This window comes from Tasmannia lanceolata, unplaced genomic scaffold, assembly GCF_043159265.1.
Source record: "Tasmannia lanceolata isolate RefF3 unplaced genomic scaffold, GAP_Taslan_0.1 ptg000003l, whole genome shotgun sequence".
Classification (NCBI taxonomy): domain Eukaryota; kingdom Viridiplantae; phylum Streptophyta; class Magnoliopsida; order Canellales; family Winteraceae; genus Tasmannia; species Tasmannia lanceolata.
Window position 1 is genome coordinate 50,869,971 of NW_027518680.1, and position 72,089 is coordinate 50,942,059.

The 72,089-nt window shown below is 40.6% G+C and overlaps 1 protein-coding gene and 1 non-coding gene across 2 annotated transcripts; one reads left to right on the forward strand and one right to left on the reverse strand.

Moving 5' to 3' along the window:
• Window positions 1-23,819: 23,819 nt before the first annotated feature.
• On the forward strand, window positions 23,820-31,319 carry LOC143869871 (putative MO25-like protein At5g47540). Its single transcript, XM_077376430.1, has 6 exons — window positions 23,820-24,029; window positions 24,594-24,788; window positions 26,605-26,766; window positions 27,040-27,158; window positions 30,313-30,387; window positions 31,310-31,319. The coding sequence occupies exons 2-6, from the start codon at window positions 24,669-24,671 to the stop codon at window positions 31,317-31,319; spliced, it is 486 nt and encodes a 161-aa protein (XP_077232545.1). The 5' UTR covers window positions 23,820-24,029; window positions 24,594-24,668.
• A 28,271-nt stretch (window positions 31,320-59,590) lies between these two features.
• On the reverse strand, window positions 59,591-59,697 carry LOC143870166 (small nucleolar RNA R71). Its single transcript, XR_013244958.1, has one exon. It is a non-coding gene; the product is annotated as a small nucleolar RNA R71 (small nucleolar RNA).
• Between the last annotated feature and the right edge of the window lie 12,392 nt (window positions 59,698-72,089).

Genomic DNA, 72,089 nt, shown 5'->3' on the forward strand with positions numbered 1-72,089 from the left:
TTTTATAATGTCCTAAAAAAATATTCTTCTAATTTTGAGAAAAACACACTAATTTTCAAACGAGAGATCATATCCCTAAGAATTGCAAACTCAAAGAACAAGACTTATTAAAATTGTAACTTATTATAAACCAGGACATCAATAAATTTATCAAGACAACATAAACATGATCTTCATCTTATCCTTATTTTCAAGACAATGATATTCTAAATTTCACAAAACATAATTCACACACAAATTAAACCAGATTAGAGCATCAATTCACATCATCATCAAGCCATATTTAAATTACATCCTACAGGAGAAAGACAGAAAAAAGAAGAGATAGACCTTACCAGAAAAGTGATTGATGAACAAGATTGATCTCCACAAAGCTTCTTTAGAGTAAAGGTAAATGAGATGAATTTGAATACTTCACTTCGAGTTCTTTTTTTTCTTTTCTTTTTTACAAACTTCAGATCCATAACCTTATTTCGCTTCTCAAACAGATATCATACCTTGAATTAGGTGAAAGGATTCAAGAGATCTTGAAAAATTACTAAGAAGCACGAAGTCAAATCAAGATTATAATGAAAATAAACAAATCTACTTAAGGTCGGCCAACTCTGAGTACAGTGTTCTCCGATCTAGGGTTTGAGAAATCAGAAAATGTCTTCAAGATGAAGGATCTAAGGTTGCAAACACAAAGGACAAGAAAACTAGGGTTTAGAGCTTAGAAAATGGAAGAAAGGTAGGTTCAGATGATGAGGTTTACACACAGCAATCAAAATTGGCCAAAATCCGGCTAAAATTTGATCGGAGAAGACAAATATTTCGCCGGAAAATTAGGGTTTAAGCACAAACCCCTTTCTCTCTCTCTCTCTCTCTCTTGATTAGATTAGGAAAACCTAAATTAAATGAAAAAATGAGGCTTGAGTTGGTATTTATAGGGAAAGATGGATGTTGATAACATCCGTTGCAAGCAGAGCATTTGTTTTGGTTCCATGGCGTATCCATGGATGGTGACTCTGAGTTATTTCAGGTACGTCTTGGTTTCGAGCCCGGGCTCCAGATCGAGACGTATCTCTTTCATTCATTTTTGTATCGTCACTCATGCTATGCTGTGAGGGTGGCATCATTTCGAGAGTTCCTTGGTAGAGCTCTCCTTCACGTTGTGGAAATCTCAGAGGATTGCAGGGGGATCTCACATCCCTCGGCACCGATCCTCTCAGATCGGGGTCCACAACGTTACAGATGCGAAGAGTCGCATCCTCAATGGTCACAACGCTTAGGAACGGCGCAGTTATTTGTAAAATAATAGCGGCATTTTGCTTTGTGAATGAGAAAAGAAGAAAGGGGGGCCTCACGCATGAGCCACCAAGTGGACTCAGTGGGCTTTTGACTATACCGCCCTGCTCGGCTCGGTTCGGCTCGGCCAGCCTTCCCTTCCCTTAAATTTTATTTTGTCTTTTGATACTGTCCATCAAACTTTACCCTTACCTTTTCCGTTCTTATAGAATAACACCGACGTTATTAGGTAAGCTGCCTTACTGTGTAAGCCGGCTTACTGGTATGCCAGCATTATTAGGTAAGCCGCCTTACCAGAACACTGTTAGGTAAGCCCGCCGTTATTGGGTAAATAATGCCGATGTTACTAAGATATAAGCCCTTCAACCTTTCCTCCACTTTCCAATACAAGACTATTTGCTTTTGTGAAAGAAGTTGGTAAACTCATTTTCTAAACCAAAGTGGCTGCTTTTTGTAAACAAAACAAACTTTGTAAACTACCAACAAAAACCACTTTTGTATTAAAGTAGCAACATGTTTTAGGGTTAACTGTGACCAATACAAGAATTAGTGAAAATCCTAAATTTATCATGGTATCAGAGCAGGACAATCTGACTTATCCCTGACCACAACTATCACATTTTCATTTTCCGATGGATGGCCGATCTAGCTATTTGTCGGGCCAGCAACAATCCCACTGCTTCAGATCCAAAGCTGTCATCTTACATTTTCTCTGCCACACTAGTTAGATATAGTAACCCATCTTCTTTCTCCAGTACACCCGGACACAAACATTTTGTGGGCTTCTTACACCCATCCTTCTCTATTCTAACAAATTACCCCCCTAGCTTTGCGAATGATAGAAGGAAGCTCTCCACCTGACCTGACCTTGTTTCCGTAGCCATCGTCGCACCTTCGTTCAAACCAGCAGCTCAATGGCAACCACTACATCATCACTCATTTGAATCTCTGTCTTGATCTCTTCAAGCTATCGCCACTATCACACCAGTTATTTTCGCATGGCCACAATTACTGCTCTCGCCTCTGACGCTTTGAGCACCATCCACGGCCTTGGCCTTGGCCGACGGCATCAACTCATTTTCATTAGACGACAAACCAGACGATGAAGATATTCGGAAACATTAGGAAGCATTTGCATTGGCCTCCTTTGCACGGGTGCTCAAAACCCAAAAGCTTGATGTGATGTCAGAGAAAGATCTAGTAAAACAATGAAGAGTAGAGTTGGCAGGGCATGATGTGCTGATAGACATGCTTGGTATTAAAGCAAGAAAAAAAGAGGGAAAAATACACTTAGACCCCGTGGTTTCAAACACATTCAACTTAACCCCTAATGTTTAAAAGGTTACAAGCAGACCCCATGTGGTTTCAATTTGTGTAAGGTAGACCCCCTCAGTTGACGGTTCGTCAATGATCCAATGGAGCTGATTTTATAGGCACACCCTATCTATGTCAGGGCCCATCAAATGAACGATTTGGATCATCCAAACAATGTGGGCCCACTGCGTTTTTGGTAGTGTTTGGATTCGGGTATGGGCCCACATTGTTTGGATGATCCAAAGTGTTCATTTGATGGGCCCTGACATAGATAGGGTGTGCCCAAAAAATAAGCTCCATCGGATCATCCTAACCCTTCAATCCTTGGACGAACCGTCAACTGAGGGGGCCTACCTTATACAAATTGAAACCACGTGGGTTCTACTTGTAACTTTTTAAACATTAGGGGTTAAGTTGAATGTGTCAGAAACCACAGGGGGTCTAAGTGTATTTTTCCCAAAAAAAAAATAAGAAGGTATAATTTTTTTCTTTTGAGAGAAGATAAGAAGGAATGGTAACAACACGCCTTATTTTCATTGCCGCTGCAGATACAACCGGTTGGCCAAGCTTTTTGACCTGTAAAGCTTTTCCAACTTCTCCCATAATTTGGCGCATCTTCTTCTTCCATAACATTAAGCATAACGCTATCTGCCAGACATAGTCGAATCGTGCTGACCGCCTTCGACTCTATGTCTTCCCACTCGGTATCCGTCATCTTCTCCGGCTTTCCATCATTTCCCTTCAACGCCTTAGCCAAGCCCTGTTGAACTAGGATGTCCTTCACCCTCATTTACCATAGGGTGAAACTACCATTTCTGTCAAATCTGTCAATGTTGAACTGAGTAGAACTTGATTTTACCGCCATCTCAGATTACTTCGCACTTCTCGGTGTAGCGCTCCACCTCGAACAAGAATCTTCTTTGACAATCTTTCTACCCCAAAAAATCGCTCTAACCACGATCCAACCACAACACCCACGATCACTCCACCCAGCCTCAACGATCGCTCCACCTGAGCTCTGATACCACTTGTTGAGAAAATCCACCGGGCAAATCCGATCGGATCGCTCATTGTGGACCCCGATCCGAGAGAGGCAGGGGGACGAGCCCCGCCAGGAAATCTCTAGATCATCCACGTGAAGGAGAGCCCCACCAAGGAACTCTCGAAAGAGTGCCCCTCATAGCATGAGTGGCGATGTAAAGTGAGATACCTCTCGATTCGAGGACTAGCCCGGATTCGAGTCGTACCTTAAATAAAGAAATAGTCGCCATCCAAGGAAGTGGGCCCTGGATCCCATGCTGTGCTCTGTCGCAACAGATAACCAGAGATACAAAAGGTCCGTGCCTGATGACGAATGGGGAAGGGGTTAGGCGCCCCCAATTCGCCCAAGTACAAGCACCTGGTCTCTTATGCCATTTATTATTAACTTTGAAGAGTTTTGGGCGAAAATCATGCGAAATGAGAACGGTTATCCCCGAGATAACGTCTAGCTAATCATGCATGTCTCGGAGATGAATAAGAAGCACACACAAAAGAAAATGAAAGACATGACACCTAAGAATAACTAGGTTACGAGTGTCATGCCTAATTGGTGTCTAAGTTTTGATGGGCAAACACATGCATGCTAAAGCTAAAGGTATAAGGTCTGTACAGGAAAGTAAGAAAACACAGCAAAACATACAATATGACAAACCCTAGACTCTAATGCAATACTTGACTCGGACCAGGATGGCCATCCATCCTGGCTGCACTATGTATCCCGGCCTTGGGAAGAATCAAAGTCAACCTAGTTCGGCGACCTATGCTAAACTACAATGCCTAACCCTCTATGACCGCTATCCTAGACTCGATCAACTAGACCTAACTAGTTTTTAAAGCTTCTTGCGTCATTACTTAAGTTCAAGTGAATGGTAATTTTTAGGACTCCCTATATGCCATAACTAATGTAAGTGGATCCTACACCCTATGTGTGACTAGGCTGTACGTCCTAAGAAAAATCATGGGCTATCTAAGCGCGTTCTAGTCTAGCCATCGGCTCGACTAAGTGTCTAACCGACCACGACTCGAGGCCTCCTAACTCTGAGGACACTCACACGACAAGACTCAGCATATCAACACAAACATGACAGACTCCTAACTCTAAGACACCCCCACGTCTAGGACAAGCTCCTAACTCTATGGGAAGATCTTTTGAAAATGATTTGCCAGGTTATTTTGAAGAATTTTTGTAGTTTTGGAAGGTTTGAAAGGTTTTGACGCTTATAGAAGTTTTTGAAGTTGTGAAAGTTGTGACTGAACTCAGGATGCCAGCTACACTCCCGAGCTGCCTAAGTACCCCTCAGCTAAGGATCAAGCCATCCGTAGTTCGGACGAAATTCCTAACTACTCTTCTAATTACTCAAGATTTTTGAGATTTTTGGTTTTTAGATGTTTTTGAATTTTCAAGTGTTTTTGACACAAGAGGACAGAATCCTATCATCATAAGAGTATGACAAACTCCTGATATCCCGCAAAGGTTGGACAGCATCCTATGCTTTTGCGGGGGGAAATGACAGAATCACGACTCTGCAAGGGTTGGACAACATCCTATACCTTGCAAGAGTGGATAAAAATCACATGATTTGATGAGAGGTTGGACAGAATCCTAACCCCTATGATGATAGGACAGACTCCTGAAAGATTGACTCTCTAAGTAAGGACAAACTCCTATGCTAAAGGACTGACTCTGAAAGATGGAAGGACAGAATCCTAAACTTTATGAAGGGATAGTACAGAATCCTAAACTCTACATGGGTAGGACATACTCCTAAATCCTAGGATGGTAGGACAGACTCCTAAACTCTCTATGACCGACTCTAAAGAGGAAGAAATCACTTAACCTGCGAAGACTCTAATGCAGGAAGGGAGGGGGTTGGCTCAAGATACATTCCGTCATAGCCCTGACCCGAAGGGAAAATACTAAAGAAAACAATGGAATGATCAAATGCCGATAAAAACCCTGAACTCTAATGAAAATCACGATGACAAGAGGAAGCTCAAAGAATCCCAAATGAAACCCGAATATCGATACAAAGCCCGGATGGGAGTAAGAGAAAAGGAAAAAGGTGGGGCTCCGAGTAGCCTCATCATAGCCCCTTCCTCCTCTTAGGTGCTAGACAAAACCTAAATTTCAATAAAATGGATTTGAAAACCTAAGGTCCACCTCTTTGCTGCTTGGGCATACACACCTAGAACTCCAAAAATAAATCATGGAGAGAAGGAGACTGAGCACTAGACTTTTTGACTAGGTTGTCTGGATACACACGAGAGGGGCTGTGAGAATAAACTAAAGCTAAGGATTGAATCTGCCACTTTACCATGCATGAGACTAAATCAAAGCGAAAACAGAGGTGAGCGGCCAAACACATATGTTGATGCTTATCAATCACAATTGAAACAGGCCCTAGAATAAAACCTGACTTAGAGCTAATATGACCCCAAACACCCGCATTAAAGTTTTTCAAGGCCAATCACTTGAGCAGGGGTCAAATTGTATCTATGACTCCTCAGCGAAGCAATTGATGAGAGTTATTACGTCCTTAGGAAAAGTAGAACCTGAGGGGCCAATTAAATGGCGAGGATACGCTAATTTAGTACCATTATGATGACCTATCATTATTGATGATATCAAGGGCCTAATAATAGACGTCGGCATAAACACCACCTGGTTATGATAGTCGCATGTGATCCCTTTGAGTATTTGCAATAAAACATCAAACAAGACATCAAAACTGAAGCAAGTGACCGAATCTTATCATCATAAGCTCAGAGCAATCATCAAAGAACACCCCAAATGCTAATAGGACTCTGTGAGTTCTTTAGTGAAGATATGGGTTCAAGATACAAGACACTTGCTCGAGAGGACCATCAGCCGAGCAGAGGAAAGTGGCTTCTGATGCAACACTCTGTGCCCTCATGTAACCAGGCTTGCACATGCAAAGCCACAATATCAACACAAAATTGACATTAAAGAATAAATCTCATGCTTTCAACCATGCATTAAAAGGCAAAAGGATATTAACTTGAAATCATACTGAGGAATTAACCTCCCTGTTTGACTCCTCCTAGCATATGCAACAGGGGCTGGGAATTTGAAGGACAGTAAAGATGTAAAACAAACTGCGGCTGCCCCTGTAGGATCAATAAATATGACACATGGCAATTGACATTTTAATTTTAGAACTGAGCTTCAGCATCGCTTTGATATTAAGGGTATTGAGCCCAATACAATTTAGACCCAGAGAGGCTTTGTATCTTCAATTATCATGAAAGTCAAGCTATTAAAGAGCCAAAACCGTTTGAAATCAGCTAGAATTACCCTGTAACAAAATTATGAATAGCTTTGAAATTCGATGAAGTAATTCCATTTTGCAGACAATAAAAATGTCGAAAGCCTCAAATCGAAATGAACATGATATGCATCAATTACTTCACATGCTCATAATCACCACTTCGAGCAAGAAAAAGCCCATGCAAAACCATTGTGGACACTTGTATGAAGTGCACTTGAGTGACCATAAGAGAAATTCAACAAAGCATGAAAAATACTGAGGCAAAAACCACAGTACCATCAGGCATTATATATGAAAAACAATCCAAGGAAAGAGAAGAACAATAGGAGACCTAAACCCTTATGGTACAAAATACCCAACACAAGGAAAACAATCAAGCGCTAAAAGGGAATGAATAGAGATGGATTGAGTTACCTAACTGAAGAACTGCGGATTGCAACAAGCGCGGGGTCACCGAAATGGATAGTCGCTGGCCAATGACGATAAAATCTCTCGGAGATGGGGTTCGCAATGACCGGAGAAGGATTGCGATCAGATCCTGCGCTTTTTGACCGCACGGATGAATGGTTGAGGATTGAACCAGATGGAGGTCAGATGAGGTAAAAGTGGTGGAGAAAAGGTGGCAATGGGTTTGATGGTGGTTTATTTGAAGGAGGTCGACGGGGGTTTTTAATGTGGGTTTTGCAGAAAATAAGGGATAGGTTTGGATTCCGGTGGGGTTTGCCGGAGGATGAAGTAGGGCTGGAAATGGAATCGAGGAATGGCCGGAGATGGTGGTGTGGGTGATGGCCGAATCTTGCGGTGGGTGGCTGGACGGAAATGGGGTGGAAGTGGTGGTTAAAATGGGTTACGATGGAAGGAAATGAGAAGAAGGTGGAGATGGGGGTTTCAAATTTGCAGATGATGGGAATCAAGGGTGGAAATGAAGAAATGGTGGAGATGATAACTTGGAAGGTTGGAAATGGTGGTATGGGCGGCAGCTTGGGAGGCCGGAGCTCCGGCGAGACACCGGAGAAGACAAGGTCGGGCCGAACTCTCCTCTCTCTCTCTCTCTCTCTCTCTCTCTCTCTCTCATAAATGAAGAAATGAAAATGGGTTTAGTGGGAGTGATGAAGGGTTAGAAAATGGGGTTCGGATGAGGAGATGAAACCGAAATGGGTTTGGTAAAAATAGCAGAAGTAGTGGATGGGGGTTAGAGATGGTGGTTTGGCCGGAGCTCCGGCTGAGTGGGATCGGAGAAGTCAAAATGGGTTTAGTGGATGTGGGTTTTGAGGGCTGCTGTGATAGAGGCAACAGATTTTCTCTGGATTTCTATGTGGGTTTAAGTGGTTGGAGATGGTGGTGTGGGTGATGGCCGAATGGTGGCTAGGTGGAGAAGAAGAGGGTTGCTGGGAGTGGGTGGAGCTTGTGCTGGCCGGAAATGGGGTTGAGATAATGGGTTTTGGGGGAAAATGGCCGAGATGGTGGTGGTGGTGGTTGTCGGGTTCCGGAGGCTTGCCGGAGAAGAAGGTGGGTTGGGGATGTGGAGGCGATGCTCTCTCTTTCTCTCCCTCTCTGTTTTCCCAAACGACAATGAGGCATCTCTCTCCTTTGCTTCTTCAAATTATTTTTTTCGTTGCCCTAACCCGATGGCTTACTTAAAGGGAAATTATGAATTTTTTCTCCCCCCATCCTCCATGGACAGCCACCACCTAGTGCATTTTGTGACAATTTTAACCAAAAAAGGGGGGTGGTCCGGGTAGAAAATAGGGTAACAAATTCTTTTCTCCTCAAATGATCCTAACCCTCTGATTCGATTCAATGGCTGCCAAGGGATGCTTACGCCTTAAGTAATATCAGAATTCCAAAATCACCCCTCTAAAGATGGCAAATCACCATTTTACCCAACAAAAATATCTTGCCTTTTATGAAAAAAGGAGGGTGATATCTGCACAACCAAGCTTTGATAATTCATACCATATCACAACCCAGTTTTGATTATTGCACAAACTTCGCCTGTCTTTCTTTACATTTTTCGCCCGATTAACATGAAATTTTGCAGGGGTATCCTTGAGAACACTAACAATCTCTTGGGGGATTTGTACCCACAAATGTGCACAACAAGATGCCCAGAACCCGAGCCTTCTTCTCATTTTGGGCCCTGTCCCTCAGGAATTTTTAAGATTAATTTCGGAATATTTTGGGACTCGGAATTTGGGAATTTTATTGTATTTTTGAAGTTCTTATTCAATTTTGGGGACTTTAGGGTCCGGTCAAAATGGGGTGTCTACACGCATAAATTAAACAGAAAGAAAAATAAACCAAGCCACAAGATGAACACCAAGATTTTATGTGGTTCGGCCAAGCCTACTCCACAGGCGAGAAACACAATCTTCCACTATGAGAAAACAATATACAAGAATTACAATAGATTTAACCCAAAACCCGTAAACCTTTCCTCGCTTCTCAAACCTAAGATGGTACCCAAGAGATAACCGGAGAGAAAATCCCAAGAGAATACCCCAAGAAAAAAACCCAAATAGAAAACCCTCTATTCTTCATCTTCTCCCTCTCTCTCTCTCTCTCTCTCTCTCTCTCTCTCTCTCTCTCTCTCTCTTCACTTCTCTTTTTCTTTTTCTCTCTTTCCCTCTCTTGATTTTTCCACACTCCAAAGAAGAAAGCCACTTCCTCTTTTTAGTTATTTCCAAGAAACCCAAATAAGAGGGTTTCTATCTTTGCCTCTTGCCTTCCCACCCAAGCCACCTACGGTGGGTGGGAAATAAGGCAACTTTCTAACACAGTCAATGACAACTGCTCCATCGAGGCTTGAGTATCATCTAGCCCCGTTGATGGCATGATCTAGTATGATTCATTGGCCTTTAAAAGCCCTCTTCATGGAACATCAACATGTGGCTTCTTCTTCCACAGTCGGTATCAACCACATCAAACATTCAACAAAAACATCAAGGGATACTCATCATCAAACTTGGCAGTGTGCTTAAAACCAAAGGAATCTATTTTATTATGGGGAATTGTATGGTGTAAAATTCTATTTTCATATTGGGGAAATTTATTGTAATCAAACGTATGTCGATTTTTCAACACATATACGTTTGACATTGCATTTTAGAGAGTGAGAGATCTCACCATGGGATTGTTGGTATGTCTAAGTATTAAAATCAAGTCATGACATAAATTTTTTTTTTTTAGCCTAGGTTAGATACCAATTATTTTAATGTAAGGGAGGAATTAAATGATTAATAGATACTACAAAGTTCTTTCATATTTAAGATAGATTCAAAGCTGTCTTACCATCTTATTTTAATCTAAGGGAGGAATTAAATGATTAATAGATACTACAAAGTTCTTTCATATTTAAGATAGATTCAAAGCTGTCTTACCATCTTGTTGATTAATATTTTCTTACAAAGTTCTTTCATATGTAAGATAGATTCAAAGCTATCTTTCTGTTATGTTGATTAATATTTTTCTTACTTTTTATATTTTGGGTTAAGTATTTGGTAGGGAGCATCCTAGAAGGCAGTTCGTGGGTGGGTTGGCAGTTCGTGGACGGGCTGTTGCATGAGAGAGCCACTACCTCAGGTGAATTAAATAAATACGATAAAATCTGAGCTTGTGTGGCTGCTCTCTCATGCAACAGCCCGTTTGCAAATGCCTTCTGCAATGGTCCCTACCAAATCCCGTAGGGTTATTAGTGACATGAGAAAATAGATAGGTTATACTTTAAGTCTATTTTAGGGAAATGATAGGTTATTTTGGATAACTGCTCCTCATGTTCTTCTCACATGAAAAAGAATGATATGATGTCTTTCTTAATCATTGATCTCATTTACAACATGAAATAAAGATCTTAGGATCTAACATTTGAAAAACATACAATCTTAATCTTTGCGTCAACATTTCCTTGCCAATCTCCATGGCTTGAAAGTGTGAAACAATCAGTTACTCCAAAAGCTTAAGCCGTTGGAGAAGGTGTTAATAAATCTTTTATACTTTAATGCTCCCCCTCATGTGTGGCCCTCCTTTTTAGGGTTGGCCTACACGTGCATGGCACATGTGGCCCCTCTTTTGGGCTTGGCTATGATACCATGTGAAACAACCAGTTACTCCAAAAGCTTGGAGAAGGTGTTATTAAATCTTTTATACTTTAACAAAAAGCCATACTGGCCAATCTCCATTGTCTGAAAACCTGCAATCTTATTTGCAAAGTGGACTCCCATAGGGTCGATTTTAAGAAAAGGATGGGTCCTATTGTTTTTATTATAAAGTAGTCTTCTTGGAGGTTAATGCTTGCATGTGAAAGCTTTTGGTGTCTATACACACCATATATTATATGTGAAAGCTATTGGTAACGACACCTCACCTGCAAGAATCCCAAATTGGACCTTCAAAACTACATATCTGTGCAATCAATGGGCTCTACATGTGAAGACTATGAAATGCTTTGATAGACTATTTGAACGAATGGATCAGTTGAATACAATTTAAATTTTCGATTCAAAAGTGACTATCATCGAATCAGACCCCATGGGATCCACCACTTGTTGTTGAGGAATGGGGCCCGGTAAGAATGGGTGAAATCTATAAGGGAAATAATATATTCGCTCCTTTTTCTTCCCTGGGCCACCCCTTCCAATGTGAATAGTGCACTCATAAAGGAGGGTGGCCCTGAGGAGAAAAGGGGGCGACTATATAACTTCAGATCTATTATTTTCTAGTCAAGGCAAGTTTGTGACCTTGTATTATTTTTTGGGAGATGATTTTTTCACCCCCTGTTGGATAATGCGGCCCCCTTTTAACGTGAATTGTGGGCAGACTTTAACTCTTTTTTTATGTCAAATCACGTTAAAAGGGGACGCATTATCCAACAGTGGGGGCGAAAAAATCATTGCCCTATTTTATTTTATTTTTTAAACTTTCAAATAGGGACTAATATTCACACTACCCCATTTTGATAATTGTACAAGTAACTTCTCTGCATGTTTATGATTGGATGTTGATAGCATCTTAATTATTGCATCCGCCCTGAGAAGATAATTAAAAAGGAGGGGAGGACTGTAGACACCCCATTTTGATCGTGCCCTAAATCTCTTTTGTTTGAGCAAAACCCAACCAAATCAATCCATTAGGGTCCCAAACTTCCCCCTAAGATAGGTTAGGATCCCACCGGGGTCCCCGTAAAGTTTCGTCGAGATCCGAGCGCGTTTGCTCAGTGAGCGAGCCGAGAGAAGGTGCGCAATGTAGATCAAAAGGAGGGTGAATTATCTGCTGAAGGGGATGTCCAAGTGAGAAGAGGGGTGAGTTATCCTGTGATGGGCGCGCCCAAGCCTAATAGGACAAAATTGGCGGGCGCGCCTCATCAGTAATTGTGCGCCCATCAAGTGGGAGTGCGTTTATCAACGCATTTGTTTTATATATATAAAAAATCAAAAACGAAAATATGGGCACTGTTCATTTATTTTTTTCGTAGAAATCCAGAGAGAGAGTTAGATCCCTAAAACCTAAAACCCCTTTTCCGATCATCTTCTCCGTTGGATCTTGCCGGATCCCGATTATCCTTCGGTCATTTACTTGTGTTCTTCATCTCTCTCAGCTTAGAAACTCCAGATCTTTGCTATTCTCTTCATATCTCAGTTGAAATCTTTCTTCTTAAGTTTGAAACCCTAACTCAAGCTTTTTCTCCGATCGGAAATCTTGTATTCGGCTAGGCTCCGGCCATTTTTCCCAGTTAATCTTCCTTTCATCTCCGGTCATTCTCTGTTCCTCTTCATCTCATTATCTTCTCCAGCAGAGTTTGCCAAACTTCGGCTAAATCTCCGATCCGGCCGAGATCTGGTTATTTTTCAGCCAAATTTTTCACCTATTGATATCAATACTTTCACCTCATCATTTTTCTCTCATTTCCTTGTTGATTTTCGAAATTTCGAAACCTAAACCCATTTTTTTTCAATCTAAGCCCTAATTCTCAACTCTCCGATCAGGTTCTCCAGCTTAGCTCTGGCCAGGTTTTGATCAAAAGATTTCTTCTTATTTTATTTTTCTTTCTTCGAATTTGCTGATTCTACTGTACTCTTACTCTAGAAATTCTAGTCTAACTCTTCAATCGCAAATCTGAACCAGAAACTTTGGATCCAAGCTATAAAAGCTTAGATCTGCTTATTTCAAGCTTGGATTTATATAATTAGCCTTGAATTTGAGCATTCCGGTTTGAGGTCATCATTAGTGAAGGTTTTGTCCGAGGAAAGAAGGAAAAAGCTTGAAGATTTTTAGGAAAATCCAGCGGAAATTGGTATTTTACTTTTTCGATTCTATTATTTTGTCTTGGTAACTTATTTAAAAAAAAAAAAAATCTCTAGCCTGATGATCATTTGTGAAAGATTTTTTATGCTCATTTTGCCTCTTTCCATTGTTTGACTTTGTTATTTAGGTGCTCGAAATTGATGCTTGTTCTTCAGTAGTGCTAGATTAATAGTGTATGCTCGTATGTTTTAATTTGGAAAGAAAATGTATCTATTTTTATTTTTATTTATTTTTGTTTCTTTTCCCTGTCGTTTGTTAAATATTTTCAAAAGAAGAATTCATAAGATTTCATCTCTATTAATGATTAAAGGTATATTTTGTGGATGTACATCATATGATCTCAAGAATTTTTGTGTTTTCTTTAGAAAATTGTAAAAATCTGCTTGTTCCAGGTTCATTATGTGTTTCCGTGGATATATACCATATGTTCTTTGAACTTTTGTATTTCTTCATCATTTATATATATATATATATATATATATATATATATATAATACAAAATCTGATTATTTATAGCTTAGTTGTTTAATAGTTTCTACTGATGCATATGTTTGACTTCGTTGATCAAAGGTAAGATTTTAGGTCAAAGTTTTATCGCCCTCATAATTTTTTATGTTATGAGTATCCTCGTATACAATTATAATATTTGATAGGCGCATGACTTATAACACATATTAATGGTTACATGATTCTGGTCTGTTTCCTTTCTTCAATTGTTTCTTTTTAAGAAGTCTTCATACAATATTTTGTTTGGTCTTTTAAACTTTTTCTCAGAATAAACTGATTTTTCTGTCTTAGTTGTCAAAGGCTATTATGTTTTCAAACAGGTTTTCTTGGGAAAGAAAATAGGTTGAGATTATTCTGTTATAGTAACATGGCCATGTAAAATTTTTTTTTTTTAGGGAGGAGATGTTTAAAGAACAACTTGTTCAGTTTGTGTGTTGGGTGAGAAAGGATACCCACTCAATTTTATTTTGATAGTTGCATGTTAATGGTTCGCCATCGGTTTGTGGGATTTCTTTTTGTGGCTGAAATTATATCAATATGACCATAGGTTAGGTAATCAAGTTTGTCTTATAGAGAAGATTTTCCAGGTTTGTGTTAGAGCACAACAAATAAATAAATGGTCTGGATTACTAAATAATATGATTGTGTTTTGTTCAGATTATCAAATAATGTAAATTGGAAGAGTTTTGGTCCTCAAATAATGTGAAGGACTGAAATCCTTATGAATCCAAGACTTAAGTTATATTAATTGAAATATACGTGTGTTTGTATATTTAGCTCGAATAGATTTTAGAATTTTTTAGTAGGAATTTCTGCAGAAATGTCTGTAAAACATGACAAATTTCATGAATTCACAAATGTCACATGAGAATCTAAAAAAAAAAAGTGTAGATTTGTAGATGTTTAGATAGATGTCAGGTAAGTTTGGGCTATCTTTGTTAACTGTTAATTGTGTGAAGGTCTGAGCATGCATGCCTTGAAACTATTTGGATAGATTTTACATTAAGAGATTCAGGTCACAAACCTAGAGGAGTGAACAGCCACCATCGCCATCTTCATCCTTAGCTTTTAACCTCTTCACTGCAACTCCACTCCTTAAGATATCACCACCTCTAATCCTCTTCATTTATCACCATTTCCTCAACCATAATAACCTTTATCAACCTTCCTTTTACCATCAGACTCCTGTTCCAGCCTCATGTTTTTTTTGAATAGCAGTCCTCATCTTATCATTAGAACATGGAAATACTCATGGCAACCCTCACACCTTTGATTGTAGCAACTCCTTTAATATTCGATAGGTGCAGCCTTTCAACCTTTCTCACACCCATGATTTTGTAGCCTTCATTTTGCTTTGTAAAGCATGACTTTTATGTCACTTTATCATGTGTAGTTCTCATTTCAATTTTAATACTTGTAGTTACTTTGTAACTTTATTATGTATAGCCCACTTGTTCCTTTAGAGTTCATAATTTTTAGTCCACTCATTGTATAGTTCATTTAATATTTTAGTGTTCACATTATCTTATAGCATTTATTTTTTAATATCTCACTTGTCTTAACCCCCACATGAAATAAACTATTTCCAGCAGTAACTTCAATGATAATAAAAAAAATTCTACCTAAAGCTTCATGTTTACCCTTGGGTTACATTTGTTTAGATAAATTGCTCTTCATGGTAATATAACAGTGCGAACTTCATTATAATCATTTTTTTTTAACAAAGTAGTTGATGAATTCTATTTATATCTAATTTTTAGTTTTGAGAAAGAACTGTTATTTTTTTATGAGAGCACTTTGATCTGCATGTTTAATTTCTTAAGGAATAGAAGAAACTGATGATCGCATTGATGTTTTTAAGTATCATCTATTTTTATATTGCTCATATAAGTTTTGAGTAATAGATGTAAGAGCTTGCTTTATCTTGGATATACTTACTGTTTCAATACAGTTTCTGTACATATTCAGTTTAAAATATGTTCAGATAAATTCAAATGTCACGTTGTGCCATGTATACCTGTTTTTAGGAAAGAAGGAGATCAGATGACTACTCTATTCGATATTATCGACATGAGTACTGTCTGATTTCAAGGCGGGATTAGAAATATTATCATGTGTATATGATATCAGATGATTACTTTGGCATCATCTGATTTCATTGGAGTCCCCTTTATTGGGGTTTGTGGTTGGCATTGAAGTGTTTGATATTGTTTTTACTTTATTAGGCTATCCAGCGGCTGGTCTGGACTAATTAATGTTGTTTATCATTTTATGATTGCTATTCTTACAGATTGTGCACTCCTTAGTTGTAAATCATACTTTGCTAATACTTGATTTGTTTTTATAATAATTCCCCTAGGAGGCATGCCTTGCCTCTTTTGTGGAGCCTTTGAATCATTCGTTTGTGTGATGATGTTATCAGGGGAATCTTTGACTCATTTGATCTTTATTGATGTTATTAGGGAGTCATCTTTCTTGGCATTTTAAGTAATTAGCCTTTAGAAGGCCTGCTTGGTCTTATTTGTAGAATCCTCTCAATTAGTTGTCTTAGCCTTGCTTCCCCCTTTGCAGGGGCAATGATAAGATTACTTGGAGCCCATCTTTGTGTGTGTTTGGGAGACCCGCCCGGTCTCATTCTCTCGTTAGTCCTCCTCTCTGTGCATCGTCTGGTTTTGGGAGAACACCTTACTCGGCTTGGCAACATACCCCTATCCTTATGGGTATTGGGTTGCACATTTGTTGCAACCTATGGCTAGGTAGCTGTCCGGTCCGGCTGGGTGTTTTACCTTTGCCAAATATGCACAGGGTCTCTTTTTCCTTTTTACGTCATTTGTGTCTCGGAGACAAGCCTTGTCTCATGTAGAGAGTTTCCCCTTTAGGAGGCTTACCTAGCCTCATGATAGAGTGGCCTCTTCTTTTAGAGTGAGTCTTTGACTCGGTAGTGTTATTAGAGAGTCTCTGACTCATTTGTTCTCCCATCTTTAGTGTTTTTAGTTCGGAGTTTCTCCTTTAGAGTTGTCGTTATTTCATTTTGATTAGAGACTAACTCAGTCTTATTAGAGCTTTGCTTGCTTGGGATCCTGGATCGTTTTCTCTCTTCTTGGAGCGCTATCTTTCTTGTTGTGGTTCGTCTCTTTGAGGCGTTAGTTGCTTGTTCGGGGTTTCCCCTTTTGGATTTAGGGCTTTGCCCTAGTTTGTGGTTGTTCTTGCGTGTCCCCTTTAAGATTGAAAACATTTAAAGGTTTAGAGCATTGGAAAAGCTTTAAAATCCAAAAAACATTAGAAATTTAAAACTAAAAAACATTTGAAAACTTTAAAAATATCAAAAACATTTGAAAATATAAGAAAACCTTAAAAAATCTGAAGTGTTGAGTGTTTCTTTTAGAAGCGTAGTTTGAGAGTTCGCCATTCGAACTACGTTGGCTTGATCCTCTTCCACGAGGTACGTAGTGCAGCTTGGGATTTACATCCCAAGTCCAGCCAAACTTTTGTAAATAATATTTTAAACCTTCTTCAAAAACCTTTAAAACCTTGTTTTCAATAAGATCTTCCTCTAGAGTTAGGAGTTTGTCCTAGATAGAGAGTTTTAGAGTTAGGAGTTTGTCTTTGATGTGTTGTGTGGTTTGTTTGTGTTTGTGTTAGAGTTAGGGGTTTGTCCTAGAGTTATAGGAGCGCCTCCGTCCGGTCAGTTGGCGATTCACATCGCCGACTGATGACTAGGTCTAGGATGCGTTAGTGATCACATTGTTTTCCTTAGGACACACAGCCTAGTTACACATAGGTTGTAGGAACCATCTGCATTAGCCTAGGGCTAATCTGCATTTAGTTAGGGCATATAGGGTGTCCTAAAATCCACAATTCACTGGAATTTAAATAATCGTACAATAAACTTTAATAACTAGTCCGGTCTTTTAGATCGAGTCTAGGATAGAGGTCTAGGTGTCTTAGGCATCCTAGCTTAGAATAGGCGCGAAGAACTACGTTGCCTTGATTCTCGTGGACGCGGGGATACGTAGGCTTCTTTGGATGAATATCCAGACCATCCGAAGACTCGGGCTAATAATTTAGAGTCTTAGGATTTATTATGTTGTTATTATATGTTTTGATGTGTTTTCTTACTTTCTCGTACTGATCTTATACCTTTTGCTGTAGCTTGCATGTGTTTGCACATCAGAACTTAGACACCCATTAGGTTTGTCACTCATAACCTAGCTATGCTTAGGTGGCACATCTTTCATTTTATTTTATATGTGTTTATTATCTTTATCCTCAGGAAATGCATGCTTAGGTAGACGATTCTTGAGGATTGTTCCCCATTTCAGATGATTTTTACCCAAACTTCTTTAGAGTTAATAATAAATGGCATAAGAGACCAAGTGCTTGCACTCGGACGAATCGGGGGTGCTCTCAGACCTTCCCCATTCGTAACCAGGCACGAACCCATATATATTTCTGGTTATTCATTGCACAGAGGATTTGATTTTAGGGTTCCATGGCATATCCATGGATGGCGACTCTGAGTTTATTTCTGGTATGTCTTGGTTTCGAGCCTTGGCTCCGGATCGAGACATATCTCTTTCTTTTTATATCGCCACTCGTGCTATGCTATGAGGGTGGCATCCGTTTTGAGAGTTCCTTGGTAGAGCTCTCCTTCACACGTGGATGATCCAGAGAGGGTGCTAGGGACCCGTTCCCTCGCCGCCTATCTCGGATCGGGGTCCACAGGACGTTGCTAGCAAAACGGGATCCCGTGCTGAAAAAAAAAAGTACAGGATTTCCTATCATGACACGTGCGCATAAAACAAAAGGTGAGGCACATATCTTGACTACAAGAATCCCAAATCGATCGTCCCTAATTTATAGTTGCCTGCATTGGTTATGGGGGGGTGGCAACTAAAATAGCTAAGCCACTAATATTTTGGCCAAGGGATCGGTACCATGTAAAGGGATTTTGCAAGTCATTGTTTTGGGTGGAGGGCATCCCCCATGCTATATGTGCCTCCGCCCCTGGTCTCCACTTAGCCAGTCTTTACTTGTGGGAAGGGATCTCTTTTTAGAAGTGTTTTCCATTAAGAGGTGTAAAAGAAATTGAATAAAATCCGCACGGGTGTGGCTCTTTGGCTTAAAGTCCTGGGTATGCTCCCCGTTGATATTAGTTTGACCCCCAGGTTTACGAGTGATTGCTTGCTATGAGACCCGATCCCGCGAGAGGGGCGCGGCCCGCCTCCCTCTCTTCGTCTCTCGTACCCACGCGAATGGCTTGTGCTTTTTATTATTGATATAAGTCATCTTTTCCGTGAACTTGGGATCACAAAAGCAATCCAAATTTTATGCAAAAAAGAATGACAGAGTCGCCACCTAGATGAGAGATCTAGGACCCATAAGTAACCAGAAATCTAGATTCGTTACCTGATTACGAGAATGGAAGATATGGGGAGTTACCACCACATACACCACTCTTGCCCGATAATCCGTTCTTCAATTCCAAAAGTTAACTCTCTTGAATTTCTATTAAATGACTCATTTAACTCTATATTAATGTGTGAATTATGTAACGTCCATCCTAAAATCTAATTTCAATGTAATCCCTAATGTGTATCTTGATTTTCATAATTAGTTTGGATTCAATCTAAGTGAATGTTCTCCTAAAATTCTAATTTGTGGAAAATCCTATATATTTTAATTAATTAAATTGGTTAAAATTAACATACAAAATCCCACCATTTGTGGTGGGCCGACTCGTGCTCGGTATGTCATTCAAAGCATCCAAAGCTGACTACGTATCCAAGCCTCACTGGAATCAGAGTCGATCGTAGTTCGGTGCCTAAACTAAGTTACATGCTTAGACTGCTAAGACACCAATCTAAATTGGACTAACTGTTTCAACAGTTTAAGGGAATTCATTTAATTCAAGTTGAGTAGCTTTTATTATCGTAGGACTTCATCTAAGATGCTATATGGTCCTATCTAAGTGCAAGACGTTCTCTAAACCAATGCAGGTGAACCTACATCCTAGGTTAACTAGGCTTGTCCTATAGAGAGATGGGTTAACTAATGTAATTAGATCTATGGCACGGTTGCTATCCATAGCAAACGGCCGTGATGAGGCTGGACTTCTAACTCTAGGACACCCTAAAACCTAGAACACAACGTGACGTAAGTGTTCCTAATCAGCTCTAAAGGTTCCTACGATGGGAGACCGCAATCCAATAGTTCAAAATACATGGATTAAATTAATTCAATTTGTTGAAGTTAATGATTTTCAGTTCTTTAAAGTTTTCAACTCCTAAAATTTAAGGAATACCAATGGCTCTAATACCGGCAAGTTTCAGCCTTGAGTTGCATCCATGGAAGGGAATCGTGCTTTCCACCCTTACATAATTTAGCACGTAAATTGTAGTATGTTATTGCCTGGCATGTTTCTCAAGATTTTCGTGAACTGTTGACCACAGAGCCAATAACATACTATAATTTAAATGCTCAAATTATCAAGGGTTAATCACAATTAGGATACGATTTTGAACGCGATCTTGGCGGTTAAACTATCATAGTATAGCAAATTTACAAAGGAAATCAATGATTCCTAAAGTTTCTGTTTCGATGGTTTAAAAAATTGAATACATGATGGAAAGTTAGAATTTTCTGAAAATTTTTGTGATACTCTGAATTAATTTCAATTTTCTTAAGGATTTTTAAGTTTTCAGCCCAGATTGTAGATTTTCAAAGTAACCTATAGCAATTCTAATCCAATTAAGTTGAAAATTTTATAATAATATGATATGAATGAATATAGCTTACTGTGAAAATTTCATGGATTTTTATGTTGATTTGTTATTAATTTCAGATTTAATAAAATTGAGACCAGGTTGTTAGAATTACGTAGAAACTCTTAGCTAACAAATTCTGAATAAGTTGAAACTTTTATAATAGCATCATATGAATAAATTTAGCTTACTGTGAAAATTTCGTGGATTTTTATTACGATTTGCTACCAATTAAAAACCTCACAAAATCTAACTACTTTGAAGAAAACATTAAAAAGCATACATAATGGAATCCTAAAATTATGAAAAATTGAAAGAAGATCATATCAGTACCAATGTATTTTATTGCAAAATTTCATTAATTTTAGAACTTATTTGATATATTTCTCATTTTTTTTCTTGAAAACGATGTCTTTTAAGAGTTGTCTATTTTTTAAACTTGATTTTTGAAAAAATTATGACTTTGAAATATGTTCTCTAACATTATTCTGATGTGATGAACATGAGAAAATTATTATATTTTGAGAAAAACATCATCCTATGATAGCTACTTTTCACAATTTTCTAATATCTAACCCATTAATTCGAATTAAATCTCAAACTTCATTCAAATTCTACAAACCCTTAGGTCTAACGTCCGATCCGATCTGATAGTTCTTTTAGACTAACTAAATAGAACCATGTATTAAATTTTGAGACGAATCGGAGTAAAACACCTATGTAAAACATAATTATAAGTCAACCAATGCAATATTGAATTTAATACATATTTCTATTAAATATTAAAATTATGCAAAAGAAATATGGAAAAAAAAACAGAAAAATTCCAGAAAAATCTGAGAATGAAGCACCCACCTTTAGTGACGATTCGATCCGAAACTGAGAACACGAGAGTCCGAGAGAATTTGCCTTTCAAGAAGATTCAACCCAAGAATGAGTGAAAAGAGTCTTGGCCGAACAATGATTTTGCGCAAAAGGAGTATTCGACTACAATAGATTTGACCCCTGTGAATGTTACAGCGGCTTAAGATATTCTTCCCCAATGAAGTTTCGATTGGAGGGATGAAAACTTCACTTCAAAAGAAAAAGGATGATCGGCCAAGAGGGCAAGTGAAGAGGGAATTCGTAAGAGAGAGAGAGAGAGCCTTAGCTTTTCCAATCTTTTTCTCAATACAACCGAACTACCCCTTTTTATAAATCTTGAAAAACAAGTCTATTGATATTTCTGGTTTCTTGTAAAGAAGCCGAGGAAATTGCCGCATGTGTTTTCTTTTAGAAGGGATGAGAGAAGTTGTCCTTATCAGAGAGAGAGAGAGAGAGAGAGAGAGAGAGAGAGAGAGAGAGAGAGAGAGAGAGAGTGTGTGAGCGGCAATCCACGAATTGAGAAAATTCTCAAAAATCCTCAGCGACTCACTCTGCTAAGCTTTTCATAGATTTTTTTATATTATAGAATCCTTCTATAGTTGGGACTAAAGTAGAGCTTTCAACTATCGTTGATCCTTTATCCAATGGTTGGATGAGAACCTTCTTCCAAAAGAACTCATTTTAGGATAACTCCAAAGTGGCTTCAAAAGAGCAATTTGCACATGCTTCTAATTAGAAAAGGCCCAAGTGGGTCCCACATAAGATTTCATGTGAGAGAAAGCAGCCCCAAAAAGTAACCGAATGCTACTTGATAAACCATGGATAGCTTCCTTTTTGGGGTCAAATTCTTATTGCACAATCGGATCATGAAAAGAATCCACAAAATCATGTTCACTTTTAAATTAGGAATAAAGTCTTAGTTGGACTCAAAATGGAACGAAACTTTTTTTTTTATTGGAATCCAAATTCCACACTAGTCTACCCAATTGAAATTCCCAACAATGGTTTGCCGAAATTCCATGGAAACTCCCATTCCAAAAATTAATATGATGGACACCGTTCAAATGGGCTAAATGTCCACTTGAAATAATAAAAACTAAAATTTATAATAATGGGCCTCACTATTCTCAGATAATTTGCTACTTGGGGTGATCCAATCCATCCAATTGATAGGCAAAAAACAAATTGGTTGCCCCCCCCCCCCCCCCTCCCTTAAATCACTTCGATAGGATGATCCAGACCATCCAATTGATGGGGATGCGGCGTAAATGGTTTTTTGCATCCAAATTATGTCCATAGGATGATCTAAACCATCTAATTGACGATCCATGACTTGAATTGGTCGTGCTCCAAAAACCTCCTTCATAGGGTGATCATTAACTGTCCAATTGGAAGGCCGCATTGCCAATTTTGTTACACCCCTTAAATCAATTCCATGGGATGATTTGACCATCAAAAAAAATTTAAATTTAGTGGTGCTCCCCTTAACCAATTCCGCATGATGATCCAAACCTTCCGTTGATGGTCCACAATAAAATCAGTTGTGTCATGTAGATTATCCCTAAGGGACGATCCAAACTGCCAATTTGTTGAGCCACAAAGTCTTAAGTTGTTTCGCCAAAATCATTATGAATAAAATGATCTAAACCATTGATTAAGGGCTACAACGGATATCCGAAACATATATGGACCCCCAATGCAAAGCGATTTTATTTATAGGATCCAAATAAGTTCAAAACTCATGTTTCCCATTAAAAATAATGCATGGCACACTTGCTTGATCAAAATGTTCAATGCGGGCCCACCAAATGGGTCCAAATTCTCTCTTGTTTGGATTCTTGCGAAAATCCCTTCTCAACACTTGGTGGAAAAATGCAAGACATGACGGAAACAACTGAAAAGATTTAGAAAATGTAAGAGCTAGACGCGGAAAGGAAAGATATTAGAAAAGACCGATAGAAAAACACTAATTTTTTTATTAATTAAAGCGGAGCAGAATGAAGGTGCCTATACTTGCATCTCTAGGGAATAGTCCTACCCAAGAAATTGTTGTGGAGATTCCCTATGTAATAGAAAGAAAAAAAGAAAAAAATTCCATAGTGCCAGTATCAAAGTATCAAAATATTGTAGTGCCCATATCAGTCCCCTTTCCGGTATGAGTTACGTGAAAAACGAGAAAAACTAACCTCCTCACAGACAACCTTATACTCTCTGACTCAAAATCAAGTCCTACACGTGGCAAATATGTAGAAAGTATTTTTAACTGATTGCACGATCCTAACAGTTCTCCAGGCTCATGCGATGAATAGTTGAGATCTTAAACACGTGTTTCACGTTTCTGGTAAATAAAACAAATTGATAAATTTCGTTAAAAATAGAAAGGCAATGAATTTTTCACCCCCATGCGGTATGCACTCGCCCTACTGTAACGTGATTTGACGTCGAACAAGCGCAAAAGTTGCCCGCTATTCACGTTAAAATTGGGGCGAACGCGCAGTGCAGGGCGGGGGTGAAAAAATCAATCTCCCAAACAGAAAACTGAAAAAAAAGGGAAGTAATATATTCGGCCCATTTCTTCCCCGGGCCATCCCCTTTCTTGAATTTTTTGTTGCTTCTTCTGCAACTATTTTACTATTGCTGGTTTCGTCATAAGCTCCAACCCCTTTCCCTAGGGGTGGCCAGAACCGAACCAGAACCGAAGAACCGAACCGGAACCGAACTGTAAAAAAATATTTTTGGTCCGGTTCGGTTCCACTGATGAAGAACCGAAAAATTTCGGTTCGGTTCCGGGTCTAATGTTCTCGGTTCGGTTCCGGAACCGAAGAACCGAACTTTGAATATATATATATATATATATATATATATATATATATATATATATATATATATATATATAATATTTTTATATTCTATTATATATATATATTTAATAATATAAATTACTTATAATATTAATAAGTAATAGTTAATACTATTCTTATAATAAGAAAGTAACTTATATTATAACTTTAATTAAAAGTTTTTATAAATTATAATTAATAATTAATAATTAGCCATTAGAACCGAAGAACCGAACCGGACCGAACCGATTATTTTCGGTCCGGTTCGGTTCGGTCCTACTGTGTACTACGGTTCGGTTCGGTTCTTACGGTTCATGGAACCGAGAACCGAGAACCGAAAAAAAATGAACCGAGAACCGAGAACCGAACCGGTTGGCCACCCCTACCTTTCCCCTCTGTCTGAAACCCTAGGAGAGAGAAATAGAGCAAACATAACAAAAAAGCCCTAACCCTAATCCTAGATGAAGGGCCTCTTCAAGTCGAAGCCGAGGACTCCGGCCGAGCTAGTCCGGCTAACGCGAGAGCTTCTACTCTATGTTGATATCAATTCGAATTCCAAAGAGGCCAAGAGAGAAGAAAAGGTGAAAATTCTCTTTATTTGATTTAGGGTTTCCTTTTTAGTTTTTATTTACGTATGATCTTATCTTGATTCGAAATTCGGTATGTAAAAAATGCGGTTTTATTCGATTTTGGATCTCTATTGGATTGGAATTGGTGGAATTTTATAGATTTTGATGTTTTTTGTGATTTTTGTTGGGAATTAAAAACCAGGTGGAAAATTTTGGAAATGAAAATAATTTTTAATATTGCCTACTTTTTTTTTACCCATGAAAAAAAAATAACTTGAAGCAACCTTGTTCAATTTTTATTTAGAGGAACCTTCAATTTATGATGATATTCCTCTAAATTAACAATAATCATATTTTTCCACTCTAAATTTTGCAAAGAAAAAAATTTCCAGAGAAAAAATTTCATGAGTATTGTTTTTCGTGCAATCCAAACCAAGGTTGCCAGAGCGAGAATTGAAACGGGAATTGAAAGCGGGAATCGAAGGCTCCCAGGGAAGAATCCTGCTCAAGGTTACCAGAGCGGGAATCGAAAGCGGGAATCGAAAGCGGGAATCGAAGGCTCCTCGGAAGAATTGAATTCTGGTGTTTTGCTTCAGGTCTTGCATACGAGGTCGAAGACAATCACTGAAAAAACGCAAATATCCTGTTTTTGTTTTTCCATTTTCCAGTATAATTTTTTAACACCAGTGATAATTTTATTTTTTATCTTGTATTTGATATTGAAATGCTAAACTGAAAGGTACCCTTGCAAAAACCAGCTACTAGGGCGCCTTATTGGACCATCTGACCAAAGTGGATTTTAATGGCACAGAAAATTGTGAACTTAAAGGAATAATAAATGAACTTTGGTGAGATGATCCAATGTGAGTGTCCTTGTAGCTGGTTATTTTGCAATGGAGCCCTTCAGTTTAGCATTCTTGTTAAAGCAACTAGGGCCTAAGAAGACTTAATGGTACATGTTCAGAGGAAATATATGATTTTTAATTTTTTATTCTTTTCAAATAGTGAGGTTCAATTCAATTGCTTATAAGTAGTGAGGAGGTTCTAGCTCGAGGTTTATGGTATTTCGGTTAGGTTTCTTATGCTTATTTTTTTTTGTTGGAACATGGGGCTTATTTTTTATTTTTCTTGTTTCATTTCTGGGCTTAATTCTCCAATGTGCAATCACATTTATCTCTGTTTTATCAATTCAAAACTACACAATTTTTAAGCTGATGATCCTGCTCCCCATTTCTTGGCATAGTGTCCTAATTCCTAAATTTGGTTGTTTTTATAAGAGTTTTTCTAGAAGTTTTTTCCTGTTTTTTGCTAGAAGCTGTTTGCATAAGCATAAAGTGTCTTTGTGCAACTCGAGTAATAATCTCTCTCATGCCAAACAATGAACTAACATATAAAAATCATTGACCTGGGAAAAGCTTCTTTCTTGTTTTACTGATTAGCCCGTATATGTTCATAACATGACCTGTACACGACGTGATATGGGTATTTTTTTATTGTCATATTTTGTATTTTTCTGTATGTTTGACTCATTTTATAAGATATTGCTAGACAGTATGACCTCATCCACTCGTTAGAGGGATGAGTTTTGTTTTTGTGATGTTAATTTTGAATAATTATTGGACCGTATCCACTTGTGACCATTTTTCTTTCTGTTGTGTTGTAACCATCCTTCGCCTCTTAGAAAGCCCTACACTATTTTTTTCCTGGTTAAGAATGTGAGCTTAGTAGAATGGCTTAGTGTAAAAGACATGTTTTCACTTCTTCCAGGCTAATTTATGTTAAATTCCAGTTTAGATTTTTTCTTGTTGACATTTTCACTCTTCAACAGATGGCTGAATTAGGTAAACTCATTCGGGAGTTGAAGTCTATTCTTTATGGCAACAGTGAATCAGAGCCAGTTTCAGAAGCTTGTGCACAATTGACCCTAGAGTTTTTTAAAGAAAACACTCTACGTCTCCTAATTGTTTGTCTTCCCAAATTGAACTTGGAGGTAGATTTCCAACTATGTGTTAATAATTTCAGATTATACAACTGAGTTAAATGTTGAATCTAATATTCTTCTTTTTGGCTTATATATTTATTGTTTTAAATTTTGGGTGATTCATTAATTGATCAAATTCAAATATTTTCAATATCCATGCTTTCATTACAAAGTCTTTTATCGAGTTTAGATGAATTGGAATATTTTAATGGCATAATTCTTTGCTGTCTATGTAGTCTGCTGGCTCTTCTTTTTCATGATGAGGATCATGATCTCTTGTAGGCTCGTAAAGATGCAACTCAAGTTGTTGCCAATTTGCAAAGACAACAGGTTCATTCACGGTTGATTGCTTCTGATTACTTGGAAGCAAACAAAGATCTTATGGACCTCTTGATATCTGGGTGAGCTATTCATTGTAGAGCTTTGGAGATACGATCGTTGTTTTAAATTTCGGCGAAATTCCAGTCCGAAATTTCGGATTTCAGTTGGGTCCAAAATCTGACAATTTCGGATTTTGGCCATTTTGACCAAAATTTATTTCGGTCGAAATGTCCAAATTTTTTAAACAAATCAGTTTCAGTAGGGACCGAAACCGGAACCGAAATTTAAATCCATGGATACAATAGGCCTATATTTTGGGATGTTTCCTCTTGCCTTTTCTGTTAGTCTTTGGCTATGCTTGTTAGATGCTCACGTTTTAGTTGATTTTGATAGTATGATCCAAAATACAGAGCCTGTTATAGTCTGAAAACTTATTAATTGCTCATGAAGTCATGATTAAATTTCATGTTTTTTCTTTAATTTTCCAGGATTTTATGTTTTCTTATTGAGATATGTGATGCGTTTCTGAGAACATTAGGTTGGATTGTTAGGATTTTTTCTTTTTTAGCTGGTTACTCTTGACATTTACATGAAATCATATATATATATATGAGAGAACATTTCCTACACACTTGTGTAGGTAAGTTACCTACACACTACCTTAAAATACAGTGGGGGCCCACATTGTTTGGGTGATCCAAACAATTCATTTGAATGGTCCTCACATAGATAGGGTGTCCACAAAAAATCAGATCCATAGGATCATCCCAACCCTACGATTTGTGGAGGTAGAATTGACGTGTATAAACCTTCACAAATTAGTCCATTTTTTGCCTCCATTGTTTGAATGGTTAGGATGATCCTATGGATCTGATTTTTTGTGGACACCCTATCTATGTGAGGACCATTCAAATGAATGGTTTGGATCACCCAAACAATGTGGGCCCCCACTATATTTTAAGGTAGTGTGTAGGTAACTTACCTACACAAGTGTGTAGGAAATGTTCTCTCTCTCTCTCTCTCTCTCTCTCTCTCTCTCTCTATATATATATATATATATATATATATATATATATATATATATATGCACACACACACACACAAACTATATAGCAGAAGAGAAAGGGAGAGAATTATTTGAATTTCTTCCAAAATTCTAATAGAATTACACATCACTTTTTTTTGCTTTTATTCACAAAGGCCCCATTAAAGCCCCATATTTTCAATCCTACCCCTTTCACAATACCTATTTTACCCTTCTTTATGAATTTTTTATTATACATTTTGTCCACAAAGTCAACATGGTAGCGTTTTTTCTTTGCAAAATTACGGATTGGGTGCATATGTTACATAATACTACGGATTTTTGTGAACATCTTACATAATACTACGGATTCAGGACACCTTTAAAAATATTAACGAATTCCGGGCACCTTAAGAGGAACAACAATTATGGAGACCTCTATAGATTGGAGGGCTAGGATCAGCCTATGGAAATGATTTTACAGGCACAACCTATTTATGTTGTGTTCCATCACATGGATGGTTTGGATCAACCTATGATGCGGTCCGTACAGTTCTTTGTCGGCCCGTGCATCGCACGGGATTTTTTACTAGTGTGTGTGTGTGTGTGTGTGAGAATAGTGTTCCTGCGCAGCTGCAAAGATAGCTTATCTGAGCAACTGCTTCAAAGACTCATGTGGCCCACATTTTTGGGGTGATCCAAAGCATTCATTTGAGAGGCCCTTCCATGGATAGGGTTTTTACAAAAAATCAGCCCTATAGGATCTTCCTAACCCAATCAAAGGTGGAGGGGAAATGGACAGACACTGTTTCTGACCATTTTTTCCCTCCACAAACGGCAGGGTTAGGATGATCCTAAAGGGCTCATTTTTGGTACACACCCTATCCATGGAAGGGCCTTCCAAATGAATGCTTTGGATCACCCCAAAAATGTGGGGCCACATGAGTTTTTGAAGCAGCTGCTCAGATAAGCTATCTGAGCAGCAGTGCAGGAACACTTCTCTCTCTCTCTCTCTCTCTATATATATATATATATATATATATATATATATATATATATATATATATATATATGAGAAAAGAGTTCCTACACCCTAGTGTAGATAACTTATCTACACCATAAGCTTAAAATACAGTGGGGCCCGCATTGTTTGGGTGATCCAAAGCATTCATTTGATGGGCCCTCACATAGATAGGGTGTGCCCAAAAAATCAGCTCCATAGGATAATCCCAACCCTTCGATTTGTGGAGGTTAAAATGGACGCAAAAAATGGACAGATTTGTGAAGGTATTATACACGTCCATTTTAACCTCCACAAATCGTAGGGTTGGGATGATCCTATGGAGCTGATTTTTTGGGCGCACCCTATCTATGTGAGGGCCCATTAAATGAATGGTTTGCATCACTCAAACAATGTAGACCCCTATCTATGGAGTAGGTAAGTTATCTACTTGATCGATTAGATACACAACCTATATATACAGCAAAGTGTTCCTGCGCTTGAGTGAAATAAAGTCATGTGGACCCACTATTTTTGGGGTGATCCAAAGCATTGATTTGGAAGGACCTTCCATAGATAGGGTGTGTACCAAAAATCAGATCCATAGGATCATCTTGACCCATCCAAAAGTGGAGGGAAAAATGGACAGACAATGTTTGTCCACAAATCTGCCCATTTTCCCCTCCACTTTTGGATGGGTCAGGATGATCCTATGGATCTGATTTTATGTGGACACCCTCCACAAATCTGCCAATTGTCCACAAATGAATGCTTTGGATCACCCCAAAAATGTGGGTCTACCCTGTTTTTTGCACTCGAGCGCAAATAAGCTTAGATGTGCTCGAGTGTAGGAACAATAAGCCCATATATATATATAGGAAAATGATTTCAGCTCTCCAATGTTTTGATAAGCATGCGCTCCCATGTTTGTCGTGTAGTATTTAAAGGGCTGTCAGAGGGATATTACGGTTCAAAAAGCTCTTAAATCCCTTTAAACACTGCATGACAAACATGGGAGCGCGCATCTTTTACAAAACATTGGAGTGCTGAAATCATTTCCCTATATATATATATATATATATATATATATATATATATATATATATATATATATATATATATATATATAGAGAGAGAGAGAGAGAGAGAAAGAGACATATATTTCTCATTTGTTGCTCTTGATGTACATTGTATGACTTCTTTTGTTTAGTTATGAAGACATGGACATAGCATTACATTGCGGTGTCATGCTGAGGGAGTGCATACGTCATCAGAGTATAGCAAGGTATGGTTTATTAGTTGGTTTCTTATTATTTTACTTGAAAACATTTAGCAGCGGACAATTGATTTTTTATTTTATTTTTGAAAGGGGACCATTTGATAATTAAGTTAGAGAAAATTCTTAAAGTATGAAAGATAAATAACGCCTGTCTCCAATAGCTCAAGCTTTTGGAGAAGTTGGTAAGTTATCATGGTATCAGAGCCAAAGGCCTCGAGTTCAAACCTCTCGGATAGCAAAAATCCACAAGCTTTGGTCGGCCCGATGTGGGACCACATGTGCCACGTGTTTGCCAAGTGGGCCACACGTGCGGGGGAGTGTTAAAGAATAAAAGATAAATAACCCGTTTCTCCAATAGCTTAAGCTTTTGGAGAAGTTGGTAAGTTATCAAAAATAAATTGAAAAAACTGCAGTTGAAATGACCCCATAATAACGAAGAAAATAGCATACAAATTAGAAGTCTAACTAAGAGAGCTACTGCAAAAGATGTGTGAAACGACCAATTACTCCCAAAGCTTAAGCTGTTAGAGTTGGCGCTATTGAATCATTTATACGTCAACACTCCCCCTCACGTGTTGCCCCCTTTTTGGTTGGCCGTACACATTGATTTTTAATATCAAGGAGTTGTTGGGTTTTGAACCCAGGACCTCCCGTGAGGCAATGGCTCTGATATCATGTGACACAACCAATTACTCCAAAAGCCCAAGCTGTTAGAGTTGGTGTCATTTAATCATTTATACTTCAACAAGATGAAAATAATTCTCAAAACAAAGACCCACTGAAATAGCTATCTCTTTCTCATTTCACATTTATTTTTTACTGTGGTTCTTGCTTTCGTTTCACGTTTCGCTTCCCGAATTCCTTTCCCAACTTGGTAACTATTTTTATGATATGTCATTGTTCTGGTTTCAATGTCATGGGCTTTTAGGTCTTTTTGAGGTTTTCATGTCAAATGCCTGGTGAACTGATTCCTTTGCTGTCCAAATTACATGGTTACTAAAATACTAATTGGTATTGTTAGAAGATGTATATGCCTAAGGGTAGTTTTGTCATTGTACTTCTCTCTCTTTCTCTCTCTCTCACACACACACACATACATATACTAGTATTCCGGACCCATGCTATGCATGGGTGTAAAATAATAGGCCTGCATTACATCAAAACAGGAGTAAAATGGTGGGCGCTGTTCTTTTTTTGGGGCAGCCATTGGTAGGCCATACCCAACAAATAGGGCCCGCTGAATGATCCCCAATCCTTTGATTAGAAGAGTCTTCATTGTCGAGCTGTCCTATGTGAGTGCCATAGATCAAGAGGTTGGATTATCCAATTGGCATCTTCTCAGGGCCTACTTGTGTGAAAGATCCAAACTTTTTGTTTTTCGAGGCAGCCCCAAAAAGGAAGCAGGGCCTAATTGCCTGAATGATCCAAACTGTTCATTTTTGTGGGCTGCCGTTGGTAGACCGTACCCAACAAATAGGGCCCATTGAATGATACCTAAATATGCTTGGCGTTTTATCAGTACAGGTGCATAAAGAAATTGATAGCATATGGCCGAAACAGAAAATAAATCAATCAGGCACTAAAAATTGTCTGGTCAAGACAATTTTGGGTCTATGGGTAATCGAAAGTGAAGCCCACTTGATGCATAGTCCTTGATAATTGGACTTCCACATGTCCAGTACATAGGAGATGCACCATTGTATGGTGCAAACCTTGGATGAATCAGTCACAACACTCATGTATGCACACAAACATATATACATGTACTGACATACATAGAAACACAAAGATGCATTCATACAAACATAATCAAACGAAAGGAGATAAACAGAGCATATGGGATGTAAGATATATACCCACTCCAAAATTAAAACCTGTCACCCTTAAAGAATAAAAGGAAACACAAAGTTTTATTCTTTGAGTCACATACCTTTGTGAAGGAAAAATATTCAAAGTTGGCAGTCTAAATCCCAGGCTCTCCTCAGAGACACAAATTTACGCAAGCAATAAAAGAACGTATTTGTGGGATCATACAACAAAGAAGAAAATAAAGTTTATAGTAGCACCGTTTGTGAAGAGCTAAGTTATTCTGTAAAATGGGCAAATCCACCCAAGTATGGCATTGAAAGACTTGGGGCAAAGAAAAATCTGGGTAGCGAGAATGCCTATCTTCTTCCTCTGTCCAAACTGGGACTGCCCATTTTGATAAGAACCTAGGGAATGGCAAAAAAGTAACAAAATAATCTTTGGTCTTTTGCTGTCTTTTTTGGTACTTTTCTTATATGTTGGACGTAAGCCTAAGAAAAGGTTGCTTCCTTCGTGAAAAGCCCCAAAAACTGTCATGTGAAACATAGCATTAGAAAAAGATTCTCTTAATACACATACAAAGTGAGGTTGGGAAAGAGGGAAAGAAATAGGGCAAGAGGCAGCACATAGAGAGAGAGAGAGAGAGAGAGAGAGAGAGAGAGAGAGAGATCAGCGTCTTTTTTGTTTGGAAACGGGAGAGAGGCATAAATTGAGGACGTTACCAATATTTTTGGGAGAGGTCAGTTTTTTGTGGGAAGTTGAAATCGGAAATTGCCATTTTGATGGCAAAAGCTCGTGTTTGCAGGGCTTTGGTTTTAAAATTCAAAACCGATTTTGTAGATAAATCCTAAAATAAAGCGGCAATTTCTATTTAGGGGAACTTAATAGTAGCTACCAATTTCGTTTTGGCGGGAATTTAATTTTCTAAAGCGGCAAACCCAAATTCGTAGCGGCAACCCCAAATTCATAGGGGAAAAACTTTTCCTAAAAGAAAAATTCTTGGAAAAAAGACGAATGACAACAGAAAAAACATGCTTAGTATATATTATAGATAGATAGATATGCATTAGTGAGGGGGAGCTAGTCTCCTATCACTTTTCCTCTCATTCTCTTCCCTCCTTTTCCTCTCTCAACATGGTATCAGAGCCCTAGGGTTTTGATCCCCCAGGGACCATCATTGTTCCCCTCCTTCTTCCGTGTTCCCTCCTCCACTCCACCTTAAACCCTAACTGGCCTAACCCAAAACCCTCAACCTCCACCCTTCCTGGCCCCTCACCCTTCCTATTTTTCCAACACTCCCTACCTCCCTCGACCCTCTCGCCACTCTCGCCCACCACACCTCTCCCTGGCCGTCCCACACCCCTCGTCCCAGCTCCTCTCCTCCACTCTTGACCTCCCGCACCTCTCTCGACCTCCCGCACATCCCTCGCCCCTCACCCTCCCTGCCACCCTCGACCTCCCTCACCTCTCTCCTCACCCCACGACCTCGCCACTCACCTCCCTTTCCCTCCCACTCGCCTCTCTCCCCTCACCCCACCACCTCACCACTCACCTCCCTTCTCCCTCCCTCCCACTCACCTCCCTCCTCCTCAACCCTCTCTTTTCCATTTCTCCTCGACCCTAACCCTTCACCGACCCTCTCTTTTAACCCTAAACTCTATTCTCACCCCTACCCCTCACCGAACGTCCCTCTCTTCTCCTAACCCTCCATTGACCCTTTCTTCTCATCCTAGCCTCTAACCCTCTAACGCTCCACCTTCTAACCCTAAATCCTAATCATCGACCGACCCTCCCTTCTCATCCAATCCTCCTCTCTAATCCCTCGTTTTCAACTACTTCCCTAGAAATCCCTTTGTTCATTTCTTTTCTTAAACCCCTCTTCTTCATGGTCTAAATCATCTTTGACCTACCTCTTCTTCTTGTTCCGCGGCTCCGATTCCCTCTGATCGTTCCTCTCATACCTTCATCTAGTAGTACTATGTTTACTTATCCTATGTATATGCTTCAAAGTCGCGGTATGGTGTCTGTGCCCATCTATTGATCCTTTTCTCTTCATTCTCTATCTTTGCTTGTTCTTTTACTGTCGGTGTGGTTGAGAGTTTCCCTCTCTTTCTGTTCTCATGGATCCTCCTATCAGCCCGACTTCTACTGTCAACCTGACTCCTCCACCGTCGGCTCCCTCTTATAGTACTTCTGTGGAGGCTTCTTTATCACAGATGACCTCAGTCAAACTTGACGGGTCCAACTACCTTAATTAGCGTATGGTAGTTGAGGCCTACCTCTTGGCCCAAGGTAAGGTTGATTTCATTAAGTGTGATCCTCCCTCTTCTATGGATCCCTCTTATGCTCGTTGGCGGCAGGATGATGCCCTGATACGCACTCTCCTCTAGAGCATAATGGAGTCGCATGTTGCTGGCATGATGATGTGCCTTAAGACTTCTAAGGACATCTAGCGCATGTAGCTGTTCTTTATTCTGGGGTTGATAATCTCACTCGTATTTGCGATATCTATTCTGAGTGGATGAGCCTCCAGCATGGGGATACACCTCTAGCTGCCTTCTACAGTCAATATGTTTCACTCTGTCAGCAGCTGGACGTCTTTATGCCCTTCACAGTTGATCTAGCAGTAAGCTCCGTGTTATTCGCTTCCTTGATGGCCCTCTTCGAAAACAGGTAGTTGGCTAGCTTTGGCTCCATTCCTTCCCTCACTGAGGTCTTTTCTCGTGCCCAACAGTGTATGCCGAGCATTGGGTCTAGTGGCTCTTCTGTTTACAGTTTTTCTCTTACCGCTTATCTTGGTGGCGATTGGTCTGGCAGTGGCCGTGGTAGCATTGGCCGTGGTAGGGACCGACATGGCCGTGGTGGTGGCCATGACTATGGATGTGGCCGTGGTGCTGGTGGACATGGACGCCCTTATTTCACTCATTGTCAGGCAAAGGGGCATCTGCGACAGTAGAGCCGACCACAGAGCTCTGTCCAACCCGGAGCTTTGTCTTACATCTGGAGCTTTGTTCGACCTGTTCTGTGCATATCACCTCTATCAGTCTTCTTGATGTCTCTTTATCCTCCTCCGTCGGCTCAGCAACACATGATGACTCTCTCTTGGTCTCCCGAGCCAACTATTGTGAGCTTCTGCATCTGCGGCAGCAGAGCCGACCACAGAGCCAACCACCGGCTGCGACTTTTGCCCAGCCAGGTAGTTTACCTGCCTCTCTCTTTACTATTACCAGCTCCTCTGTTATTGATTATGGGGCCTCGAACCACATGACTGTAACTCTGCTTCCCTTAGTTCATTTAAGCCCTTTCACTCTGCTTCCAATACCATTACTCTCACCAATGGGACCACTGCTCCCATTTCTAGAGCTGGTGTTATTTCTCCCCATTCTGGACTTTCCTTATCCTCAGTTCTTTATGTTCCTAAGTTTCCTTTTACTTTACTTTTTGTTAGCCAAATTACTAAAACTCTTAACTGTTTTGTCTCATTTGTTTCTTCTTATTGTATCTTTCATGATCTCTTGATAGGGAAGACAATTGGTTCGAGTTGTTAGGTGGATGGTCTCTATCGCCTTGATTGTGGTCCCTCACGTGTCATTTCTTATACTTCTGTCGACGCCTATCAGTTAGATTGTTGCCTCGGTCATCCCTCCATTAAGCGACTTCAGCAGACGTCTATTGTTTCTAGCCTAGTTGAGTCACTTAAGTGTGAGTCCAGTGAACTGGGAAAGTACCATCGTGTGTCTTTTCCATCTAGAGTTGTTAGTTGGGTCTCGAGTCCTTTTGATTTGGTATATTTGGATGTACGGGGTCCTTCACAGACCATGTCTCTTTTTGGTCTGTGACTTCAAGATGGACAAAGGTAGAAAGAAAAAGAAAATTGAAAATCCCTTCTCTTTTTTTCTTTGTTTGACCAAAAACATTTCAGCTTTGCAATTGCGTTTATAATTTTATCTTTTTCCTTGTTTTTCCAGAGGATGAACAGTTTGAGGCAGATAAAGCTCAAGTGGTAAGGGAAATTGCAGCGTTAGAACCCATAGAGCTGAGATAAAGCTGAAGTAGTCAAAGAGATCACAGCTTTGGAACTCAGAGATCACTTACGAGGTCAGAGTCAACTGGATCCGTAATCTCATCTTAATTAAATTGTAAATTAGAAGGTATAAATCTGAGTTGTACCAGTACAGAGATCGATGGCTTTTCCACGACGAAGAATGTCTTAAACAAGCCATCAGTTTAATTGTGTTTATTTCATTATCTAAATGTTTTGTTTCCTTTTCATTTGCGTATTATGTTTTGAGGCTGGTTTTGCAATATTAAGTCATGTACGGTGGAGATTTTTGTGGGTCCCACTTCCTCCTTTACGAGATCGAATCCTAACCGTAAGTCTGCCCAAAAGCTGTTATGACACTTTGATGGGATGATTTTTGGCCATTCATCCATAAAGCTTCATGGGTTCCTCTAAGAGAGGCCTAGGGATCAATGAGTTTTCTCAAATTATTCTATATTTTTAGAAAATTACCTACTTTCAGAAAAGAAAAAGGATTTTCCGGGAACATGCACGATCCATATATGCTAAAGACCAAATAGTGTGCTACCTATGTGAAATTCCCAAATTTTGAAGACAACAATTTTCAAAATAGCTGACATAAAACTTTACGATCGTATTGTGTTTTACAGCCCTACGAAATCAGTCTTACAATCGTAAAAACCTTTTTTTCTTGCAAAATTCCATCATATAGATCTCATCTCACGAAATTTCAGTTCTGCAATTTTTTTGTTGTTTTTTGAGATTTGATTGTTTTCTTTAGCCTACAAAATGATTCAAAATCATTAATTTTCACCTATATTTGAAACTTATATAAAGAGCTCTCCAAGCATTAGACAACAAAAAATCTCACTTCTTTTGAGATTCCCAAAATAGAGGGGCTGAAGATCCACAAGCTCTACAGTTTTTCTCAACCTACGAGCTTGGAAGAGATGAACTGAAGAGTATAACTCCCCCCTTTTAACCTTCATTTCTAGAGGCATTTTTCTTTCGACTTCATAGATAGTTTATTTAGTTTCCTAATTTTCAATGTAATTTAGTTTTAGCTTTCAGTCTGTTAATTGTTAGATTTCCATCTCTGTAATCTTTAATTCATGCAGCTAGTTTTGGATTTATAGCTTAGAAGTAGGAAATTCTTATTTCAAATTCATTTCTTAAATTTCAATCTTTTCAAAAGTTTGCTTACATCTATGAATCTTCGAGCTTCAATTCATATAGCTAGTTTTGGATTTATAGCTTAGATCTAGGAATTTTTTATTTGAAATTCATTTCTTAAGTTTCATTCTTTTCAAAATTTAGCTTACTTCTAAGAATCTGAGATTTGAATTCTCATTTTCAATATCTTGATCTAGCTTTTCCATAACTAGTTTTCTATTTAATTTCGAAGTTTTTTGAGTAATTTATGTCGGTGAAATTTAGTTTGTTGGTTCTTCTTAGTTTACAAATTAGATCAAAGTTACTTGTCAATTTCTCAATTAATATTTCATTTCAACATGAAGAGATAGATCAATTGATTTTTATTTTTATTTTCATTTTCGTAGGGCATGCATTTAAGAGATCACATTCATATAAATTTCCACAAATTTTTATTCTATAATGTAATGCAGTTTAGATTTGGGAATCAGAGTTTCAGTTCTGAATAAAACGGAGCTCTATGAAATTCAGATTCTGTGACTGTAATCTTTAGACAATCGATCTTAAATGGTTTATGATTGCATTGTCTAAAAATTAGAATTCTGACTATAAAAAAATAGAGTATGTGGGATTTTTGTTTTTATGATTATAATTATAAGAAAATTCCATTATAAAACTCTATTTTTTTATAGTTGACTACATATGATAATGAGTTTTTGATCCCTCCATAAAAAAATAAGTCAATATGGAGAATTTATATGATGGGTGGCCGTGAAAACACGTGAAGTCTAAACAAGTAGGTACGGCCCACTTTTTTTGATGATCCAGACCGTTCATCTGTTTGGGCACAATTTAAATAGGTTGTGCCCTAGATATCAGTTCCATAGGATAATCCTAACCGTCCGATCTGAACTGATCTGAATATGGAGATTTCCAAAAATCATTTATGGAATCTTCTACAGATCGGAGGGTTAGGATCATCCTATGGAACTATTTTTGGGGCACAACCTATTTATGTTGTTCCCAAACAGATGAACGGTTTGGATAATCAAATAAAGTGGGCTGTACCTACTTTTTTTAGACTTCACGTGTTTTCACGGCCACCCATCATATAAATTCTCGTCAATATGATCATAAAGCCTTTTAAATTAATATTTTTTTTGAGTTTACATTTTTATGATATGCTTGATATGAAAATTGAATGTTTTATAGTTTTCCGATAGTTTTAATCTTTGCATTCCACTTTGGTTAGCATATATTTATTTTTCTTCTCTGCATTGTGTAGATTAAACAAATAAAATGGACTTTTAATGAGAAAATCGCAAAATTAAAGTAGAGAACAATTTTCTAACGGCTACTATTCACTTCCTTGATCTGGGCCCACAACTAACCTTTTGGGTGGGCCTCTTGGGCCTACTCTCCAAATAGGTTTGGGCCTTGCTCTTGGACAAAACGCTGGCCCATCTTTTTTGTTTCTAGAGAATAGCAATTCCTCCTCTAATTTCATTGGAGTGGAATCCAAGTCGGGATTTCTTGCCTATCGGGAATCAGATTCCGAATCAGTGGGGAGTCTGATGGTGTCGATGATTGAGGTTAATACACACAGGTTGGAGCTCTTATCCCCCTTGGAGAATTTATCCCATGAGAATGATCAATGTGATGGTTCTCCATCGCTCCCTTCGAGGCAAGTGACTCGGTGTTGGCTTGTTGTGATGAAGATTGTTCTCATAACCCAGAACCCAGAACCCAGACTGGAATTGTGTTGTCATTGAAGTATGTTAGACCGAAAATCGGTAACAGGTACAGCAATGACGTAAGAGCTGAGCTGGACGACCCGAGGAGCTGAGTCCTAAGGGACCGGAGTGAAGGAGTTGAGTTCGGCGGGATTGAAATGAAGTGGCTGTGTTCTGCACAGAAGCAAACGAGGTCAGAAGACCGACTCGGGTGTTACTCCGGACAGGCCCTTCGACACTCAAGTCAGTATATGAGCAGGAGTGCAGAGGTAGTTTAAGAGTTTTCGGAGAGGAAATGCATTACCCATTGGTTTGAGCTTTGAACCTCTTTTTATAGAGGAAAACCTGGTGAGGTGTCCTGAACAGGTGTCCAGGACAGGTGTCCCGGACAGGTGGCCGCCTGTGATAGGTTTGAGTTCACCTACTTTAGGACAGGTGGAGGCCTGCGATAGGCTTGAGTTCACCTACTTCAGGACAGGTGGAGGCCTGTGATAGGCTTGAGTTCACCTACTTCAGGACAGATGGAGGCCTGTGATAGGCTTGAGTTCACCTACTTTAGGACAGGTGGAGGCCTGTGATAGGCTTGAGTTTTTACACCCCATCAGTAGCCCCCCAGTTCTCTAGGTCATTGTAGTGACTTGGGGAAGTGTGGTGAATTACACTCCTGAATGGGCGGAGTCTGTCCGGACATTCGCCAGTCTGGCCTGGAAATGAGTCCGGAAATCTGCTGAAAATGAGTCCGGAAATGAGTCCGGAAAGTTGCTCAAAATGAGTCCGGAATATTGCTGGAAATGAGTCCGGAAATCTGCTGAAAATGAGTCCGGAAATGAGTCCGGAAAGTTGCTCAAAATGAGTCCGGAAATGTGTCTGTCCGGCCTGAAATGAGTCCGGAAATCAGTCCGAAGATGAGCCAGTCCGGCTTGGGCCGGACTGAATTTTGTCGTTTAGCAGAACGCGTCATATCCAGTCCGGCTTGGGCCGGACTGACTTTTGTCGTTTAGCGAATGCGTCATATCCAGTCCGGCTTGGGCCGGACTGACTTTTGTCGTTTAGCGAACGCATCATATCCAGTCCGGCTTGGGCCGGACTGATGTACGAGTAATTGACGGATGTCCTTTGTTCCTTAGAGACACGCGCGTATTCACTTACGCCTTCGCCTTGATGTGTGCGTCCGTCATAAATGAAAGATACGTGGCACCATTCAAATGCCCTCGAAATGTGTGCCCTTCATTAAATGCACAGTGCCTCTGGTAAAACTTAAAAAATGAGGTTTTTACCTTTCATTTTCACTTTTTACTTCTCCTTCTCCTTCTTCTCTGTCAGTTCGGCTTTCGCAGTGCGTGGTTGGAAGCGTGCACGGATTAGGAGCTCCCTATTCTGCCCGGTATTCTTCTTGTGCCTCTCATCTTTCTACCTTCATGTCTAGTAGTTCTAGTTCTGAGTTCAGCTCGGAGTCATCTTTCAGTAGCTCCGAGTCTAGTCCGGTAATGGCAAGTCCCAATGTTAGAGTAGAAATTGTAGATAGCGATAGCGAGGTGAATAAGGAGGAGGTGATTCTTGATCTCAACACAACTCCGCTCCCAACGGATAGTTATCTCCAAGCAGGAGGGAGTGTTGGTAGTGACGCCGCGGAGGCGTCCACAACGTTTCTTCCTGGCCAGGCCGTTGAGGTCATAGCTAGGGCCCGGATGGAAGCCAACTCGAAATACAACATACGGGCTCTTGTCGAGGAGAACTATCTTGATGAGTCCATGATGAGGGACATTAGAAACAGATACTGTGTTCCCCCAAGGTTTGGGCTGAGGGAGGCGACAGAGGGAGATAGGGCCTGCAACGAGAGCTCCGACGTCTGCATCTACGATGAGTCGTTGAGGGCTGGACTCAGGTTCCCCTTGCACCCGTTCTTCGCATCCGTGCTTCGATATTACGGACTGGCCCCGGCTCAGGTTGCCCCGAACTCGTGGAGGTTGCTGACGGGCTTTGTCTATCTTGTCCAGAGCCGGCTAGAGAGGAACTTATCTGTGCCGTTATTCCGCGCTTGTGCCCACTTAAAGAGGCACAAGGAGGGTGGCTGGATTTACATTAGCCAGCGCCCAGAGTTGAAGATAATCACTGGCATCCCTTCTTCCATACACTTGTGGAAGAATAGGTTCTTCTACGTTGAGGACAGGGAGTCTAGCGAGCCCTAGCCGGTTCCTCTAACATGGAATGTCCCTGACACAGCGGCATTAAGTCGCAAGCCGCTACTAGAGGACGAAGATATGACGACAGTCACTCTGATGCGTGAGGAGGTGGAACGCGGGGACCTCATTCATTGTGGAGAGTTCTCAGGGGAACCGGTTTTGGTCGAGCTGGGTCTTAGTACTGCGACCCCAGCACGTATGTGGCTAGACATGCTTTAGACTCCCTGTTTGTTTTCTTTTTGCTTCTGACTGTTTTGTTTGTTTACTCGCAGAAATGAAGCAACAGTCAACAGTCGAGAGAATAAGGCAAGGAGCCTTTCCAAGGGCTCAGCAGGGGGGCCAACAAGCGGCCCAACAGAGCCATAAAAGGAAAGCAGCCGAGATGGCGAGTCTGGCTCCTACCCAAGATACTGCACCTCCCCCGCCTCCCAAAGGCAGAACTTCGGTGAAACTGGTTGGTGCCTTCCAAGGAGCCGGTTCTTCAAAGCCCGGTGGCACATCCACAGGAGCTGGAGCTCGTCCTCCCCTAGCGAGGGCGGGAGACAATGTCTTTCGGCCCAATTGGGCCGTTCAAAAAGATGACACCGGCCTGGGAGAGAGTCGGGTCGCCGCGGAGATCCTTAGCAAATGCGTCCTCAGGAAGGATAAGCAGCAGGTTCTCAACGAACCTCCAGCTACGGCTGACGAGGCCATATTCTCTTCACTCTACCAGGTAAGGAACACGAGTACGCTTTTTTTGTTCTTTGTCTTTTGCTTAACTTTCTCGTACTAAATACTCGCTTACCTGTAGATTGGAGTGTACTATGGCGATTTCCGGGAGAAAAGCAAGAAATTCTCTGAGGCCATAACGAAGTCAGAGGCGGAGAATGGGAAGCTGGCACAGGAGGCGAAGGAGCTTCAAACAAATCTCGGACGGGCGGAGGAGGAGAAGAAGCTGCTTAAGGAGGAGCTGACCCTTCAGAAGCAGAAGGCAGCCGAAGCCCTCAACGCCCAGAGGGAGAGAGCGAAGGAGAGACAAGCAGCGGCCATTGCGGAGGCCGTCGCTGAGGCCGTGCAGAAGAAGGAGGACGAACTTTTCAGTTTGTCCAGTGAGGCCTACAAGATTGGATTCTTCGACTGTCTCGAGCAGGTCAAGGCTTCCAATCCAACCGTGACCCTGACCGGCCTGAATATCCCTGATCCGCCAGCGCTTGACGATGAGGAGCCGGTTACTACCGCTGCCGTAGTGGCCCCGGAGGCGGGCTTACCTCGGGGTGGCAGCCACGGAGCCTCCTAAGCACTCTTCTTTTGTCTCTCATGATTCTTTTTGTAATGGTCCCAAGAGTGTAATGGTCCTAAGAGACCCAACTTTTGTAGCAGCTTTTTTATGTAATGGCCCTTTGAGGCCCTACTCTTTTATGAAATGGAAATCACATTGTCATTTACCTATTCTCCATTTGTCTACCTCTAACTAATGCTGTTTTAATTCTACGCTGTGGATGGTCCTTTGAGGAACTGTTGTGCGAGTTACCGAGTTTTTATGAACTGGGTTTCCAGATATGAGTACCCAAGTTTTTGCGAACTGGGTTTCCAAGCGGCTTTGGTTTTTGCTGTCTGGCTTGTTCCTAACCAGGAGTGGGCTCCCGGTTTTTGTGGAGACGAGCCGCAACGAACCAAGCGGTAAGTACCCTAGTTTTAATGAAATGGGTTTCTCAGCAACAAGTACCCAGTTTTAGCGAACTGGGTTTCCAGGCGGCTTTGGTTTTTGTTGTCCGGCTTGTTCCTAACCAGGAGTGGGCTCCCGGTTTTTGTGGAGACGAGCCGTCGCGAACCAAGCGGCAAGTACCCTAGTTTTAATGAACTGGGTTTCTCAGCAACAAGTACCCAGTTTTAGCGAACTGGGTTTCCAAGCGGCTTTGGTTTTTGCTGTCCGGCTTGTTCCTAACCATGAGTGGGATCCCGGTTTTTGTGGAGACGAGCCGTCGCGAACCAAGCGGCAAGTACCCTAGTTTTAATGAAATGGGTTTCTCAGCAACAAGTACCCAGTTTTAGCGAACTGGGTTTCCATGCGGCTTTGGTTTTTGTTGTCCGGCTTGTTCCTAACCAGGAGTGGGCTCCCGGTTTTCTTGGAGACGAGCCGTCGCGAACCAAGCGGCAAGTACCCTAGTTTTAATGAACTGGGTTTCTCAGCAACAAGTACCCAGTTTTAGCGAACTGGGTTTCCAGGCGGCTTTGGTTTTTGCTGTCCGGCTTATTCCTAACCAGGAGTGGGCTCCCGGTTTTTGTGGAGACGAGCCGTCGCGAACCAAGCGGCAAGTACCCTAGTTTTAATGAACTGAGTTTCTCAGCAACAAGTACCCAGTTTTAGTGAACTGGGTTTCCAGGCGGCTTTGGTTTTTGCTGTCCGGCTTGTTCCTAACCATGAGTGGGCTCCCGGTTTTTGTGGAGAGGAGCTGTCGAGAAACCAAGCGGCAAGTACCCTAGTTTTAATGAACTGGGTTTCTCAGCAACAAGTACCCAGTTTTAACGAACTGGATTTCCATATGGCGCGCGGAGATTTACAGAAGGGCTACACAAGAGCAATTATTATTCATACTCAATATGTACATATTTACAAGTCACTTACATTGGGCGATCTATTGGTAATATTTGCGGAGGTTCTTTGAGTTCCAGGCGTGGGGTAGCAGATGCTCCTCCAGTGTCTCCAGCTTATAACTTCCAGGGCGAATGACTTCTTTCACTCGATACGGCCCCTCCCAGGTCGGGGAGAGTTTTTCGACTTTCATTGGTTGGGAGACGACAGCTTTCCTCAGGACTAGATCTCCTGTCCGGAATTCTCTGGGGCGTATCTTCGAATCGTGGTAGTTGGATACTTTCTGTTTGTAGGCGGCGACTCTGATTCGGGATTCTTCCCTGGCCTCCTCCAATAAGTCGAGATTTGCGCGGAGCCCGTCACAATTGAGCTGTTCATTGAAACTGGTGACTCTGGGATACGGGGTGCCTACATCGACCGGTATCACCGCCTTTGTTCCAAAGGATAGGTAGAATGGTGATTCACCTGTTGGTGTGCGTGGAGTGGTGCGGTACGCCCATAGAACGTGATAAAGCTCATCTGCCCATCGGCCAGCCTTATCATCCAGCCTCTTTTTAATCCCCTGTAGGAGGATTCTATTCGTCACTTCTGTCTGCCCATTCATCTAAGGGTGCGCTACTGAAGTAAATCTCTGCTCAATCTTTAGGTCAGAGCAGAATTTCCGGAAGTTCTTGCAGTCGAACTGTTTTCCGTTGTCTGTTATCAGAACTCGAGGGATACCGAACCTGCAAACCACTGATTTACAGAAGAAGTTCTGCACGTTTTGCTCCATGATCTGGGCTAGAGGTTCAGCTTCCACCCACTTGGTGAAATAGTCAATAGCCACTACTACAAACGCGCGCCTTCCGGAGGCCGGTGGAAAGGGGCCTAGGATGTCCATCCCCCAAACTGCAAAAGGGAGTGGGCTGATGATCGGTGCCATTGATACGGCAGGCTGGTGAATGGTGGGAGAGAATTTCTGACACCTCTCGCACCTTTTTACCAGGCTCACTGCGTCTTGCCTCAAAGTTGGCCAGTAGAGTCCTCTCAATAGCACCTTGATTGCCAAGGCCTTGCCCCCCAGGTGCTCCCCGCAAGTTCCTTCGTGCGTCTCTTGCAGGACGTAAGCCGCGTCACCTGGCCGGAGGCACTTCAGGTATGGGAGGGTATAGGACCTTTTGTACAGATTCTCATTATTGAGGAAAAATCGGGCGGCTCTCTGTATCACTTTGCGGGCTTCCTTCTTGTCTTCAGGAAGTTCCCCGCTGCGCAGATATTTAATGATTTCGATCATCCAGCAGGGCTCGTGATCCATCTGCATCACTTCAGTGGCTGGATTTCTGAAGAAATTCCATGCATATACTTCCGAGAACAGTGTATCCTGAGGCGGCCAGCTGGGACAGCACATCTGCTTTTACATTATCCGTTCTGGGGATTCTAATGACCTCAAAACTTTTGAACTTGCTGGCTAGCCGGCGGACCTCGGAGAGGTATTTGATCATACATTCGTCACGGGCCTCATAGACTCCTTGAATCTGGTTTGCAATTAGCTTGGAGTCGTAGTATGCTTTAAGCCTTTTGGCTCTGGTTTGGACTGCGAGATTCATTCCGGCGAGGAGAGCTTCATACTCTGCTTCATTGTTGGACGCGCGGAATCCGAACCTCAGGGCATAATCTGTAGTGAAGTTATCAGGTCCGGTAAGAATCATACCGGCTCCACAGCCACCCTTGTTCGAAGATCCGTCAACGTACACTTCCCAGATAGGTTCAGCAACTGGAAGATCCTGTTCTACTGGTGCGGGGGCGATTTCTGCTTCAGCCCCATCTGCTGCTCGTTCCTCACTTGTGACCGACTTTTCCACACCTGGGGTTTGAACAACTTCTGATTCGGTGATATGCTGGGGGATGGTGCACTCAGCTACGAAGTCTGCCAGCACTTGAGCCTTGATCGCTGGCCATGGCACGTACTGGATGTCGAATTCGCTCAGCTCCACGGCCCATTTCACGAGTCGTCCCGAGATGTCTGGTCGATGGAGAACCTGCCTGAGCTGCTGATCGGTCAGGACTTTTATAGTGTGGGCTTGAAAATAGGGCCTCAACTTCCTGGCCGCCATTACCAGCGCGTAAGCCAATTTCTCGACCCGCTGGTACCTGATTTCGGCATCATGGAGAACTTTGTTAACATAATAGATAGGTTTTTGTTGGCGATGCTCTTCACGAACTAGGACAGCTGCCAGAGCCGTAGGGCTCACGGAGAGATACAGGAGTAACTCCTCACCTGTTTCCGGCTTTGTCAACAGTGGCGGGGAGGACAAATATTTCTTCAACTCTTCAAACGCGGTCTGACATTCCTCCGTCCAGGGCGCAGTCTTGAGTCCTTTGACTGCGTTGAAGAAGGGTAGACACCTCTCTGCAGACTTTGAGATGAAGCGTCCCAGCGCGGCTATGTGGGACCCAATCCCGCGAGTGGGGGTGGGGCGCGAGCCGCCACGCTCTCCCTTGGTCTCTCGTACCCACGCGATTGGCATGTGCTCTTTTATTATTGATTGGGACCACTAAGGCAATCCGAATTCCACACAAAAGAGACTGACAGAGTCGCCACCTAGATGTGGGATCTAGGACCCATAATTAACCAGAAATCTAGACTCGCTACCTGGTTACGAGAATGGAAGGTATGGGGAGTTATCCACCACATGCACCTTTCCTGCCCGATAATCGGTCTTCGATTCCAAAAGCTAACTCTTTTAAATTTATTTTAAATGGCTCATTCAACTCTCTGTTAATGTGCGAACTACGGGACATGCATCCTATGATCTAATTTCAATGTGAATCCTAAATGTGTATCTTTGATTTCTTAATTTGTCTAGATTCAATCTAAGTGCAAGTTCTCCTAAGATTCTAATTTCATGGGGAATCCTAAGTGATTTAATTAAGAATTTATAAGAAAATTAATATACAAAACACTATAATTTGTTGTAGTGCCGACTCGCCGTTGGTATGCCATCAGACATCCAAGCTGCCTACGTACCCAAGCCTCACTGGGATCAGAGTCGACGTAGTTCGGTGCACCTAAGCTAAGCTACTTATGCCTAACTCAACTAAGACACCGATCTAGACTGATTTGACTGTTTCAACAGTTTTAAGAGTAGTTATTTAATTCAAGTTGAGGATTTTATTATCCTAGGATTTCATCTAAGATGCTATATGATTCTTATCTAAATGCAAGTTGTTCCTTAGACTAATGCAGGTTAACCTACATCCTAGTTAGCTAGGCTTGTCCTAGGAAAAATTGGGTGACTAGTGTAACTAAACCTATGGCACGGTTGCTATCCATAGCAAGCATACGTGATGAGGCTGGACTCCTAACTCTAGGACTCCCTAAAACCTAAGACTCCCTAAAACTTAGGACAATACACGACACCAGTATTCCTAAATTGGGCTCTAAGGGTTCTTATGACAGAAACCGCGATCCAACGGTTCCGAAAGACACAAGACATATCGATTTAAATTCTCGAGGTTAATGAATTTCAGATTTCAAGGATTTTCAGTTTCTGAACATTCAAGGATTACCAATGGTTCTAGGGTTCACCAATTTCGGCCCAGAATAGCATCCAAGGAAGGGAATCGTGCGCTCTTTCCTTGCGCAATTTAATACTTAGGTTATAGCACCTTATTGCCTGGCATATCTCAGGATTTCCGTGGACAGTAACCTCGGAGCCAACAACGTGCTATAGCTTAAATATTCAAGTTGTCAAAGATCGAGTGCAATAAGGATACGATTATGGATGCCTTGGCCATTTTTCCAGGGAAATCTAAAGATCCTAAGATTTCTGTTTCAATGGATTAAGGAGTTAATATGTGACAGAGATTTAAGGTTCTTTAGAGATTTTCAGATGATTTTCAATTAATTTCGGATTTTCAATGAATTTTATCAATTTTAAACATATGAGTGATTTTACAAGTGAAACTGTAGCAAACGAATTCGAAATGAGATGAAACTTCTACAGCAGCAAGATATGATGAAATGTAGCTTACTGGAAGAGTTTTGCAGAATTTTACATTAAGCTCGTATTTAATTTCGAATTAACAATAATAGGACCAGATTGCAAAAATAACACATAAACTACTAGAAATAGAAATCTAAATTCAATGAAATTTCTACAGTAGTAAGATATAAGTAAAACTAGCATGCTATGAGATTTTCATGAATTTAGGAAACTATTTATTATCAATTCCGAATTTTTCCAATTTTCAGACCAGATTATAAATTAACACTACATCCCATATGAAACAAGATCCAAACCAATCAAAAATTTTACAGAAACAAGAAGTATGGAATTTAAGACTACTGTAAAAAGTTTGAGAATTTTATCTGTGATCTGATATCAGTAAAAATTCTCCCAAAATCTAATAATTTTCAAAGAAAGCATAAAATGATATACCAAACAGATTCTAAAAATTCTCAAAAATTCATGGTAGAATGTATCAGTATTATATTATTTTCTCATGAAATTTCATTAATTTTGGAATTCATTTAGTATATATTTTATTTTTCTTCGTCGAAAAGATATTTTTGAAGAGTTTTCTATTTTTAAAACACGATTTTCGAGAAAATTATGATTCCGGAAAATGTCCTCCGACCTTGTTTTGATGTGACGAACACAAGAAAAATTTAAAATTCCAAAAAATAGATCATCCTGAGATGGCTATTTTTTCGAATTCCGTAATTACTCAGCCATTATTTTAAATAAAATACCCCTCTTCACTCAAATTTTCGAAAACCGTTGATCCAATGTCCGATCCGATCCCATGATTATCTTACTCTATTTAGATAGATCGTTGTACTAAATTTCGGGACGAAACGGATTTGAAACACTCATGCAGATCATGATTTTAAGCATACATATTTAATATTCAATTAAATCCAATTAAATACTAAAAATCATGCAAAAATACATAAAATATACCAAATAATCCTAGAAAAATCCGAAAATTGAGCATCTACCTGTGATCGAGATCCTCGCCGAATCCGAGAGCCGAAAAATCCAAAAATTTCCGCCGCCGCTCGATCCGCTCCGCTTTCTCTTTCTTTCTTTCTTTTATTTTTTCTTTTTTCTTGTTCCTTCACACTGCTGTGATAGCGAGATGTGTATGAGAGGGAGGCCGAGAGTGAGATAGAGAGATGAGAGAGACCTAATGAGAGACAGAGAGTTTGAGAGAAATAAAGTGTGTGAAAATAGAGGGTGGCAGAGAGTGAACGAGAGAGATAGAGTGGGAATATAAAGAGAATGATGAGAGGAGAGTGAGAGACTGAGAGGGACGAGAGCGGCCAAGGGAATGGAGAGAGGGTATGAGAGTGAAAGAGGGATACAGATAGAGAGTGAGAGAGAGATTTAGATAGAGTGAGGGAAAGTAACAGAGAGGTGGTGGGGATCCGAGAGAGATATAGGGGGAGATGGAATGGGAAGAGTAAGAGAGTGATGAGAGGAGAATGAGAAGCAGAGAGAAATAAAGAGCGCGAGAGAGAAACGAATATGGGATGCTCTGTTTTTTTCTCTAACATGCTATAGAAGATGAAAGTGAGATGTAATGGGGCGGTTGAAGGCTTGAGAGATTGAGGGTGAGGGAGTTGATGGAGATGAGCGAAACAAAGGGAGGGTGAAGGGAGGATAGAACAGATGAGTAGAGGGAGAAGAACAGAAAACAAAGCACGTGGGTGAGGGAGATGATAGAAAGGAGATAGAACACGACACTCTGCCTTGAGAGATGGGGAGACGAGCTATCCTTCTGGTTCTTCTTTTTTTCTTCTTAAAAGATCATCGTCATTCCCCCCTCCGAAAGAGAAATCTGCTTCTTTTAAAAAAAAAAAAAAAACGGTATCACCCTCCTTGAGATGCAACTCATACGTTTCTTTTCTTCTTCTTTTTTTTTTTAACCAATCGAGTATTGGAGTTGAGAGAAACAGGGTAATACGGTACTCTGTTTTTGAATGAGAGAGGGTGAGATGGAGATCGACGAGAGAGAAGAAGGTGGGATGGGAATATGGAGAGCTTGAGAGAGAAACGGTTGTCTTGAGAGACCGAGAGCTTGAGAAGGCTAATCCACCAGAAATCGAGGGAGATCGGCAGAGGATAAAAAAACAAAGAGTTTCTTTTTTTTTCTCTCTCGAGCTCCGATTGAATCTGCCCTTTTTTCTCCACTTTCTTTCTTTTTCTTTTCTTCTTGGCCACGGCAGATCTTTTCCTTTTAGCATCCCAAATCCATCTTGTCTCTTTTTTAGAAATAAAATCCGTGAGCTCTTTCCTTTTTATCGTAACCTTTCATCTCTTCTTAGTAAAAAAAAAATCCATATCCCTCGACGCACGTAGTTGCTGTTTTTTTTTTTTGTAAAACTACTTCCGGATGAATGCATTCTTCCCAAATTTAAAGATTGCCTCAAATTTTATAAAAAGAAAGAAGTGCTCTTTTTTTTTAATTATTTAGTAGGATGAGTGTCAACCTTACCATTCAAGAAAGTTCCTTTTTCTTACCACTGCCCATGTTAGCAACAAAAATATTGCTCTTGGGTAATCTTTATCAACCAATGAACCCTCATGACATACCTTACACTTCAAAATTGAGAACGTGCCGGTCGAAAGTAGCCACCATGATATGATCCGCACAGTCCATTTGGATTACCCCAATTTGAATTGGTTGCTCCTCCATAAATCGTTCCATGGGATGATTCAAACCGTACAATCAATGGACCGCATCACAAATTTGTTGCTCCCCCAAAATCGCTTTCATGGGATGATCTATACCGCTCATTTGGTAGGTTATAGTGTGAATTGGCTATGCCCCGCCAATTATTTTCATAGGATGATCCAAACCGTCTAGAGAAATGTAAGTTTAGCGATGCTCCCTTTATCCAATTCCGCAAGATGATCCGAACCTCCCGTTGATGGTCCATATTGCCCCAACAATGGCGATCCCCTAGATGGATCCAAACCGTTCAATTGATGGGCTACGGCGTAAATATGTTGCACCCGTGAAATTATCTCCATAAGATGTTCCGAATCGCTTAATTGGATGGGCCGCAATGAGAACGGGCTGGGCCCACAAACCATTTTCATGGGAAGATCTAAACCGTACCATTGATGGGTGAAATTGGATAAACTAAAATGCGGCCGAATCCTTCTTAGATTTTCATTTAGAACTCTATACAATCCGAACCGTTCCCTATGGCAGTCCATGGCATGGGCAACCTGTATCCTCCAAATATCACTGGCATGGGATAATCCAAACCAATAATTCATAAAGTTATGCCTCAAAATTATTTCCGAGAATTATCCGAATAATTCAACTTGATGGTCGCAACAAAATTGGTTGTTAAAACAACATCTCTGAGATCATGACCGCTCCCTTGATGGGCATCTTTATGCATTAGATCGAAGTAGGCTCAATACTCATTTTTCATTAAAACCACATGCGGGCCCTCTGATTGGTCCAAATTTAAGCAAATGTTCAATGCGGGCCCACCGAATGAGTCCCAATTCCTCGAGCTCGGATTCTTATGAATAACCATTCTCAACACTCGGCGAAAAGAAAAATACGGAACATTGCGGAAATGATCGGAAAGATTGAGAAAGCATAAGGGACGGACACGGGAATGGAAAACACTGAAAAAGACTGATAACCAGAACACTAACTTCTTTGTTGATTAAAGCAGAGCAAAATGGGGGTGTCTACAGGCTATCATTCCTGTGAGCCGCTGTACTTCTCTGATAGTTTTCGGTGGAGTGAGCTCCACCACGGCCTTGATCTTCTCTGGATTGGCCTCTATCCCTCGCTGGCTTACCATAAACCCTAAGAACTTTCCCGAGCTGACGCCGAAAGTGCATTTGGTGGGGTTTAACTTCATGCTATGTTTCTTCAAGACTTGAAATGTTTCTCTCAGATCTGACACGTGATCCTGTGCACTTCGGCTTTTGACCAGTATATCGTCGACATAGACTTCCATGTTACGGCCGATCTGGTTCTGAAAAAGTCTGTTCACGAGCCTTTGATAAGTGGCCCCGGCATTTTTTAAACCGAAGGGCATGACACGATAGCAGTAGGTTCCTTGATCCGTCACAAAGGAAGTCTTTGGTATATCCGACTCATACATTCTGATCTGGTTGTACCCGGAGAAGGCGTCCATGAAGCTAAGTAGTTCGTGACCTGCAGTAACGTCGATGAGCTGATCAATCTTTGGGAGAGGATAGCTGTCTTTAGGACAGGCCTTGTTCAGATCAGTGAAGTCAACGCAGGTCCTCCACTTCCCATTCGTTTTCTTCACCAGGACGACATTTGCCAACCAATCCGGATACCTAATTTCTCGTATGAAGTCAGCCTTTAAAAGCCTCTCCACTTCTTCTTTTATCGCCTGCCGCCTTTCGAGGGCGAAATGCCTTCTTTTCTACTTTACTGGCTTGCAGGTTGGATCAACACCAAGTCTGTGCGTGCTGACCTCCAGGTCTATGCCGGGCATATCAACAGGAGCCCACGCAAAGACATCTGCATTGTCTTGAAGAAAATGGGTGAGGTGGTGCTGGATGCTGCCACTTAGAGAGGAGCCGATCTGGATGACTTTCTCAAGATCGTCACTGCATAGAGGGATGGAGATTAGGTCTTCGGCGGGCTGAGTCCCCTGGGATTTGTCCCTTAAGTCGAGTAACTCGATCGGAAGTGATTCTACCGCCTTCTTTCCTTTTAGTGCCATAGCGTAGCACTCCCTGGACTGAGGCTGATCTCCCCGGACCTCACCCACGCCGTTTGGTGTAATGAATTTCATCTTCTGGTGATACGCTGAGGCTACTGCGCGGATCGAGTTCTGGCCAGGCTGGCCCAAGATAGCGTTATAGACCGAAGTGGCCCTCACTACCAGGAAGTTGACCATGGCAAAGGCTTGGCAGGGCGGTTCTCTGACGAGGACCGGGAGTTCAATCTGTCCCTCTACCTTCACAACCTCTCCTGAGAAACCGAAGAGATCGGAGTTCGCCGGCTTCAGACGATCGTCACCTATCATCATTTTCTCGAAGGCATGGTAGTACAGGATATCAACTGAGCTCCCGTTGTCGACAAGAATTTTCTTCATTTCCCACTTCGTGACGAGCATGGTTAAGACTAGTGCGTCATCGTGCAGCAGTATCAGGCCGCCGAGATCTGCATCAGAAAAGGAGATCTCATTCTCCGTCTTTGACCTTTTACTGCATGTGTGCACGGCGTTGTCCCGGCGTGCATATGCTTTGCGCGAAGCTGTTGATGTGCCCCCGGCGGCCGGTCCGCCCATAATTGTGCCAATGACTCCCCTTGGTTGAGATCGCTGCGCCTCTGGCTCTGAACTGGATGGCAGAGGAGACTTGTTCCGGGCAGGGGGCGGCTGCGACAGTCGAGGGCTACGGCCCAGAGGACTCTTCTCCCTGCGCTCTAGTCTGCGAGCGTCACTTCGGACATATTTTTTCAAGTAACCCCGGCTTATTAGCTGCTCGATTTCTTCCTTGAGCTGCCAGCATTCGTCTGTGTCGTGGCCGTGGTCCTTGTGGAACCGACAATATTTAGATTGGTCTCTCTTATTTCCCTTGGAGATCATTCTAGCTGGCCACCTCACAAATTCTTCATCGCTGATCGCAGCTAGTATGTGCTTCCGGGAGGTGTTGAGAGGCGTGAAGTTCTCTTCCCTCCTCTGGGGGGACTTCTCTCTTCTGGAGACGGGGGCCTTATCATCCCTACGCTGCTTAGTAGGGTTCTTGTCCTCAGAGGTTCTCCTCCGATTGGAGTCAAGGGCTGCCAGTGTTTCCTCCACTATTATGTATTCTTCAGCACCGGCCATCAGATTTGCCAGTGAGTGCGGCTTTTGGCGGGCTACTAATCGGCGAAAGTCGTTGGATCTAGCACCCGCGAGGAGCACATTCATGGCAGCTGAGGGATCTAGGTTTGGCACTTGGAGTGCCTTCCTGTTGAAGCGACTGACGAACATTTTCAGAGGCTCGTTGTCCTCCTGGCGCAAGGCCATCAAGGATGCTGTTGTTTTCCTTGGCCTGCGACTACTCATAAAGTGGCGAACCAGGTCGTCCCCAAAATCTGCAAAGTTGCTAACGGAGTTCGGTTTGATCCTGGAGTACCAGTCTCTTGCCGCACCAGTCAGCGTGGTCGGGAACGCTCTGCAGAGAAAGCCATCGGACGCGCCGTGGAGGAGCATCATTGTCTTGAACATCTCCTAGTGGTTTACAGGGTCAGTGGTCCCGTCGTATTGCGGGAGTGTAGGCATTTTAAACCCTCTGGGTGCTGGGGCACCCAGGACATCGTCGGTAAACGGCGTTCTGCTTGAGAACGCCCGCACAATAGGCCGGCTATAATCGTTTGCCAGGTCTTCTATGCGGTGGTCCATTTCTTCCATCCTTTGAAGCATCGGATCAGCTCTGCGGTCCGGCTGGTTCGGTGATCTATTTCTTTCCACTGACGGGCTCGCCGCAGAGCGGGACTGACTTTCCGGACTCTTTTGACGAGGCTGGAACTTCTCTTGCTGTGAGCGGTTTTCACGAGCTCGTGGCCTTCGCGGAGAGCGGGACAGCGACCCACGGCGGCGGTGAGGCTCCGTGTGCGCATGCCTGGCCCCGAGGTGAGGGACTTGCCTTGAGTGGTGAGTTCGGTCCTCACCGTGGCGCGCTGACTCTCCTCTGTGGATATTCGACCTTTCCTGTACAGGTCGTGACGCTTCTGGAGGAGGTTGGGGAGGTGCCTAGAGTAGCTGCTGGTACTGACCGACGAGGGCCCTCATCTGCTGAAAAAGGGCTTGAACTTGATCCGGAGTAGGTGCAGGATTGAGGTGTTCTGAGCGAGTAGGGCTCTGCTCGGCCGTAGCAGAAGCTGCCACCACCAGCGAGGCAATCCGCTCACTCCGGGTCCTGCGAGGCAGCACGGCTCGGGTAGTGCGTGCAGTTGGTATTCGCGCACTCTTGCGCCCTGCCATTTTTGTAAGAGATCTGAACAGCTTTTAGTTCTTCGGTCCCACGGATGGTGCCAATCTGTTAGACCGAAAATCGGTAACAGGTACAGCAATGACGTAAGAGCTGAGCTGGACGACCCGAGGAGCTGAGTCCTGAGGGACCGGAGTGAAGGAGTTGAGTTCGGCGGGATTGAAATGAAGTGGCTGTGTTCTGCACAGAAGCAAACGAGGTCAGAAGACCGACCCGGGTGTTACTCCGGACAGGCCCTTCGACACTCAAGTCAGTATATGAGCAGGAGTGCAGAGCTAGTTTAAGAGTTTTGGGAGAGGAAATGCATTACCCATTGGTTTGAGCTTTGAACCTCTTTTTATAGAGGAAAACCTGGTGAGGTGTCCAGGACAGGTGTCCCGGACAGGTGGCCGCCTGTGATAGGTTTGAGTTCACCTACTTCAGGACAGGTGGAGGCCTGCGATAGGCTTGAGTGACAGGTGGAGGCCTGCGATAGGCTTGAGTGACAGGTGGAGGCCTGTGATAGGCTTGAGTTCACCTACTTCAGGACAGATGGAGGCCTGTGATAGGCTTGAGTTCACCTACTTCAGGACAGGTGGAGGCCTGTGATAGGCTTGAGTGTTTACACCCCATCAAAGTAGAATAGATGATTAACCACCGGCAGATAGTTGTCCTTCAAATTATCTAGCAATGGTGTTGTTGGCTTGGAGTAGTTTGGATCCTGATTTAATTGAAATTTTTGTAAACCAAGTTGTATGAATACGTAAGGTTCCGGGCTTGGTTTTCTTTGGGTTCGAGGAATGCCTAACAAACATTATTAGACAAGCTATGATTAGAGACATGAGTTTGAGGGATCCTGTTGATGTGTCATCATTGGAAGCTTCTAAAATAACTAATCAGAGAGCTTGCTAAATTGAATTCGGGCGTCAACTACGAAAGCCCTAAGTCGAGTAGATTGTTAGAGAAGAACAATGACACGAGAACTCAAAATTGCCCCAAAGGGAAGAATCGTCGATACTGTAGTAAAAGATGAAGTTGTTATCTTGGAACGTGAATGTGTTGGGGTCCCTCGAGAAAAGGGCTCATGTCAAGGGGGTAGTACAAAAATACAAGCCAGACTTAATTTGTTTACAGGAAACTAAGCTGTCTTCCATTAATAGGGTACTGTTGAAAGGATCGGGGTTGCAAGCTCATTGGGATTTCATTACCTCATATTCAGAGGGTGCTTCGGGTGATATTTTTGTGGCGTGGGATGTAACAAGTATGAGATGATGTACTCTTGGAGGGGTAGCTATTCTCTTTCCATGGCCGTTAAAACATTAGCAATCAGTCTTTGGAGACCTTTACGGGGGTTTAAGGTCCAATTAACAGGACGGAGAAAGCAAAGAGTTGGGAGGAATTAGAAGATTTGGGAAGGAAATGGGATAATCCTTGGTGTATTGTGGGAGACTTCATTGAGATTAGATGGGTAGAGGAACGCCTTGGTTGTATGATGAACACATTTCTGGGTGAATGGTAGTGGTAAGAAACATGCATATTTTTATCATTTAAAGTTGTGCTACTAATATTTTTTATTGTTTCTTATGTTTTAGGGTTATTTACAAGAGTTTCGAGAAAATGGAGCTAAAAAGCTAAAAAGGGCGTCGGTTTGGTCGAAAATTTAGAAGTGGATTTATAATTTACGCTTTGGCCAATCAAGTGAACGGTTAGATTATTCTATAAAGTGGGCTCTGCAATTTTACACCCCTTTTTATTACAAGGGACACCTAGTGTAAGTGTATCAATGGTAAAAAGGGGCGTAAACATCATAGCCCATTGAAATGGATGGTTTGGATTAGCTATGGAAATGATTTAGAGGGGACACTTGAGTCATCCATGCCCATTAAATGAATGGTTTTGATCAACCCAATGAAGTGGGCGCACATTTGTGTAGGATTGTAACAGCTACATCAAATGGATGATCCGAACCATCCATTTGATATTTTATCGTTCTCTATTGATAATTACAGCCCCAAAATTTCTACTTTTGCAAAGGCTAACATTTCGGCAGATTTTGTCTTTGTTCGTGGGCTCACTTGTAAACAGATTTTGTCCTCATTCAAAAATGGAGGATTGCATGTTAGAGTGCAGCTACATGGGCTCCCTCTCCAGCCGATTATCTTTCATCCAAAAAAGAGAGCTAGGATCATCCTTCTGTAGGCTCGTCCTCATTATTCAGCTACCACTTTGTGGGTCCCACTTTTGATCGATCCAACCCATTCATTTGAGAGGCATGGTTCGGATGTTGTGTTGAGTCCCACCAAGGAAAAGACAAAATGGAATTGTGCAACTAGTGAAACATGGTTGGGATCTCCCTTCATTATCTTAATCTGCATGGTTGCCATCCAATGATAAACGGCCCAGATCTATCTAATTCAAGACAAGAGAAAAGAAGATGTTTTTTTTGGTAGCTCTTCCTATGGTGGGTCTCACGTGTGAGTAAGGTGAATCATTTACTTGATATGGCAAGTATTCCAACTAGCAGGTGGGTCCCATGTTACTAATTTTTTCAACGATTCTTGCAATTCCCAGCCTACTCCAAACAGAAACTTGTTAATAATAGGATGGAGTGCTTGTATCACAACGAGGGAGTATGGATATAACAAAAGGCAACAACCACGTTTAGAAACTTGCTTTGTCTCTCAGAAATTTAGCCTCTATGTCTGCCAATGGAAATAAAAAGTAGGCAAATTTTCTAAACAACACCTCATCAAATCTACCATTTTAGCATCTTGCCAAGTTTTCAAAAATCCATGCAACACAATTCAGCCCACGTTTTTCTTTGGAAAAGAATAGCATTTTTTAATTTTGTAATGCATACACATACATTTGTGGGGCCCACCATGAAGAAGGAGAGAAAGTTGCCAAAATCCCACCCATTTCTACGTAAGAGAAGAGGAAAAAGTCAACAAAAATGGCTCAAATTACCAAGACAAGGTACAAAGTTGCTGAAATTGTAAATAGAAAGATATTCCCTCCATATATTGGTGTAAAGAATAACAAAGAGCTCTCTACATTCTCTAATTCTCTCTCTCTCTCTCTACTTCTACACCATTCTCAACCTCTCTCTCTCGCTCTTAGGTTTTCTTGTTCTTTTTCATGCTCTTTTTATTTTCTACTTTCAACCAAGGATCAATCATCCACCGTTCATTCCAAGGTGACACTAAAGCTTGAAGAGGAGGATTTGGCCAAAGTTGGAGGAGAAAAAGACTAAGTTCTATTTAATTCTTGTTATTTATTTTAAGTTTAGTTTGATGTAATTTTATTTCAATTCAAGTTAGTTAAGAAGTAATTTGCTTTTGTTTCATTTCCTTTCAAGTTCTATATGGCACTCTTTCTCCCATCTATCTCTTTTATTTTTATTTTTCTTCTCTTATTCATGAATAACTAAATCCTAATTACTTAGGGTTTAGTTGAAGCCATGGGGAAGGAGAAATATTTATAATTAAATCAATCTCCTCAATTGAAAATTTGTGTAGGATTTTGTGTTTGGAAAATCCCAATCATTCATGCCATTAGCTTTCCCCTTTCGTATGAATGATTATTGATTAACAAATATAAAGTTCTATATAATCAATGTAAATTGGAGAGTGGATTTGATTAATTACTTACAAGGAATGACATCCCTTTGATCTTATTCCTTATTGACTAGTTAATTGAATTTTCAGCCCAGTTCAAGAGTTGTTTTAATTAATCAATCTAATCCGAACCAATGGTGGATTCTAGCCCTAGGTAATCTTTTATATTGAATTAAAGTTTTTACACTATTCCAAATTACTTTTGCAACTTTTCAATTAACTTAGGCCCTTAGAATTTTGGTTATCTAATTAAATTAGATAAGTAGTTAAAAGAGATCATTAGAAACTTGGTACACTTTGCCTAAATTAGGATTTTAAATAAAAAAGATCTTAGTTAAATTTGATTCTTAGATTGATTAGAATATACGCTTATATATAGTGTTGGCTCCCAAGTCAAGGCCACGAAAATCCTAAGTCCATTCCAGGCAACATTATATCAAAGCTAGTATTCTAATCGGTACAAGAATTGGATTGACAACTAGATTTCTCTTCCCTGAGTTCGTCCTGTATTTACACGATTCGTGCACTTGCGGTTATTTAATAAATCTAACAAGTTTTTGGCGCCGTTGCCGGAGAAGAGAGTTGCATTAGAATCTTAATTATTCAAAGTGTTAGATTAGTAGTTATTTTTAGTTTAGTTATAATTTTGGTTTCTTGCCTATCCATCTCTCTTTCTTGGTTTTCTTGTGTCTATGAGTGCAGGTTGGGTGCGAAACTCGGCCAATCAACTAGAAAGAGCAAACCGGTTAGAGACGGCGGAAGACATCGCACCAAATCCAAATCAAGTAGTCATCGCGGAAGAACAAGAGCCGCCCAAGAGTTTGCGCGATCGCTTCTATCCGGCCCGAACCGCGCAACCTTTTTGCATTAGATTGCCGATTGCACAGGGCAATAATTTTGAGCTAAAATCGCAATTTATCTCTTTGCTTCCTCATTTTCATGGCCTCCCTTCGGAGGATGCTTATTTATTTTTGCGTAAGTTTGAAGATGTTTGTGCTTTGATTAAGTTGCAACAACTTACCGATGATGCGGTAAAGTTGCGGTTTATTACGTTTTCACTCAAGGATGGAGCCAAAAAGTGGCTCTATGGCCTCCAACGAACTCCATCACCACTTGGGAGGAGTTCGCCGTCGCTTTCCAAAAAAGTTTTTTCCATTACATAAAACTAATAAGCTTAGGAACAATATTTTACAATTCAAACAAAAGCCATTAGAGTCATTTTTTAAGTTTATGGAGAGATTCAAAGACCTACTCCAAGAGTGTCCTCACCATGGAATTGATTTGTGGCACTTATGCCAAATTGTCTATGAGGGCATAGATTACCAAACAAAGCAACTTCTTGAGTCCATGTGTCCAATGGTTTTACATCTTTCACGAATGAGGCCACAGCATGGAACTTCTTACTTGATTTGGCAGAAAAAACAAGAGAGTGGAAATCCACTCAAGACGGTGAGAGAGCCACTTCAAGCAAGGGATTTCTAATAGAGGGTGCCGTGGCAAAAGAGGCCCATCTTGATAGCCTAATCAAAAGGCTAGAAGCAATAGTTGTCAAAGGACCTTCACAAGTAAATCAAATTGCACATAGTGTTCCTATGTGTAGTTGGTGTCAAGCCATGGACCATGTCATGGAAGAGTGCCCAACTCTTGCTAAATTTGGTAATTCTAATAATCCTTATTCTAGCACTTATAATCCGGGATGGAGATATCATCCCAACTTTTCATGGAGTCAAAGTGGGCCATCTGATTTCCAAGGCCAAGGCCAATTTGGCCAACCTAGGCCCACCTTCCCTCCCACTTTTGTTCGGCCATCCCCTTCCCCTCCTACTTTTCAAAACCCCATGATTAATAATGTTTCAAATCAGCAACCGCCGGGTTTTCAAAAATAAGGAGAGTCGGCACGCATAGCTTCCTTAGAAAAAAGCATAGAACTTCTCACTAGCACTTTCATGACAAGCCAACACAACATGGAGAAGTAAATCTCCCAACTTGCCATGGTGTTGCATGAGAGGGAAAAGGGAAAGATGCCAAGTCAACCCGTTCCTAATCCAAAGAACGTGAATATGAATGTGAATCAATAGGTACCGCCAAATCAGTTGAATGCCATTCAACCAATTTTGCCGCTGCAAGAGCCCTCCAACGAATGTAATGCCGTATATGCTTTAAGGAGTGGTAGATATTACCACAAGGAGGAGGTCAGATCTGAACCTTCTATAGATATACAAGATACATCCAAAGAGGTAAGAAAAGACCCCTCTCCAACAGGCTCGATTGCGGAACCCAAACAGGTAAGTGAAGAGCAGGCTATTTCTCCACCTGAAAATGAGTATGTGCCTAAAGATCCTTTTCCAAGGACACTTGCTAATAATAAGAAGGTGGATGCCATGGATAAAATTTTAAATGTGTTTAAACAAGTGCAAATTAACATTCCTTTATTAGATGCGATTTCTCAGGTTCCTACTTATGCCAAAGTGTTGAAAGATTTGTGCACACAAAAGTGCACAACTAATGTGCCCAAGAAAGCTTTCTTGGCCGCAAATATAAGTTCCATCTTGTCTCAACAAATGGTGGCTAAGTATAAGGATCCAGGATGTCCTACTATTTCTTGCACTATTGGTAACACAAATATTGAACATGCTCTTTTGGATTTGGGTGCAAGTGTAAATCTCTTGCCTTTTTCTGTATTTAAGCAACTAGAATTAGGAGACCTCAAACCAACCACCATCACTCTTCAATTGGCTGATAGATCAATTAAAACACCCAAAGGAATGGTTGAGGATGTGTTAGTTAAAGTAGGTGATTTTTTATTTCCCGTAGATTTTGTTGTGTTAGATACGGAACCGGTTGCTAATATCAAGTATCAAATTCCTATTATCCTTGGTAGGCCATTCCTTGCTACTAGCAATGCTCTCATTAATTGTAGAAATGGATTAATGAAATTATCTTTTGAAAACACATCGGTTGATTTTAATGTCTTTAGATTGGGTAAGCAACCAAATTTTCATGAAGAAATTAATATGTTGCATTCATTTCCTGACGATATTGTTTCTAATTTTGAAATTGATTTTGATGCAGGATTCCAAGAATGCTAGGATGATGGAGGAGATGATTTCTTTTCCAAAGCTTTTGCCCTCCAAAATGCGGAGCCCGTTGGACCACTAGCAACATCTCTTCCAAAGCCATCAATCGAAGAAGCCCCACAGTTGGAGTTGAAGCGCTTGCCTTCTCATTTACGTTATGCATTTTTGGGTGATAATTGTACTTTGCCTGTAATAATTGCTGTGGACCTAACCTCCACTCAGGAGGAGGAACTCATTAAATTGCTAAAAGATAACAAGGAAGCCATAGGTTGGACAATGGCCGACATCAAAGGAATTAGCCATTCGATTATGCAACATCACATCCATCTCATTGAAGGTTCCAAACCTTCAAGGGAACATCAAAGAAGGGCTAATCCTGTGATGAAGGAAGCCATCCAAAAAGAGATTTTAAAATGGTTAGATAATGGGATCATTTATCCCATCTCGGATAGCCAATGAGTGAGTCCCGTCCAAGTAGTGCCTAAGAAGTCGGGAGTTACCGTTATACAATCCGCCACCAATGAACTTATTCCTACTCGTATTCAAACAAGGTGGCGGGTTTGTATTGACTACCGAAAGCTTAATGCCGCTACTTGGAATGATCACTTTCCTTTGCCTTTTATTGATCAAATGTTAGAAAGGTTAGCGGGTCATGAGTATTATTGCTTTCTTGATGGATATTCCGGTTACAACCAAATTCCATAGCTCCTGAAAATCAAGAGAAAACGACATTCACATGCCCCTTTGGAACGTTTGCTTATAGACGCATGCCTTTTGGGTTATGCAATGCACCGGCAACTTTCCAAAGATGCATGATGAGTATCTTTTCTGACATGGTGGAGACCTTCTTAGTGGTTTTTATGGATGATTTTTCTATTCATGGCTCCACCTATGCCGAATGTTTACATCACTTAAAATTGGTCTTAGAAAAGAGTAGAGAAAATAACATTGTCCTCAATGGGAAAAGTGTCATTTTATGGTAAAAGAGGGCATCGTTCTAGGACATGTGATTTCTAAAGAGGGAATTAAGGTTGATAAAGCCAAGGTGGATCTCATTGTCCATCTTCCACCGCCCAAAAGTGTGAAGGATATTCGATCATTTTTGGACCATGCGGGCTTTTACCGACGTTTTATAAAAGATTTTTCTAAAATTGCTAGGCCTCTAACCAACTTGTTAGCAAAAGATCACAAATTTGAGTTTTTCGAAGAATGCTTTGATTCTTTTGAGTATTTGAAAAAGGAGCTAACTACGGCTCTCATCATTCGAGCACCTAATTGGACCGAATCGTTTGAAATTATGTGTGATGCTTCCGACTTTGCAATAGGAGCCGTGTTGATAAATTACCGCATGTAATCTATTACGCAAGTAGAACTCTCAATGATGCACAACTCAACTACACCACTACCGAGAAAGAATTTCTAGTGGTTGTGTTTGCATTAGAGAAGTTTCGGTTCTACTTGATTGGATCGCATGTGATAATTTATACCGACCATTCGGCAATCAAGTATCATGTTGGAAAGAAGGATGCTAAAGCTCGCCTCATTCGGTGGGTTTTACTTCTTCAAGAGTTTGATTTGGAGATTAGAGATAAAAAGGGTACGGAAAACTTGGTTGCCGATCACTTGTCAAGACTTCCTAATGCAAAGAATGACGAAGGTCCAATTAATGAAAACTTCCCTGATGAGCAATTATTTGCTATTTCTAGTGAGCCATGGTATGCGGATATTGTGAATTACTTGGTTACAGGTGCTACACCGGATCATTGGTCCAACCAAGACAAATACCGGTTTCACTCACAGGTAAAGTATTTCTTTTGGGATGATCCATATTTGTTCAAAACTTGTTCGGATCAGATTGTCCGACGATGTGTGCCCGATCATGAGCACCAATCGATTCTATCTTTTTGCCATGATCAAGCCTGTGGTGGCCACTTTAGTGCAAAGAAAACCGCGCACAAAGTTTTACAATGTGGTTTCTATTGGCCAAGTCTTTTCAGGGATGCTTTTGATTTTTGTAAGGCATGTAGATCTTGTCAGTCGTTAGGCAGAGTGACAAAAAGAAATATGATGCCCCTCAACCCGATCTTAGTGGTAGAAATCTTCGATGTATGGGGTATTGATTTTATGGGTCCGTTTCCCAACTCTTTTGGAAACTTGTATATTTTGTTAGGTGTAGATTACATGCCAAAATGGATTGAAGCCATTGCTTGCAAATCCAATGACCACAAGGTGGTGGTCAAGTTTCTTCAAGAAAATATTTTTTCGCGCTTCGGTACACCTCGTGCCATCATTAGTGATAGGGGTAAACACTTTTGTAATAGACCGTTTGAAGCTCTTATGAAGAAATATGGTATTACTCATAAGTTGGCCACCCCTTATCATCCTCAAACGAGTGGCCAAGTGGAGGTTTCAAATAGGCAAATTAAGCAAATTTTGGAGAAGACAGTGAATCCAAACCGCAAGGATTGGTCCATTAGATTAGTAGATGCCTTGTGGGCTCTCATAGGACGGCATTCAAGACTGATCTTGGTCAGTCTCCTTACCGCCTTATGTATGGCAAAGCTTGTCACCTCCCGGTTGAATTGGAACATAAAGCTTTTTGGGCTATTAAGAAACTAAACTTTGATTTGTCTTTTGCAGGTGTTCAAAGGAGATTACAACTTTCCGAACTGGAGGAGTTGCGCAATGAAGCGTACGGGAATGCAAAGATCTATAAAGAGAAGACAAAAGCTTTTCATGACAAACATATTTTGAGAAAATCGTTTCAAGAGGGCGAAAAAGTGCTTCTCTACAATTCAAGATTGCATATCCTTCCGGGTAAGTTAAGATACAGATGGGATGGACCATATGTGGTTAATAAAGTTTTCTCCCATAGTGCGGTTGCGGTTCTAAATCCAAGCAATGGTGAGATTTTTAAAGTTAATGATCAACGTTTAAAGCCGTTTATTGAGTTGTCAAAGCCGAATATGGAAGAAGTCATGGATCTCCATGAGCCTTCCTATTCAAATTCTACCTAAACCAATACGGTACGTACCCTCCTTTCTATTTTTAGTCATCATATTTTTCTATCTATTTTTAATGCCTTGAGGACAATGCATAAATCAAGTATGGGGGGTAGCTTTTGAAAACTTTCTTTTCTAATCTTTTCTATAGTTAAAGTTAGAAATTTTCTTTTCCTTTTGTTTTTGGTATTTTTCTCAAATTAGAAAGAAATTTGGTATTCTTTAAAGGAAAGTTGTTTTCCTATTTTAAGAAAGAAAGTTAGTGGATATTTTAATTTTGAAATTTGAAAAATTAGAAAGAATACTTTCCTTTCTTACTTTTGTTTTTCTTTTGGAATCTTTCTTTTAAAAGGATTTGAATAAGTTAAGTCTGAAGGATTTTTATGCCTAGTTCCTTAAAGCCAACTGGCTTGAGAGCAACTGACTGAAAACTCCATACATGGGTAAATTAGAAAGCTTAAATAAATCAAAGCATTGTACATAATCAAAGGTAAAACTTGAACTCATATGCATCAATGTCTATGATATATGCAAATCAAAGATTAGTCGGGCACTGCTTAGTAGCCTGGGTGTCTGGTGCATGCCCTACATGTCATTCACGCCAAAAAAGTAGAGGATTACAAAAACTGAGTTCTATTCTTAAAAAGTAATGGAAAAGTGTAAAGGATGGTGGACCATATAAGATTGCAATTTTTCTATTAAGTTTCAAAATTAAATTTCTTTTATGGTACGATTACATTAGAGGCAAGTTTAAGGAAGCAAAGTAGGACAAATTCAAAAGAGGATTCCATGATTAAAATATTTTTCTAATTTTTCCAACTTGGGATAGGATGCAAAGTTTAAGTATGGGGGTATTCTTGTTCTTCTATTTTGAGTAATTTCTCAAAGAAAAAAAAAAGATTAGAAATTTTTAGCTTTATTCTATAGTGAGATTTGAAAAGAAAAGTATGTTTTTAGAATTTTGTGTGTATATTCACTGCAAACACTCACGAGACAAAACTCGTCCACTAGGGTAACCTAGGGGTTCAAAGGCTTGTTGCACGTGCTAAGTGCAATCGTGATTCCTACGAAAGTGAGTTATGTCTTTTTCTTTTCATCGTTTTTAGGTTTTGCCTTGTTTATGTTTTTAGCTTAGTTTTAGTTTTCTTTTCCTTCTTGTTTGCTTGAAGACAAGCAAAACTCAAGTATGGGGGAATTTGATGAACACATTTATGTGTGAATGGTAGTGGTAAGAAACATGCATATTTTTATCATTTAAAGTTGTGCTACTAATATTTTTTATTGTTTCTTATGTTTTAGGGTTATTTACAGGAGTTTCGAGAAAATGGAGCTAAAAAGCTAAAAAGGGCGTCGGTTTGGCCAAAAATTTAGAAGTGGATTTATAATTTACGCTTTGGCCAATCAAGTGAATGGTTAGATTATTCTATAAAGTGGGCTCTGCAATTTTACACCCTTTTTTATTACAAGGGACACCTAGTGTAAGTGTATCAATGGTAAAAAGGGGCGTAAACATCATAGCCCATTGAAATGGATGGTTTGGATTAGCTATGGAAATGATTTAGAGGGGACACTTGAGTCATCAATGCCCATTAAATGAATGGTTTTGATCAACCCAATGAAGTGGGCGCACATTTGTGTAGGATTGTAACAGCTACATCAAATGGATGATCCGAACCATCCATTTGATATTTCAGCGTTCTCTATTGATAATTACAGCTCCAAAATTTCTACTTTTACAAAGGCTAACATTTCGGCAGATTTTGTCTTTGTTCGTGGGCTCACTTGTAAACAAATTTTGTCCTCATTCACAAATGGAGGATTGCATGTTAGAGTGCAGCTACATGAGCTCCCTCTCCAGCCGATTATCTTTCATCCAAAAAAGAGGCTAGGATCATCCTTCTGTAGGCTCGTCCTCATTATTCAGCTACCACTTTGTGGGTCCCACTTTTGATCGATCCAACCCATTCATTTGAGAGGCATGGTTCGGATGTTGTGTTGAGTCCCACCAAGGAAAAGACAAAATGGAATTGTGCAACTAGTGAAACATGGTTGGGATCTCCCTTCATTATCTTAATCTGCATGGTTGCCATCCAATGATAAACGGCCCAAATCTATCTAATTCAAGACGAGAGAAAAGAAGATGTTTTTTTTGGTAGCTCTTCCTATGGTGGGTCTCACATGTGAGTAAGGTGAATCATTTACTTGATATGGCAAGTATTCCAACTAGCAGGTGGGTCCCATGTTACTAATTTTTTTAACGATTCTTACAATTCCCAGCCTACTCCAAACAGATACTTGTTAATAATAGGATGGAGTGCTTGTATCAAAATGAGGGAGTATGGATATAACAAAAGGCAACAACCACGTTTGGAAACTTGCTTTGTCTCTCAGAAATTTAGCCTCTATGTCTGCCAATGGAAATAAAAAGTAGGCAACTTTCCTAAACAACACCTCATCAAATCTACCATTTTAGCATCTTGCCAAGTTTTCAAAATCCATGCAAAACAATTCAGCCCACCTTTTTCTTTGGAGAAGAATATCATTTTCTAATTTTGTAATGCATACACATGCATTTGTGGGGCCCACCATGAAGGAGGAGAGAAAGTTGCCAAAATCCCACCCATTTCTACGTAAGAGAAGAGAAAAAAGTCAACAAAAATAGCTCAAATTACCAAGACAAGGTACAAAGTTGCTGAAATTATAAATAGAAAGATATTCCCTCCATATATTGGTGTAAAGAATAACAAAGAGCTCTCTACATTCTCTAATTCTCTCTCTCTCTACTTCTACACCATTCTCAAGCTCTCTCTCTCTCTCTTAGGTTTTCTTGTTCTTTTTCATGCTCTTTTTCTTTTCTACTCTCAACCAATGATCAATCATCTACCGTTCATTCCAAGGTGACACTAAAGCTTGAAGAGGAGGATTTGGCCAAAGTTGGAGGAGAAAAAGACTAAGTTCTATTTAATTCTTGTTATTTATTTTAAGTTCAATTTGATGTAATTTCGTTTCAATTCAAGTTAGTTAAGAAGTAATTTGCTTTTGTTTCATTTCCTTTCAAGTTCTATATGGCACTCTTTCTCCCATCTATCTCTTTTATTTTTGTTTTTCTTCCCTTCTTCATGAATAACTAAAGCCTAATTACTTAGGGTTTAGTTGAAGCCATGGGGAAGGAGAAATATTTATAATTAAATCAATCTCCTCAATTGAAAAATTGTGTAGGATTTTGTGTTTGGAAAATCCCAATCATTCATGCCATTGGCTTTCGCCTTTCGTATGAATGATTGTTGATTAACAAATCTAAAGTTCTATATAATCAATTTAAATTGGAGAGTGGATTTGATTAATTACTTATAAGGAATGACATCCCTTTGATCTTATTCCTTATTGACTAGTTAATCGAATTTTCAACCCAGTTCAAGAATTATTTTAATTAATCAATCTAATCCGAACCCATGGTGGATTCTAACCCTAGGTAATCTTTTATATTGAATTAAGGTTTTTATACTATTCAAAATTACTTTTGCAATTTTTCAATTAACTTAGGCCCTTAGAATTTTGGTTATCTAGTTAAATTAGATAAGTAGTTAAAAGAGATCATTAGAAACTTGGTACACTTTGCCTAAATTAGGATTTTAAATCAAAAAGAACTTAGTTAAATTTGATTCTTAGATTGATTAGAATATACGCTTATATATAGTGTTGGCTCCGAGGTCAACTCCACGAAAATCCTGAGTCCATTCCAGGCAACATTATATCAAAGCTAGTATTCTAATCGGTACAAGAATGGGATTGACAACTAGATTTATCTTCCCTGAGTTTGACCCTTATTTACACGATCCACGCACTTGCGGTTATTTAATAAATCTAACATTGTACAAGATTGTAAGCCCAAGGGTACATCCCTCTCTCGTTTTGATGATCAACAAACTGAAATTGATGGTTTTTTGCTAATGGCTTCTCTAGTGTTGTGATTTGGACATGTTATATTCATATCAACACTTGAAGCAAGAAGAATCAGGATAGTCTTGGAGAAAGTCAAGTCTTGTGGTGGTCACATCCTTCAAGCCATATGGTGCATCGAAGAATCAAGAAAACCACAAGCGCAAGAACATGTTCAAAGACTATCTCAAGACAAAGAAAGGCTCATGCAAGCACCCAAGAAGATTGACGATCAAGAAGACTCAAGGTTATATACTTTAGAATGCATGGGAGTCCTCTTGGCATTTAGTGTTTGCATGGTTTTGATGTTTTCAAATATTATCTTTAAAACCATTTTTCTAAGTGCATTAATGTCTTTGAAAACACATGTCTAAAGCCCAAAGACCCAGACCCAAAGTCTCTTGCTCAAAATATTTTAAAACAGTTTTTAAAGCAGGGCCGGTCAACCGGGCTAGTCCGGGCCACCGCGGGATGGTACCTGAAATTCTAGGATATCTCCAAATTTATAGGGCCGGTCGACCGAGACAATTCGGTCGACTGCGGATTTGTTTTTTGAAAATCCAGAAAACATTCAAGTTGGTCTTGGCGGACGACTACGAAGGTCCTGTCGACCGCGGAACATATTTCAAGCCAAAATATTTTTAAATTAGGTTGCCATCGGCGTGCGACCGCGGTGACCCCTGTCGACCGCGACGATTTGAATTTTGAAAATAAAAAAGAGGCGCCCGATAAGGGCGGGCGACCGCCGTAGCTCGGTCGACCGCGCCGGTCTCGCAAAAGAGACGTTGGGGTTGCAGTGGGTAGGTGTAACCACCCAGTTTTGCCCCTGTTCTTTTCCAAATGAACTAGGGCTATTTAAACCCCATCGAAGACCTTCATTTACACCTTTTGAACATTTATCAAACCCTAGAGCTTTTCTTCTTTAAAATCAAAAGGATTATTCTTCAAACCTCTTGTGCATTTAACACTTGCATTCATTTCTTGTCAAGAGGAACTCCCCAAAGTATTTAGTTTCAATCATTGGGAGTATTGTGAGCATTGAGAGTTGTATATGCTTTAAAGAGGCTTGAGAGTTTTTCATTTTTCTTTCTTCTTTCCTTATTGTATTTGGAGTTGCAAAGAAGAGTTTCTTTCTTCAAGGCGGTGGTGCAACGAAGAAGAACGTCATCGAAGGTGGATTGTATCCAAGGGTGTGTCCCCTTGTTGAGGTGGTGATTGTTGTATACGCTTTGTGAGGAGGCGTTGAGGAGTCTCATCGTAGTGGAGAAAATCCCAAGGAAAGACCAAGTATTTGGGTAGTAGAGCAGGTCAAGTTGTGACCGAACCACTATAAAAATTTTGTGTAGTCTCCTTGCTCCCTCTCCTCTCTCTTGTGGTGTGATTGGTAATCTCTTTCCTTTTTCTATTTTGAATATAATCTTGAACAAGGGTTAGAACTAACTAGGTTAATTTCACAAGCCCTAGCATTTTGAATAGAAAATTTTTAAAACACCCAATTCACCCCCTCTTGTGTGTTGCCCTTTGAGATTTCACTTAGTATCAGAGCTAAAGGCTCTTATAGAGATTTTTGATCAAAAATATCTACAAGAGAAAGATCCATGACAACCGATCATCCTCCATCCTCATCCACATCCAATCTTCTTTCGGTAGCTCCCTTCGGGTACATTGAGGGTCATGCCTCAAATAGACCTCCATATTTCAATGGACTAAACTACGGATATTGAAAAATTAGAATGGGTTTTTATTTAAAATTCGTAGACTTTAAAATTTGGGAGCTAGTCCAAGATGGGTACATTGAACCCACAATGGATAGGAAGGAATGGAGTCCCATCGATAAAAGATATGCTACATTGGATGCCAAAGGAGTGACACTACTATTTTGTGCTCTCTCTCCCGTGGAATTCAATAGAGTCTCAACTTGTAAGACGGCTAGGAAAATTTGGACCACACTTGAGACAACCAATGAAGGGACAACTCAAGTGAAGAAATCTAAAGTTAATATGCTTATTAGTGATTTTGAGGCCTTTGACATGCATGAAAGAGAGTCTATCTCCAACATGTTCACATGGTTTACTAATATTGTAAATGAGTTGAATGCTTTAGGAAAGACATATACAAATTATGAATTGGTCCAGAGACTCCTGAGATGCTTCCCTGACTCGTGGGATCCAATGGTCACGGCAATAAAATAATCTAATGACTTGGACACCCTGAAACCTGATGACCTCATGGGGAACTTGATCACTCATGAGATGAAGATGAAGAAGAGGAAAAGCAAAAGAAAAGGAAAGAATGAAGAATCAAAGAAGAGGGATGGGGCTTTCAAAGCCAAGGTTGACAGTAAAGAAGAAAATAGTGAGAAAGAGTTGAGTATGGAAAACTTAACCTCGGAAATGGCTCTCCTCTCCAAAAGGATCTCTAGGTTTGGGAGATTCAATCAGAAAAATAGGAGCTCAAGAAGGAGCACCTCCCCAAAGAGAGATAAAGACAGAAGAAGAAAAGATAGTGATGATGATCCGATCCGGTGTTTTGAATGTGGCAAAAAGAGACACGTCCGTGCCAAGTGCCCATTACTTAAGAAGGACTCAGATAAAAGGAAACGAAAAGATGACAAGAAGAAGAAGAGCTTCAGTGCCAATTGGGATGGCTTAAGCGACACATCACAGAGCAACTCGAGTAGAGATGAGAAATCAAATTTTGTATGCTACATGGCAAGTGATCCATCTCAACTCACTGTAAGTCAAATTCTAGACTCTTTTCTTCATAAAAATAATAGTGATAGGGATAATGGTAGTGGTAGTGAAAGTGAAAATCCGATATAGGGGGTCCCAAGTTATAATAGAAATGGCAACTATGAGGAGGGAGAATACGGTTGTTTAAGAAAACTAGAATTTACCAATTTGAAAAACTTAAACCGATTAAGAGATCAAAAACAATATTTTAAGCATACAAGTTAAATCTAATGGTGCAATGCAAATGAAAGAGCAAAGAGATAGAAAGAGTGCACCCGAGATTTAAAGTGGTTCGGTCCTCAAACCCGAGGCCTACTCCACTCCACCAACCAAACCCGTTGATGGCTTCACTATTTGATCTTCTTAACCTTGGCGAAGATCGGTGCCAATTACAATTGCTTTAACCTTGATGGCAATCCTCACCACGGAGAAAAAGGGCTCCGCTTCTCCGAATACTCGCCCGAATACAAATCTTGAAAGATGAAAGAAAGAACTAAAAAATCCCTTCAATAGGGTTACAAAAGATGTACAATTGAGAGCCTATGATCCAAATCCTAGAGTTGGTGATGAGAGGCACAATTGAAGCTTGATTCACTCTTGGGTATTCAAATGAAGTTTAAGAGTGTTAGGATTGATTGTTTGTATGTTTAGAACACCCATATTTATAGGAAAAACAAAATATGACCGTTCAGTGGCATTACGGTAATTCCAGCAAAATTCCAAACGGCTCTTTTTCAGACCGTTGGAGTGTTCTCGGAGTTCCGAGAATAATTCTCGGAGTTCCGAGAAAAAATCTCGGAGTTCCGAGAAGCCACACAGAAGTTGGAAAAAGTCTACTGGACCATTTCTCGGAGTTCCGAGAATAATTCTCGGAGTTCCGAGAATTCTCGGAGTTCCGAGAAAAACTCTCGGAGTTCCG

What these genes read in the sequence shown, in the direction of transcription:
- LOC143869871 (XM_077376430.1), top strand. Translation starts at nt 24,669, where the DNA reads ATGAAGGGCCTCTTCAAGTCGAAGCCGAGGACTCCGGCCGAGCTAGTC. An exon ending in TTCCCAAATTGAACTTGGAG is followed by an intron (nt 26,767 to 27,039) that starts GTAGATTTCCAA and finishes GATCTCTTGTAG; the next exon opens with GCTCGTAAAGATGCAACTCA. An exon ending in ATGGACCTCTTGATATCTGG is followed by an intron (nt 27,159 to 30,312) that starts GTGAGCTATTCA and finishes TCTTTTGTTTAG; the next exon opens with TTATGAAGACATGGACATAG.